The 72,089-nt window shown below is 31.1% G+C and overlaps 1 protein-coding gene across 1 annotated transcript; it reads right to left on the bottom strand.

Annotated features, from left to right (window-relative positions):
* Nucleotides 1-19,796: 19,796 nt before the first annotated feature.
* Nucleotides 19,797-35,280, bottom strand: LOC145263811 (pancreas transcription factor 1 subunit alpha-like). Its single transcript, XM_080120875.1, has 2 exons — nucleotides 34,294-35,280; nucleotides 19,797-22,496 (listed from the first exon to the last, which is right to left on the bottom strand). The coding sequence occupies exons 1-2, from the start codon at nucleotides 34,733-34,735 to the stop codon at nucleotides 22,303-22,305; spliced, it is 636 nt and encodes a 211-aa protein (XP_079977001.1). The 5' UTR covers nucleotides 34,736-35,280; the 3' UTR covers nucleotides 19,797-22,302.
* Between the last annotated feature and the right edge of the window lie 36,809 nt (nucleotides 35,281-72,089).

Below are 72,089 nucleotides of genomic sequence, written 5' to 3'. Positions count from 1 at the left end.
GTCGTAATTTCTGTCCCAACCATGCACATGGACCGAAATTCTTGCCTTTGTTGCTAGCGGTTGTGTCAAATGACATTGATGTGACGGTCTGTAACGTTCCATTCATTAAAAACACAGAAAAGGCGTCTGCTTGGGCTTCACCAGTACCACCTGTGAATTAAGGAACACCAAGTATTCTCATAACCCTGTCTCCTGATAAAATCACTGCCAGTATGTCACATTTCCCATTTTCCAGAGAGTGCTAGAAGAAGTTTACCATCCCAATGGACAGATAGGAGAACATTAAGCAAAAAGCTTCTCTTTATTTCATGGGTTGCCATCTTACAGTGATGTCGTCGAGATTGTCTTGTAGATTCTTTATTGAGAGCTAACTCTCTGGGATTGTGACCAAATGCTTCTGCGGCAGCTGTAGGATGTATGTTGCATTTTGGTCATTTTTGTTCTGTCAAGAGCAGCTGAAAGTTTTGGGGTTCATGACATTTATTGATCTATGAAGTTTTCTGTTTGTAAAGTATTGGGACATTGTACAGGTGGATCTATTTTTTCTGCAACGTCTGAATTAGAATGACTTCCATCATTATCTCCTGCCATGCTGACTGTAGCCAAATCGCTCTCTTCTTTGTTTCTCTGTCTGCATTCGCTGTGCTTCTAGAATTCTTTTTTGTATTCATCAATCTTAATCATACTTATAGCATCAGCGTGTTCAACATCAAATAAGTCATCAACTGAGTCTGCAAATTCAGCTTCTTTAGCTTTCTGAGTATTTCTCAGTTCTTTTTCAATAATTTCCATTAATTATGCAAGTATTTCAGTTTGATAAAGATGTTGTAGTCATGTCGTGTTCGTATTCGAGTTTTATTTCTGAGATAAAAATACAAAGAAATATCTTCCAAAAAGATCTCCTATCACCACTACTTTTAACCATAACCATGATTCTACTTAACGGTATCGGTCTCGTTTCGTATGTATATCCTCGTTAGGGGAGATGGCGACTTTATGTTTTTGCAAACTCTTGCCGGGAAGTGTGAGCGTGATTCTACATACAGCGCCTGGAATTCCATAATTAGTAACATAATTTAGTAATGATCAGACTCAACGTTGCTTAACTTAAGTGAACTGGCGGGAACTGGTGTGTGTACGTGATTATGCCGTAACTAACTAAAACCCAGAGCTATGATAATGATGACGCCGATGAAAACGTAAACTGATTTCATACACTCATCTCCAGGATATGTAAAAGTTTTGTCCATGTAATGATATGATGTATATAAAAATTGTATATGCAATGATATACTGTATATAAAAATTGTATATTTAATGATATGATGCATATAACAGTTGTATATTTAATGATATGATATATATATAATAATTGTCATTGTAATGCTATGATGTATATAATAGTTGTATATTTAATGATATCATGTATATAATAGTTTATATGTAATTATGCGATATATATAATACTTGTATACGTAATGATATGATATTTATAATATTTAATGATATCATGTATATAATAGTTGTATATTTAATGACATGATGTATATAATAGTTGTATATTTAATGATATGATGTATATAATAATTGTCATTGTAATCATATGATGTATATAATAATTGTATATTTAATGATATGATGTATATAATAGTTGTATATTAAATGATATGATGTATATAATAGTTTTATATGTAATGATATGATGTATATAATAATTGTATATTTAATGATATGATGTATATAATAATTGCATATGTAATGATATGCTGTATATAATAATTGTATATGTAATGATTTGATGTATATAATAGTTGTATATTTAATGATATGATGTATATAATAATTGTATATGTAATGATATGATGTATATAATAGTTGTATATGTATTGATTTGATGTATAAAATAGTTGTATTTGCTTTTTTACATAGGCATCACCACTTATCAAGGCCCAGAGATCACTCGAGGATAAGGGTTAAGAGTGTACAGTAGTCAATTGAACAATATAGTAATTGTTAGTAATGGAAATTAGTTAAATTTGTTAACTATATGGAACAGCTTAGCAAGAATTGTTTACGTTGGAATTGAAGATAACCATATTGTAGTCAGCTGGAAAGCTGGAGAACAGAAGACAATTCCACAGGCGTGCAGTTCTTAGAAAGAAGCTTTTTTTCATGGAATCTACGTTTAGGTTTAGGCACAGATAAAGTGTGTGGGAATTATTGATAGTATTTTCAGTTAGACGAGTTTATCTTGTGAAAGTTTTGCGAGGGAGGACCATAGATTGGAGCTCAGTCGAGCACTTGCCATGAAAATAACGATACAGCAGAGACAGACTCGCAGCATCTCTTCTGTGAGATAGAGCTTGCAGAGAAGAGAAAAGGACATCTTCTACGAGGCTACGAAATATATTTTGAACTCTATCAAGGCAGGACAAGTCCTTTCTAGCAGCTCCTGCCCGAATGTGGCAACAGTACTCCATCCTTGGACTTACCTGGCTCTTATATAGATAGATAATTGCATCAGCAGTAAGATATCTACTAGATCGATAGAAGGATCCTAACATTTTTTCAGTGGCCTTGGCAACAGATTTAATGTACGTGTTCCATTTCAGATCAGGAGTAAAGGTCAAGCCCAAAAGCTTATCAAAGCATGAGGCCTCCCTAAGACGGGAGCCATTCATTGCAATTGATGCCATATGGGGATCAGAACGTTGATACTGTAAAGATAGAAGCTTGGTTTTAGATGCATTAAAAGTAATCAGCCACTCCTTTCTCCATTGTACCACTTGCTCAAGATCAGAGGAGAGAGAATAGAGAGAACTTTGTCGTTTTCGATCATTGATGTGCTACAACATACAGTAGTGTCATCAGAATAAATGTCTACAAATGATGTAAGGATATGATGTATATAACAGCAGTATATGTAATGATATGATGATATAACAATAGTATATGTAATGATATGATGATATAACAGTAGTATATGTAATGATATGATGTATATAATAGTTGAATATGTAATGATATGATGATATAACAGTGGTATATGTAATGATATGATGATATAACAGTAGTATATGTAACGATATGATGATATAACAGTAGTATATGTAATGATATGATGTATATAATAGTTGAATATGTAATGATATGATGATATAACAGTGGTATATGTAATGATATGATGATATAACAGTAGTATATGTAACGATATGATGATATAACAGTAGTATATGTAATGATATGATGTATATGATAGTTGAATATGTAATGATATGATGATATAACAGTGGTATATGTAATGATATGATGATATAACAGTAGTATATGTAATGATATGATGATATAACAGTAGTATATGTAATGATATGATGTATATAATAGTTGAATATGTAATGATATGATGATATAACAGTGGTATATGTAATGATATGATGATATAACAGTAGTATATGTAACGATATGATGATATAACAGTAGTATATGTAATGATATGATGTATATGATAGTTTAATATGTAATGATATGATGTGTATAATAGTTGAATATGTAATGATATGATGTATATAACAGTCGAATGTGTAAGGATATGATGCATATAATAGTTGAATATGTAAGGATATGATGATATAACAGTCGTATATATAATGATATGATGTATATAACAAATGTAATGATATGATGTATATAACAGTCGTCTATGTAATGATATGATGATATAACAGTCGTATATATAATGATATGATGTATATAATAGTTGTATATGTAATGATATGATGATATAACAGTCGTATATATAATGATATGATGTATATAATAGTTGTATATGTAATGATATGATGCATATAATAGTTGTATATGTAATGATATTATGTATATAATAATTGTGAATGTAATGATATGATGTATATAATAGTTTTATCTGTAATGATATGATGTATATAATAATTGTATATGTAATATGATGTATAAAATATTTGTATATGCAATGATATAGTGTATATAGTAGTTGTATATGTTATGTGATTATATAATAGTTGTATATGTAATGATATAATGTATATAATAGTTTATATGTAATTATGTGATGTATATAATACTTGTATACGTAATGATATGATATGTATAATAATTTTATATGTAATGATATGATACATATAATAGTTGACATATAATTATGTCATGTATATAATAATTACATATGTAATGATATTATGTATGTAATAATTGTCTATATAATGATATTATGTATGTTATAGTTGTGTTTTAATGATAATAGTTGCATATGTAAGGATAAGATATGTATATTAGAAAATAATTGGATCAATAAGATAGTCTCCCTCTATCCTGCTAGAAAACTACTCAAACCTGAAAATATCTTGCATCTCAAGAGAACCACTATTCGTTTATGCATCGTAATCTGTTTTCACACTTGGGCTGATGCATTTAAGTAAATTATCTCCCTCTTAGACAGGGTAAAAAAAAGTATCTAATCTAATAGGTCTCGCACTATCTGTCAATCTCCCGCCTCTGTCCCATCGCCGACATATGGCATCACTTTGCCTGTTTTACATGTATTTCAATGTAATTTGCTTTGGCACTCATAGCACTTGTGTATCCTCGATGAACCTAATGAACAATAACCCCCCCCCTCACTGTTGAGATCTCTAGATGCCTAAAAGCTTTCTCCTCTAATAATTTATTTCTGCGAATTGCTTCACTTTGGAATTCCTTCCTTGTCTCCTGCTTCACTGACTGTTCTGACCTGCGGAAATTTAAATGTAATGTGAACAGACATCTTGCTGGCCAACCCCTACACTGTAGACATTGTCCGAAATAGTAACAATATATCTTGTCTAGGTTTGAACAATGGAATTCTTAAATGGTCACGCATCATAGTACTGGCGAGACTAAAAGTTGCTTAACATCGGTGATCTAACGGGGACCGGCGTTGTCAGCCTGATTATGCCGTATCGTTGTAAATAATGATAATAATAAAAAAAAGAACGAAAGACAGTAAATATATGAAAGACAAGAAAATTAATGCAATAAAGAAAGACAGAAAAGAAACAAACTCAAAGAAAAAATAATGAATAAGTGAAACCTCAAAAAGTATTGAATGAATAATTGAATGAATTAATGAAGGAATTAATGAGTTAATAAGTTGACAAGTGAATTAATAAAAAATAATTAAATTAAATAAATAAATTGATGAATGAATAAAAAAAAATTTTTTAATAAATAAATTAATATATAAATTAATGAATTAATGAATGAAAAATAGATGAATGGATGAATCAATGAATAAATTGTTGAATAACTAAATTAACAGAATTAATTAAGTAATTATTTAATTCATGAAGTTATGAATAGAAGAATAATTTAATTAATGAATAATTTAATGTATTATTAATTAGTTAAAGAATGAAAGAATGAATGGATGAATTAATTAATAAAATAACACAGGAATGAATAAATAACTTAATAAATTAATTAAGTAATTTATTAATGAATTGATGAATAATTGAATACTAATTGAATAAATGAATAAATTAATGAGTTAATGCGTAGATGATGATTGAATTAATTAATTAATTAATTAATGATTTAATCATTAATTAATGAAATAATAAATTAAGGAATGAATTAATTTTGAATAAATTAATTCATTCATTCATTAATAAATGAACGAACGTATAAATTAAGCAATGATTAAATTAATAGATGAATTAATGAATGAATAATTTAATTAATGTATGAATCCATTAATTAATAAATTAATGGATGAATGGATAATTGAATTAATAATTTAATGAATTAATGAATTAATTCATAAATCTAAGAAAGAAATAATGAATAAGTAAAAACTCAGAGTAGATTGAATGAATGAATAAATGAATGAATGAAAAATTATAAAGTTGTGAAAGAAAAAAGTGATGCAAAATAACTGAATGAAAAACAATGAAAGAGTAATAAATGTAAGATGGACATTTTAGGAATAATAGAGTGAATGAAAAAAAGGAAGGAATGGAGAAAGAAGTCGTAGAGAAAATAAAAATTTAGTGAATGAAAAACAAATGAATTATATGAATGAAGGAATGAATTGAAAAAGAATGAAAGAAAATTGAATGAAGAAAGAAAGACGTAATGAAAGTAAAACGAATGAAATAAAATAAGAACAAACAGAAGAATAAATAGACAGAAACGATAATGGAGTATGCTCTGATGAACTCATTGCACTTGTGCCCCCCTTGATGTACATATCCTTGACAAACCTTCTTAGCAACAAAATCACATCCCTTCACTGTTGATGTCCCTAAATGGCAGAAAGCCTTCTACTCTAAAAAGTTCTTCTCTCAAACAGCTAGACTTAGGAATTCCCTTCCTGCTACCTGCTTCCCTGACTGTAGTGATATGCAAAAGTTTAAATGTAACGTAAATCAACATCTTGTTAATCTTTCTTAGACATGGTCCCAAATAGTAGCCCCTTATGTCTAAGTGGCTATATGCCTTGTTGGGGGGGGGGTTAACGTGAGTAAAAAAGAACTCGTTTGTAGAGAGAATAAACAAAAGGAAAAAATATTGTCTTAAAGAAAAAAACTTAAAAAAAGGAAAGAAAATTGCAACGAAAAAAAAAACAAACAACGAATGAACAAAAAAAAAATGAAAAGAAAAATTAAATGAAAAAAAAAAGATAGAACTAAAGAAAGAAACGGACAAGAAATAATTATGCTTTAAAAGAAAAAAGGATGAAAAGAAAGTAAAAAATAAAAAAGAAGGAAGAAAAGCTTTTAAAAAAAAGCAGAAAAAATAATTATGCTGTAAGAGAAAAAAAGAAGAGAAAAAGTAACAAAGAAAAAGACGAAAGAAAAAAAAGAAAGAAAAATGAAGAATAAATAATTATGCTATAAGGGGGGGGGGGAAGAAAGCATAAAGAAAGGAAAAAAATAATTAAAATAAAAGAATAAATAATTATACTGTAAGAGAAAAAGAGAAAGAAAAAAGAAAGTAACAAAGAAGAAAGAAAAAGAAAGTAAAACAAAAGAATAGACAATTGTTCTGTAAGAGAAAAACGAAAGCATAAGAAAGAAGAAAAAAGAAAGAATCATGCTGTAAGAGGAAAAAGAAAGAAAAGAAAGTAACAAAGACAAAAAAGAAAGAAAAAGAAAATAAAAAAGAAGAAGAAATAATTATACTCTGGGATAAGAAAGAAAGAAAAAAAAAGAAGGTAACAAAGAAAAAGAAAAAAAGAGAAATATTAAAAATACGTAACAAAACAAAAGCTCTAATAATGGCGAACCAGAAAATGGCGACGTAAGAAAACGATGAAAGACGAGTGATCCACTAAGGAAACGATTGACTACGTCGATCCACATGTTTCTCTCTCACGGCATCCATTGGCCATCAGTAGGTTCACAAATAAGATCGTATCAATATGAGGTCCAGCAACCGACCAATATATTTAGATGGTACACGCACACACGCATGCATGCAGACGCCCTGAAGACAAAAAAAGCGGGACAAATCAAACGGGAAAAAAAGAGATACGGAGAAAGTAGCTGATGAAAAATAAACGTTCAAACTTCTCGGTTTCACATTCACATGGAACATGAATTCGAACAAATACACTGAGGACATTGGCAAGGCTGCTGCAAAAATATGGGCTCTATCTACCGTGCCAGAAAATTGCTCACATCAGAGAGTATATTTACAAAACCATTATTCGCCCGTGCATCTAACACTGTATGTACATCTTTACTGGTGTATTAACCCTAACCCTCTCCCTCTTAGAAAGGGTCGAAAAAGAGAGTCTCAAAATCTAATAAGTTTCGCACTATCAATCAAGCTTCAACCTCTGTCCCATCGCTACAATATTGCATTCTTCTGCCTGTTTTGCCAGTACTTTAATGAAGTGTACACTGATGAATTCATATCACTTGTGCCTCCTCAACTAACTTGACAAACGGCAAAATCCCACACCTTCACTATTTGGGTCCCTAGATGCTGAAAAGCCGTTTACTCTAATAGTTTCTTATTTCGGACTGCTTGACTTTTGAATTCCTTTCCTGTGTCCTGCTTCCATGAGTATTATAACTTGCAAAAGTTTAAATGTAATGTGAATAAACATTTTGTTGTTCAACTCCTTGCAGTCTCCTGTAGAAATTATCCCAAGCAGTGACACCTTATGTTCCAAGTGACAATATGCCTAAAAAAAAAAAAGAGAGGAAGCTGTGGAAAGAAACAAGAAATATAGAGCAGAAGGTTGAGAGAGAGAGAGAGAGAGGGGGGGAGAGGGGAGAGAGAGGGGGGAGGATAAACGAGTACACGTAGAAAAACAGACGAATACAGAGAGGCGAAAGGAGGAAGAGACAGTAACTGACAAATATACAGACAAACAGACAGAGTAAAGCAGAATGGCTAAAAGAAAGAGTAGGGCTACAGGAGAACACAAACGCACGAAAGTTATACAATGAAAAATTAGAGAATTCTTGATAAAGTGCAGAAACGTATCTGAAATTTGATCGGCCCCCACCCTTTCTTCTTCTATGCAACCTTTATCTTGCAGACGTGATGTTGCTAGTCGCAGTCTTCGTTTCATAAATATTACTATAGCATGTATTCTTACTATTTGTCAGATCTATTTCCTGCTTCCTTTGTCCAAGCTTGTTTGATTTGTTGGTCTAGTGGTCTCTGTCAATTCGTTGTTCTAATACCTCATTGTAATACAGCTTCTCATTCCAGTAGATCCTTTCCAAGAATTGAACGTTTGTGAAACTTTCTTCCGACTGATTGTTTTCCTCCTATTTATAGACATGGTCTTCTCGAAACTAGTTTCAATCAGGATCTGTTTTTATGATAATCATATTTCGTTTCTTGTTAGCGCCTTGCATTAGGTGGTTTCACGCCTTGTCTCGTGCGATTTTCATAAAGCATGAGGTAATTAATGGAGCGTAGAAGATAAAAATGTTTTAATGAGGTCATTTTTAATAAGATTATTCAAGGATCATTTTTCATGCTAAATGAAACATTAAGCACATTCTATAGGAGAAGCAAACGCACAAAAAATATTTTAAAAAAAACATTTCAATAGGTACATTGTAGAAGTATGAGACATTTTTAATGCATTCATTTTAGAAGCATGGAATATTAAAGGATTTTAAAAGAGCCGTGGAAGAAGCACGGAATATTAAACCATGTGTTATATTATGAACCTTTTTTTTCTAGAATTCAAATACACAACAACACATTTGGTGTAAGCAATAGTCCGTTTTTATTCCTCGTTGTTTCCCTGTTATGGTGGATAGAGAGAGGAGTGGGAGAGCGACAGAGAGGAGTATATTGTTGCGTCCGCTCGGTTGACAAATCAAAAATCTATCTCCCAATCTTTTTCGTGTCACTTTTTCCTGTCAACTTTTAAAAACATCAACATAACCGGATTCGTCTAATTGTTACATTCTTTCTCAAACAATAACAAATTTTGTTTACATTCATGAGAAATATTGAAACAATTCTGGTTTAGCTGTCATGTTCCTCACATTCCATCCGCAGACATGTGCCATATTTTTATCCATATAAATAAATATATGTATATACACATATACACATATATATACTAGCATGTCAACCCGGCTTAGACCGGACCCTTTGTGTAACACATGTTAATGGGGCCATTGAAAAAGCATGAGATATAAAACATTTTTAATTGAAGAAGCCTGGAATATTAAACCATTTTAATAGGGACATTAAAAAAGCATTGAATATTAAACCATGTTGGTTGTACCATTGAAGAAGTATGGAATATTAAAACTTTTAATAGAGTCATTGAAGACGCAAGGAATATTTAACCATTTTAATAAAGCAACTACAGAATAATTGAATACAGAACCATTTCATAGAGCCGTTGACGAAGCATGGAATATCAAACTATTTCAATAAGGACACTGAAGAAGCATAGAATATTAAATCATTTAAAAATGGCCATAATAAATAAACATACATGGAATATAAAAGCATTTTATAGGGACATTGAAAAAGCATGAAATACCAAAAAATTTTAATAGGGCCATTGAAAAAGCATGGAATATTAAAAAATTTTAATAGGGTCATTGAAAAAGATTGGGATATTAAACAATTTTTTATAGGGCCATTGAAAATCATAGAATTTTAAACCATGTTAATATGGGCATTGAAGAAGCATTGAATATTAAACCATGTTTATAATGTTATCGAAAACATCTTTGAATATTAAACCATGTTTATAATGTTATCGAAAAAATATTTGTATATTAAACCATGTTTATAATGTTATTGAAAAAAATCTTTGAATATTAAACCATGTTTATAATGTTATCGAAAAAATCTTTGAATATTAAACCATGTTTATAATGTTATCGAAAAATCTTTGAATATTAAACCATGTTTATAATGTTATCGAAAAAATCTTTGAATATTAAACCATGTTTATAATGTTATCGAAAAAATCTTTGAATATTAAACCATGTTTATAATGTTATCGAAAAATCTTTGAATATTTAACCATGTCTATAATGTTATCGAAAAAATCTTTGAATATTAAACCATGTTTATAATGTTATCAAAAAAATCTTGGAATATAAAACCATGTCTATAATGTTATCGAAAAAATCTTTGAATATTAAACCATGTCTATAATGTTATTGAAAAAGCTTTGAATATTAAACCATTTAAATAGTACCATTGAAGAAGCATGGCATATTAAACCTTTCTAATTGGACCATTAAAAAAAGCATGGAATATTTAACCATTTTAATATCGCCATTGAAGAAGCATTAAATATTAAACCATGTTAATAATGCCATTAAAGTCCATAAAATATTACACTATTTTAATATGGTCAATTGAAAAGCCTGGAATATCAAATTAAAAAAATAGTGCCATTGGAGAAGCAGAGAATATTAAATCATTTTAATAGGGCCATTGAAAAAGCATAGAATATTAAACCTTTTGATTGGGCCATTGAACAAGCAAATTTTAATAGGGCCATTGGAGCAGCATGGAATATTAAACCTATTTTATAGAGCTATTGAAAAAGCATATGATATTAAAACATTTTAACAGAGACATTGAAAGAGCATGGACTATTAAACCATTATTATATGGTCATTGAAAAAGCATGGACTATTATAAACCATTTTTATAGGTTCATTGAAAAAGCATGGAATATTAAACCATTTTGATAAGGTCTTGAAAAACATCTAATATTAAACCATATTTATACGGTCATTGACGGAGTGTGAATATAAAACCATTTTAATTGGTCCATTTTAGAAGTATGGAATATAGGGTCATTGAAGGATCATGGACAATTAAACCATTTTAATAGAGCCGTTGAAGAAGCATGGAATATTAAACCATTTAATAAAATCATTTAAAAAGCATAATATATAAATAATTTTAATATGGTCATTGAAGAAGTAAAGAATATTCAACTATTTTAATAGAGTCACTGGAGAAGTATGGAATATTAAACCTTTTTTTATAGAGCCATTGAAAAAGCACCGAATATTAAACCATATTTATACGGCCATTGAAGAAGTATGGAATTTTAAACCTTTTTTAATAGGGCAATTGAAGAATCATGGAGAATTAAATCATGTTAATAGAGCCGTTGAAGGAGCATGGAATATTAAACTATTTTAATAAAATTATTTAAGAAGCATAGAATGTTAAATTTTTATATGGCCATTGAAAAAGCATAGAATATTGGACCTTTTTATAGAGCCGTTGGAGAAGCACAAAATATTGAAACATTTTAATTGCGCCATTGAAGAAGCATGTAATATATTTAACATATTAATTTTGCTGCAAGGAAAAAGAGGAAAGGAAAAGAAATGAAATTCAGTCTCAGTTTTTAACAAAACTCATTTAATCTTGCTTCTCTGTAGGTATCGTCTCCGCTGAGACGTCATCCACGTGTCTCGAACACGTGCTTCTCCAAACACCGCTCCTTCGTCCACGTGTGTCCTTTTGTTTCTGCTATGACGTTACTTCGCGCAACCGGCTTGGTCATTTGCATATGTCAGATGTCATATGCTGCTACTTCTGCTGCTGCTGCTAACAGCGCTAGTGGCTCTGTTACTTTATTACCCAATTTCCACCATTAGTGATCATCATGGTTTTGTCTCAGGGTCTACCTAACCTTATCCTAGAGTGTCTTCTGGGCCTTAATAATCAGTGACCACTAAGTAAATAAAATGTAGATAATTTAAGACGTGTATATTTATCACAGTAAATTTACATTCTTAAATAAGAACCATTTGTGTTGCATGCAAGAAATATGACTAGCGACGATTACCTTATCGCCATCTTTTATTTTTGTTTTATTTTTTTATTTTTACCTTTTGGTCGCCTTTTTTGTTTTGTTTTTTGTTTTGTTTTTTTTTGTTGTTTTTTTTACACGGTAAATACTACTTGTACCTTATCCTTGTTAAACACATTATGGACATTTTTTCGGCACTTGCTCGACCGGATATGTAAAGAAAAATCAATGCTTCCGTTATTTGGACGAGGGCGGCCTGTCAGTCACGTGCCGTCCTTTGTCCAGCTTCCTGATTGGCTCCTTTGGTCAACAATGACGTCAATCCATTCATCTCGTTATTGCGTTTATTTAAACATTAAACAGAATATTGCACGATTAGCGGCGAAGGCTGCAACATAACGCATTGTTTCATGGTTGGGAGTTCCAAAGACTCGGAATTCCAGAGATTCAAACAAGATTAAAAAGAAAAAACAACAGTTTTGCTCGTAGCGGGTTGTTTCATACTTATATACATAAACGACTGTGTATATGTGTGTGAGAGATAAAGATAGAGAGAGTTTCCCATTGATTCCGAAAACGCTGGCTTATTTTCATTAAACAAAAATATAATTTATGTGTGTGGCGGTGTTTTAAGATAGGTTTTGTATCGGGATGCCTCAAATAAAAATCCTTAATCTATAATTAAAAATTCCGGTTAAAAAAAGGAACAGTCCGATTTTCTACAAAGTTAACACTCTCATACAGCCTAACATCACATTTTAGAAGTTTTATCATCGCACAAGCAGAAGAATTCGGTTTTTTTTTTGATAAGGCAGCGGCTCGTGCGAAATGAATGTTTCTGTTTAGGGCACAATTGAACCGTGATAGTTGACTTTTGAATTTTAAATTTTAATTCAAGCCATTATATAAAAATAATTGTATAAAATCGACAGTAGGTTCTCTACAGTGCAATGTAGACTACAATATACTTTGGTCACTGTGGGAAGGCGTGTAACGCTTTCTATCGGTGCATTGGGTTAAGTCTTCAACTGTAGCAGGCAATCAATCGATTTGATTGAAAAATGGGCAATTTCATCGATTTCGATAACAATGAAAGTGTGATATGGAACATTCGCTGATCCTCGTTTAATCCCGGACAACGTTGTGTCTCCCTGCTAGTATCACACACACACACACACACACACACACACACACACATATATATATATATATATATATATATATATATATATATATATATGTATGTAAGTGAGATGTCTCCCTATTAAAATTTCTTAGATAATCTTTTTAAGACTAACATAGGTATTCTCTTTTATAATCTACTAGCATTTCAACCCGGCGTTGCCCGGGTGTTTGGAGGTTTATGTTAAGCAAAAAAAAAATAAATAAAATAAAAATAAAAATAAAAAACGGTCAATTTTTTTTTAACTTTGACCCCTATTATGACCCCTTAATATTTATTGCTTTGGGCTCAAATCAAGTTATTAAGTTAGATCTATGTCCGAGGAACCTTTATCTAAAATTTCAAGTGTTTAGACCCAAAATTTGCGGAGGAGTTTGATAGAGTTCTCAAAGGTCAAATCGTTGAACTTTGACCCTTAACAGAAAAATTTCTGCCCGAAAACTGATTGCAAAAATTGTCCCAAATCTCAGTACCCTGAATATCAAATGTCGAGTCTGTAGACTGAAAATTGACAGAGTTATTGAGTAGGAAAATGTACACAGACACACACACAGACACGTTCACTGTTATATATATATATATATATATATATATATATATATATATATATATATATATATATATATATATATATATAGATTATCGAAATGTATATAAGCCCATGTGTGCTCGAGAGTCAAAGATTTTGAAGAATGGCTATTAATGTAACGAAGCGGTGCGCTCTCTTGGTAACATATCGCTAACGGACGCGTGTGAGAAAATCAGCAGCAGCTGTAGGAAAGCTATCTAGAGAAAATATTAGCAGCAGCAGTCGTTAAAGCACGTATGCAAATTGGCAAGTGTGTACGAGCTGACGTCACGGGAAGAAGGAAGAGAGAGAAAAAGGGCATCATATGATCGAGAAACAAGAGGAAAGAGCGTAACGGCGAAAATGGACGTGTGAAGTGGAAAGCGAGAAAACACTGGATAAAGCCGCCATCAAATGGCGGGGACAGAGACTTTTAAAAAGCATATGCGTGTGTGTGTGAAAAGACTTTTGAAAAATAATGAAATGCGTTGTTTTGTAAAAACCACAAATAAATGCATTTCATTTGCATTTCCAAAAATGCCGAATCGGATGTTTGTCTGTTTGTTTTTCGAATCGGATGTTTGTTTGGTTTTTGTGTGTGTTTGTTCCTTTGCGATAAAGTTGCAGACGATTCAGTTTTAACAGTCACGCTACACTGACCATCATGCGTTTAGCAAATCATATCTACATTTCATTTCTAAAAACACATCACTGCGTTATACTTATTGCTTAGCGGTCATGTATTTTCGGAAATTAAATATAGATATGATTTGCTAAACGGATGATAGTCAGTGTAGCGTAGCTGTTAAAATTTAACCATATCATTACTGGGACACAACGGTGTCTGCTACTTTATCAAAAAAAAAAACAAAAAAAAAAGGAATAAAAATCCGACTCGGCATTTTCTGAAATGCAAATGGAATGCATTCATTTGTGGTTCTTCCAAAAAACAAAGCTTTCGGACGTGTCCTAAACATGACCAGACAAAGACAGAGTACCACGTGTTCGACACAGCAGAATCTTGTTCAGCAGATTGGAGTACGAGAAGACTTTTGAACAAGAAGCAAAGCGTTATTCTGGAAGTACCTGTAAATAAATGTCTGCTGTTTCAACTGAAAAAGGTGAATCGAATTCTTCCTTAGTCTTTGTTTCCTGCGACTGTCTGCAAACAACGTGTTGGGTCCCGAGTGTTGACATGTAATGACTACGTCACATATTCAAACGCAGAGTACTCGCCTGTATATATATATATATATATATATATATATATATATATATATATATATATATATATATATATATATATATTATATATATATACATATATATATACATGTATACATATCTAAATAAATAAATAAATATATATATATATATATATATATATATATATATATATATATATATATATATATATATATACATATGACAGCCCCTTTAAGAAATTCGTTTCTTATCGTTGAGCACTTTCAGTTGAATTAAAGTCGGTCAATTTAGCTCTTATGCATAGATCATCGTATAACGATTAAATCCCTGTCTGACTGACGTAAATGAACATTTAAAATTAAAATGTTTAAATCCAACGTTATTTCACGTGGTTAATGGTAGCCGAATCGATTAGGTCTTCGCTAATCGAGCCAGAGATGTCTCGTGTTGCGGGGTTCGAATCGTTCGACTGGTGTTAATCGTGACACCCTGCACTGAAGATTCACGAAAGGATGAAACACTAGTGTCTGTAGGTATTTAATTATTATAGTAAAAAAATAATTATATATATAATTATACTTTTACTATAAGAACAGGCTAGTATATATACTATATTATATATTTACTATAATAACAGGCTAGTATATATATATATATATATATATATATATATATACTAGCCTGTTATTATAGGAAATATATAATATAGTATATATACTAGCCTGTTCTTATAGTAAAAAAAATAATTATATATATATATATATATATGTGACGTCTGTGCTGTTGCGTCCATCGCCAAACCGGAAGTGACGTAGGTTTAAATGAATTGAAAAGAGGGAGATTACTTTGGAGAATATCGACGAAAAAAGTGACTCCTCCCTGTATATAGCTATTCTTGGAAAATTTATAAATGAAAAAATGTTTAAATTTTTCGAAATGATTACGAAAAATTTGTAACAAATAAGGAAATACACTATATGATGTACTTATTCAATATTTTGTTGTCTTGATTTTTGCCAAAATATTATATGCATGCGCAATTATGAAAACTGGTACTCATGAAGCTTAAATAATTGAGTCAATTAATTTGGACTGATTTTATTGGTGTATGAACATTACTGGAATTTTAACATATAAAAATTTCTGCTAATAATAATAATAATAATAATAATAATAATAATATATGTGTGTGTGTGTGTTTGTGTGTGTGTGTTTGTGTGTGTGTGTGTGTGTGTGTGTGTGTGTGTGTGTGTGGCATTGTCTGTCTGTCTGTCTGTGTGAGGAACGGTTTCCACCAAACTACTTTGTAAATATTTTATCTACAGATTTAAAACTTGACATATAGTGGATTTAAAACTTCTGGAACAAATTCGATTTGGTTTTCGGCTAATAAACAAAAAAACTGCTAAGGGGTTAAAAAAAAAATTTTTTAATGGAATTTGGCAGGCTTAAGTCAACTTAAAGTGTTTTTCTACGCATGCGCAAATCTGTTTATTTTTAACTATTTCTTATACGTCTGATGATAACTGAAACTGTTGCAACTAAGGTTCCAGTGTTTAATGTTTTGGTTTCGATTCTAAATTATGACACTCAAGTCATATATTTTCTAATTTTGAAATCACTAACATACATTATGGTATAATATAATAATCAGTAGAAGATTTGGCTGCTTAATAATAAACACGAAATCTATATGGAATATAATATCATATTTAAGCGTATTTTAAGGCCGGGCAACGCCGGAAGGGCACTACTACATATTGTGTCCATACATACAATATATTGGCCTGCAAATAAAAAGAAAAAAATGCACAATAGTTTGATAACATTCAAAACAAAAATCATTCGTTTTTTTTTTCATGATAAAAAAAAGAAAACAAATCAATAAAAATCTTATTTGTGAAATAAATATTTTATTTGAGTATTTACTGGCTGAGCGAAACAATTTGAATTGGCCAGTGGTTCCATGTATAAATAAGATAATAAATAAATAAATACTGATTATAATTTCAACAGTAAATTAAGACGTTATTTAAGATATTTTATATCACAACTCTCGGGGTCGACACACTTTTTCAAAGGAGGCGTCCATGTTTATAGATGTATAACTAACTGAATCGATGTATATACACCTGTACGTATATAAAATTAGGCATGCGTATATTTAGTGCTTCTTTGGAATAATAATGAAAACCAAAAGTCGAAACATTGAATTTCAATAAAAACCAATGATATCTAGTTAATTGCTTAATTGTCGAAATTAATTATCCCAAAATTACAAAACAAATGCTAAATAGAAAATTTGTTATTACGGAACATAGTTTTAGGAATAGACTGCAAGTTATACTTAAAAAACAGACACGAGTTCGTATCCTAGCAAAGAAAGGAACTGCAATGCGTGTTGTTAATATTTTAATGGCGGATTAATCAATCGTGAAATCGTGAAATTACAGGTTTCATATAATAATGCAGTAATATGTTACTAATTTCGACATATCAATTAAGTGAATAACATTACTTTTAGTTGAAATTGACAAAAAAATATGCAGACACCATTTTTTTTTTTTAATGGAAATTCAATTTTTCGGTTTTCGACTTCTGTTCTTATTTCGAAGAAGCGCTATATATATATATATATATATATATATATATATATATATATATATATATATATATACATACATATATATATGTATATATATATATTATACATACATATATATATGTATACATATATATATGGTACATATATGCATATATATATGTATATATATATATATATATATATATATATATATATATATATATATAGATAGAGAGAGAGAGAGAGAGAGAGAGATAGATAGATAGATAGATTCCGAGAAGAAAGATATCCAAAAATTAAGAATAATTGAATTTCAACAAGGGTTGTTGCTAGTGCTCAATCAAAGAGAGCAAATTATATTTTTTTAATTTTCCTTTATGCAAATACAGTCATATGTTATTACGGTGTGCAGACCGTTTCGATCACAACTGATTTTCCTGATGAAATCAAATATGACTGAAACGGCCTGCACATCGTAGCAAGAAATGACTGTATTTACATAAAGAATAATATATATATATATATATATATATATATATATATATATATATATAACAGATGTAACAGAGCGCGTATGGCGGCTATGTGGAAATACGGAGCCATAAGCGAAATGACGCCACGGTAGGACAGAGAAAGACTATAAAAAAGAGAAATAGGCCGTTTAAGAGGACGATCACGTTCGAGAGAACGATCACATGAGTGACGTCACAACCGAAACGAGAAGTCAGGCGTGGTGGGAGAATAGAAAAATAAATGTCGTTGTTACAAACAAAAAAAAAAAGAAAAAAGAGTCGAGTAATCACTTGTCTTATGTTCTTTCCGTGCGTAAACATGGGTAACGTTATAGCAAAGGAGTAACAAGACTTAAAAAATGATTATCGTGAGAACATGAGATGCCTATTAGAAATGACGTTGCTTGTGCATGATAATTGTTTATTTAAAAAATTGCTAAAAAAAACTATCGCGTACTCACGTGCCAAGTTTAAATTAGTAACAAAAATTCAAAAATTACGGAAAATGATCGAGTTGAAGATCTGCTGGTACTATTAATCACAAAAATAAAACATCGCTATTACGTATATTTTTGGTCTGGAATTTTGTCATTTGAAGTCGCGGAAGTTAACCCTCTATGACCTGAATTATGAAGTTGTTGATTAAAAAAAATATTTCCTGTTAATTTTAGATGAGGGCAAACTAAATATAAGCAATGGACAGTTGCAATTTGAAGGTATCTGGCATCTACCCAGATACTGAACTAATACGTACAAGGCGTGTTTGAATCAATTCCTATTCTATACGTTAATTTACGACTGAACGAATTAGTTATACCAGGTCATAAAGGGTTAATTGAAAAAAAAGGGAGATAAGTAAACTTGTTATATGGAATTGGACGCAGTAAGAGAAACTAATAAATTTAAATTATTTAATAAATTTTGTCTTTTTCTTGTAATTATTTGTCGTAATTTTGAGAATGTTTCCTCATTACGACATGACACATAATTGCTTGACAGTGTGTTTTATTGTAAATTCATTTTTTATGATATCCAACAATAGAATCTATAAAATTATATGAACAAAAAAAAAAAAACTTTAGTGACTAGTGATTCGTTTACAGACTCCTCTATTTATACGTCGATTAATTTCTCGCAATTATTGCATCGATTTCATTCAAAGAATTTATGCTTATATTATTCATCATCAATTTATGCTTATTATTATTCATCATCAGTTGTTAACCATATAAAAACTGATTCGTGTATATATATATATATATATATATATATATATATATATATATATATATATATGTGTATGTATATATATATATACATATACATATATATATATGTGTATGTATATATATATACATATATATACATATATATATGTGTATATATATATATATATATATACATATATATATATATATATATATATATATATATATATATATATATATATATATATATATATATATATAGCCGTTCTTCTTATCTTTCTCAAGCACAGTCTTCCTTTCTATGTTGGTTTGGAAAAACTGTAAAGTTTTTTTGTTTTTTTTTTTAATATTAGGCTTTCTCTGTGTAGCAGCCAAATGAACTAAAGAAAATGCTATTCGTTATGGGCTCCGAAACGCGCGTAAGACGGCAAAAAAGAAAATGTAGACATTCGCATGGAAAAAAAGTAAAGAAAATAAACGAGTGTTTTTCATGAAAGTCAGACTGAGCTGACTTTCATGAAAAACACTCGTCTAGCCAAAACCACTATCAATAATTTCCCCCCCACTCTTTATCCGTCCCTAAACCTAAACGTAGATTCCATGAACAAAGCTTCTTTCTTAACCTTTATCCTCGAGTGGTATCTGGTCTTGATAAGTGGTTATGCCTATGTAAAAAAAAAGAAAGGACTACACCCCTGTGGAACTCTGTTCCATTTTCATGCTTTCGAACTGACTACAATATGGTTGTCTTCAAGTCCAATGTGAACAAATTCTTGATGAGCCATTCCCTTAAGTAATCCAATTTACCAAATTTTCACGATTAACGATTACTAAGATATTTTCACATCGACTACAGTACACTCATCACCCTTATTAATAATAAATGACGAAATGCTATATTCCAAATTTCAAGATGTTGACCCTCTTACCGTTTATTTCTTTAAGTACGTTGACACTCACAATTTTGGCAGTTAATTTTTGAATTTATTCCACCCTTAACTCATCAGGAGAAAAGGAACTTATCAACCTAAATAAAAAAATAAATAAATATAGCCATGATTACATCTTGAAATTTGGAAGATAGAATTTTATTGTTTATTTGTTATATGCTCTGTAGTACCATTGAGCTTCATAAATTAAAGGACTAGTAGAAATAAAAGGTGAAATATAATTGAATAAACACATTCCCCCATAAACATATATAGAAAGATATATATCTATCTAAAGATATATGTATGTGTGTGAGTGGGGGATAAGCGTTTTTTACTTATAGTAAAGCAATAATATTTTATAAAGCTTAGCTTTTGATTACGTTACCGACAATGCGGAAAAATATGTTAACTAGGTAACCCTAAGTCCGTATGGCAAGGTTGGAAATCACTCTCGTTTTTAATCACATTAGCCTTTACATTTTAGTGACAACAATCCTCCCTTTGAAGTGAAAAGACGTTAAAAAAAAAAAAAGCAAATGTCAATAATTATTATTAAAAAGAAAATGTTTCTTCTCGTGATGCATGCTTAAAAAGTGTCTCAACCCAAGATTTTTCGATAAAATATCTTACGGAAAAAAAACAAAAAACAACACTAGTAATACCAGTGAACATCTGAGAAGTTACAAAAAAAAATATTGGGCAGGTTTAATTATAGACAACAAACCGAAAAAGGTTGTCACGAAACAAATATATGACAAATAAATGTTACCAAAGGCAAGATAAGTTACTCTTCTACCTACCTGGATAAGTTTTTAGTGTTTTAACTAATTTTAAAGCTGTTTATGAAGTTTAAAACGCAAGTAGTGCCGAGCGCGTAAGTTAAAACGACACCAAAGATGGTGGGCATAAGGCTGTAACCTTTGAAATATAGATAATCTCTCAAAGCTCGAAAATAAAAAAATACTAATAGAAATCCACCAAATCCATCATCTATTACTGTGACGTTCATTGTGTGGATTCATAGCGGTATTTTGTTTTATTTTTGAGTTTAAAGCGATTCTCGCGACTGTCATGTTTGACATTTTTGTTGTCGTTTTAACTTAAGGACTCAATGCTACTTGCGTTTCCCAATTGAATAAACGCTATGAAATAAGTTAAAACACCAAAAACTTATCCAGGTAGGTAGAAGAGTAACTTATCTAACCCCTTGAGAACATTTATTTGTTATATTGTTATATTGTTTTAAACCATTTTTTTCGGTATGTTGTCCATGGTGAAACATGCCTAAGCGGTTAATAATTTAAATAAATATTTCATCTTGAGAAAGAAAATATCCTCAAGTTTTTGTGTCACTCGGAAAATGAAACTCCTTAAAAGTCCGTCAAAAGAAATGAAAAAGAAATAACCCACAAATTCATCGTGATTGAAAAAAAAAAGGAAAGAAAAATGATTTCTAGATGCTCCAATTCGATATCGTTTTCATTTCAGTAAATCAAATTTTAGTAAAAATGTTCTATCGCCAAATGTCAAAATTGTTCATAATATTATATGTATTTATATATATATATATAAGTCTCTGTGTTGGTATGTACAAAACGAAGTCTGATGACGCTTTTAATATTGTAAATCCTCAGAAATAAATAAATAAAATAAATAAGTAACAATATCCGGAAGCAGTAAGCTATCACTTCCGGTATGGATGAATGAGATCAGCAAAGAGTGTTATTATCTTCAGAATAATGTTTCTTATTTTGTTTTGTTTTGTTTTTTTTCTTTTATACAAATGGCTGCCGGGCGACAGCGTATGAAGATCATAAATCCAGGGTTGATTCTAATAAACTTGGACAATCTGTAGAGAGTTTATTTTCTCTGGGATCTTCAGGAATCCAGATTTTGGCTACCATTGTGTTGTTGGGGCCTAAGTGTGGCTTCTTCTCGTCTTTCCAAGATAAAGAATGTCCTTCCAAGGGGGGTAAGCCGTAACGGTCGCTCTCGTCCGTTAAACCTAGAAAGAATGAAAACAAAAAGAAATCTTAAAGATTTGCGTTCAGTTTTTTTTTTTTTTTTTGTTTCAAACAATCATTTCAGGAAATAACAAATTCTCATCACTTTAAAATAATATAGAACTAAATTATTTATCTATCTATCTATCTATCTATCTATTAAATAAAAGGAGCTTTGTCTGTGTGTGTCTGTGTGTGTTTGTTCCCTATGTACTCTAAAACGGCTGGGCCAATCCTTATGAAATTTCACACGGAGGTACTTAATGTGTCTGGCAGTGTCCTTAGATAGAAATGCTTTATTACCACACAATGCTACACATAAAACCAACAGTAGGTTCTTTGATATGACAGGGGCGCGTTCGAAATGAATGTTTCTGTTTCAAGCACAATTTCACCATCATATTTTACTTTTTCATTTTAAACTTAAATTTGAGCCATAAATCACCGCACAAGCAGTAAAGCCAGGCATATCAAATCAACAGTAAGTTCTTTGATATGACAGGGGGTGCGTTCGAAATGAATGTTTCTGATTAGAGCACAGTTAAACCATGACACTTGACTTTTGCCTATTAAACTCTAATTCAAGCTGTTATATATAAAATTTAAAAAAAAAAACAGTAGGTTCTTTACAGTGCAATGTTGACTACAATTTACTGTGAACTAAGTCACTGTGGGAAGTACACCACGATGGATCCCCAACTAAAGACGGCAATCGATTTAACTGAAAATAGTAGACTTCACCAACTTTGATGACAATAAAAGCATGTGTGAAACGTTCGTTGATCATCATTCAATCCCGGGCAACGTCGGATCTCTGTGCTAGTATTTAATAGTTCTTTCACAATATTAGAATTGCCTATCTAATTTAATTTTAGGCAAATTTTGCACAAAATTATTACAAAAGGATAAATAATTTAGACAATTTTCAAAAGGAAAATTGTTACCAAAATCATTTCATGAATATAAGTAACATTTCGTTTTTCTTTTTTCACGAAAATATTTGATTTTCATATTGGTGAATATAAAGGTTTTTATATGAAATATAGATTTCTTTAACAGAAGAAACTAAGATTTTCATCAGATTAAATTAAGAGGTGTAGGCGAACACTATTAATCTACCAGAGAAACCTTTGTGTTAACTGAAATAAAATAATTATATATATATCATTCGATTATATATGTGAATTTAAATACACACACACCCACACACACCCACACACACACACATATATATATATATATATATATATATATATATATATATATATATATATATATATATATATATATATTGTCATGAGCATGTTTCAATCGGCTAGCTACTAGTAACCAGAGAGCTCTTCCAACAATACAGCTTATACGTAAAGAACCTAATATTTTCATTGTAAAATTTGCTTTCGTATAAGCTGTATCGAATCAAGAGGTCTCTAGTTACTAGTAGTCGACCGAAACATGTTTATGACCGTGTAGCAACATGCTTATGTAAAAACAAATCCATCATCTATCAGCGTGATGTTCATTGTGTGGATTTATATCAGTATTTTGGTTTTATTTTCGAGTTTTAAGTGATTCTCGCGACTGTAAATGTGTCAGTCTCATGTGTGAGATTTTTGTTGTCGTTTTAAGTTAAGAACTTGAAACTAATTGCGTTTTCCAATTAAAAAAAAACGCTATAAAATAAGTTAAAATGCTAAATACTTATCCAGGTAGGTAGAATAGTAACATATCTTACCATTTGGAAATATATATATATATATATATATATATATATATATATATATATATATAGTCTTGGAAATTTTTAACGTTTAAAACTATATATATATATATATATATACATGTATATATACATTCAAAAACCTATTTAATTTTTATATTTTTTATCATTCGTTGGAATACTATTTAGTCACTAAGTCATTTAATCACCTGCAATCAATGCAGGTGATTAAATGACTTTCTCCTCTCTCTCAAAACTTGATATAAGATCTAGTTTCCTACTCTAAGTTAATTTTGATAACCTATTCATGCTATAAAAAATATCTATTTGCTCTATCTAGTATATTGAGCAATTTTATTTAGCTGGGATAGTTTTATATAAAGTATTACATCGAATAATATTTTGTAAGACAGATAATCACTGGATTGGCACGCCAGTAGATTTATTGTATTTCATTATTCAGAATAATTATATATATATATATATATATATATATATATATATATATATATATATATATATATGTATATATATGTATATATATACATATATATATGTACATATACATGTATATATATATGTACATATATATATGTATATATATACATACATATATATATATATATATATATACATATATAGATATATATATATTATGAAAAAAACAACTAAAGAATCATTTACAAACATACCCATTCCTGTGTCTCAATACATCTTCTATCATATGTGATCAGTTTTCTATAATAGTCAATCATATAGGAGCCTATTCGTAACCAGACACACACACAGACGTTCGGCTTTATATTATATAATATATATATATATATATATATATATATATATATATATATATATATATATAATCTAGTTCATAAATAGAACACGAAACAATACTTTTCTTTAAGGAATACAAGTAGTGTTCATCTTGCAACAGTAAATTATATATATATATATATATATATATATATATATATATATATATATATATATATATATAGAGAGAGAGAGAGAGAGAGAGAGAGAGAGAGAGAGAGAGATTGTGCTTCTGTTTTTCTTCATTGAACCCAAATACATTGTAGAATATCCGTTTTTTAATCTTGGCTTCTTTTAGGTTTTTCAATATATATGTGCAAAATAGCAATTTTTTTTGAGAAAAAAATAACTGTACATTTTTGTATACCCTGTCGCATCATATATTTGTCGTAGATTTTTTAATTTACTTAATTTAATTAAAAAATTTTCAATTGCTATATCTTTGTATATTGAGCTTTTTATCTGAATTGCCTTTTCTCATAAATATTGATACTAATATTTACATGGACTATAATTTTACAGTATTATACAAATGTATAACCTGAAACTATTTCAAAATTTTAGTTAATATATATTTATATTTATATATATATATATTTATATATATATATATATAAATATTTATATATATATATATATATATATATATATATATATATATAAGTTTGGTGGTTAAATTTTAAATTCTGAAAAAAATCAACATATAAACACATATTCGAATTAAGAATTTATTGTTTGACAAAAGGAATATATAGAAGGGGTTAGGTTAATTTACTTAATCCATGGATTTTCAATAGTGACTCATATAATTATTGTCTTATCTCGCTTATATATATATATATATATATATTAATTGCCATATAAATTTCCTAACCATATTACTTAATCATATTCACGCATTGAGCACTGTTAAAATAAATACTGAAAATCTATAAGTAAAATATTATATATGCCTTCTAAATTTTAATTTAGGGAATATATATATATATATATATATATATATATATATATATATATATGTATATATATACTGAACAATAAATACTGAAAATTTACGCATAAAATTATATTTTCACATATTAATTCAAATATATATATATATATATATATATATATATATATATATATATATATATATATATATATATATATATATAAAGACTGGAAAAATATATTTTACAGATATATGAATATTTCCTTAATTTGCAGAGTTCAAAGAATGCATTCTTTTCAGCAAGGGAAATATATTAGCAAATGAATATTAGAATATTATATGCGAATGAATTTGCTGCTACTGGCATTAATTGAAACAGCATTGAATGAAAGCTAGTCTTAAGGAAATTTAAGTATTTCTTACTTGAGATTCCTGTTTGACAATAACTTCATGAAAAATACATTTCTACAGTCTTAAATTTGTATTCTTTTTAACAAGCTCTATTTCCTATCTTGGTTGCATTGAGCTTCTTTTATTTCGTTGGGATTGCTGTAGAAATATCAATATTTATATTAAGTCCAGATTTACAGAATATCTTGGCTTCTTAACTTAATCTTTACTGATTGTTCATGTATATATATATATATATATATATATATATATATATATATATATATATATATATATAAGGAGAGAAAGAGAGAAATGTTATTTATTTGTTTTTGTTTTTGCGGTCGTTTTTGTATGGATTCAATTATTTATACGAAAGTGCATGTTTACTTAAATGCGAGTTGAAAATAAATTTCCCTTTCGTACGCCCTCCAAATGGGAAGCGGCATATATACTATTTTTAAAATAAAATTTTCAAATGAATAATTATATTTTAAAAATAATATATATTGTTTTATTTTTTTTAATATAATTGGATAATTATACTTTATATATATATATATATATATATATATATATATATATATATATATATATATATATATATATGCCGATTGCCGCTCCCCATATCGGGTACCAATTTGGTTAAAGGGAAAATTATTCCCAACTCGTATTTAGGTAGAAATGCATTTCCATACGTAATTGAATTCATTCAGAAACGTATCGCAAAAACAAAAACAAAAACATGTATATATATATATATATATATATATATATATATATATATATATATATTTATGTATATATATACGTATATATCTACATAAATATATACATATATATATACATAAATATATATATATACATATATATATATATATTTATGTATATATATATATATATGTATATATAATATATACTTATATATATATATATATATATATATATATATATATAAGTATATATTATATATACGACTGTGACATATTACAACCCTTCAGTGTGGCTAGTAGTGATGATGGGATGATTCCACTATTTTTCCAGATTCCGATACAATTACCGATTTCAATTCCGATTCTTTATAAATCTCTAAATATTGAACTATAAAAGTATTGTTTTGTCCCTATTAACATAAAAACACATCTTAAATGTGCCTATATATTGTCAAACGTAAAACACACTTGCGGGGAAGTGGGGGGGGGTCTAGAGATTTTAGTTTTACTGGAAGTTTAAATCAATAAATATATTTTTATATTATTACTACTACAGTGTAAGATGTTTCTTAAACCAAAATTAAATTAAAAAAAAAATAAGTTATGGACGATTTTGGCATCGGAAAATAGGCTCAAATTTTTCCGATTCCGATACCGATTCCGATACCGATTCCGATTAATCGTTCCAAGACTAGTGGCTAGATTATAATAAGAAAGTCTTCTGGCAAAGCAAAAAGAGAGTGCGTGGTGAGGAGAGTTGAGGATGATGCGTGTATGAGCGCGTGTGGGAGCTTGTGCGTGCATGAGCTGCAAACAGTAGAGAGATAAATGTCAAAGGCGCATTGGTTTGAAAAGGTGGGGGCGTGGTGTTTGTAGAAACAGACTGGCCTACAGCAGCCAATCGCATCGCAGCTACTTATTCTCAGATCGATATTGAAAAGACGTTATTCCTTTTCTGTGTTTCCAATAGAGGAATTTCTTGGGAACGCAGCAGATGGCATGAGTCTGTTCAGGATAAAAAGGAGGAAAGAATAGAACGAGAGAAAGAAGAAAAGTTGGGAGAGGAAAGATATAGCGATGGATAGACGATAGATTTGAAAAAGAAGCGGACATTTTTTTTTTGCTCGATAGGTTTTAATAAGACGCATATTTGTGTAAACAAAGCAGAATACGCGAACAAGTATTTATAGAAAGAAATGAAAATCCAACAAGATGGATTGATATATATATATATATATATATATATATATATATATATATATATATATATATATATATATATATATATATATATTTGTGTGTAAAGAAAACAAACTACTGTATTTCAATCAGATAACAATATTATATAAATACATGTAAAAAAATGCTAATAGATCATATATATATATATGTATATATATATATGTGTGTGTAGGTGTGTGTGTAAATATGTATATATATGCATTTATATATATATACACGTATTGACATATGTGTATATATATATATATATACAAATATATATATATAAATATGCATATATATAAGTATATATGTATACATGTATATATATATATATATATATATATATATATATATGTAAATAAATATATGTGTATATGCTTATATATAAATATATATATATATAGGTATATGTTTTTTCCTAAACTTACGATTTTTACATTTTCTTAATGTTTCGATGATAAAATAAAGTTATTTGTGACTTTTCTTCCTCATCTTTTATCTAATATATATATATATATATATATATATATATATATATATATATATATATATATATATATATATCGGTCGTCATCATGAATAATTATGTTAAACGTGTTTCTTTTCTGTTTCATTTATATACATAATTTAGTATGTTGTTTTATTTGATTTTGGTTGTTATTTAATCGTTTAATTTTATTAACATTGTGTGGGAGGGAAGGATAAGAAAAGTCGTTTTTATTTATTTTTTATTTGTAGTTTATATTATTAAAATAAGTATATATATATATATATATATATATATATATATATATATATATATATATATATATATATATTAAGTAATGTGATTGATAATTTAATTGATTGATAATTAGCTCTAGGATATTTACCTATCGAGCTTATTATATATCTAAATTACAACGAGAACTTTCTCTTTCCTGTATTTTAATTAAACTAGTAATTTCACTGTTACATTGAAATACACTCAGCTATTTAGACTACTGCTCTAATCTCCTTTAAATTATATATATATATATATATATATATATATATATATATATAATATATTTATATGTATATATATGTGTATATATATGTATATATATACATATATATATGTATATATACATATATATACATATATATATGTATATATATACATATATAAATATACATATATATATATACATATATAAATATACATATATATATATACATATATATAAATATACATATATATATATACATATATATAAATATACATATATATATACATATATATAAATATACATATATATATACATATATATAAATATACATATATATATACATATATATAAATATATATATATATATATATATGTATATATATATATATATATATATATATATATATATATATATATATATATATATGTATATATATATATATATATAGTTTTTTAAATATGTATTTGGGGCACCAAATTGGTCAAAGGTAAAATTATTCCGTACTTGCATTTAGGTAAAAATGTACTTCGTATAAATAATTGAATTCATTCTAAACGTATCGCAAAAACAAAAAACAAATAACACACACACACATACATATATATATATATATATATATATATATATATATATATATATATATATATATATACACACACATATATGCTAATTGTGTTAGTAACCGTGTTGAAAGCTATTTTATTAATGTTGAATTCTACATTCTTGATTAGCATTTAACCGTCTAAGTTTAATTTTTGTATCAATCATTTCGCGACTTAATTTAGTGTTAGTGGTTAATACATTTCTTATTTCCATTGAATTATTTATATATAAGAAATAATATGGCGTTTAATGGTTCTGTTTTCAGATATATGATATTTGAGGCATCTGAATAGTGTTGCTGTTGTATGACCAATATATATATATGTATATATATATATATATATATATATATATATATATATATATATATATATTGTTATCCGTGTACAGTATTGTTTCGCTGTATCACAGCTCATCAGTGCTGCTAGACAGGCAACTATCTCAAGCCAGGATCAAATAATATATGTATATATACATATGTGTGTGTGTGTGTGTGTGTGTGTGTGTGTGTGTGTGTGTGTGTGTGTGTGTGTGTGTGTGTGTGTTATTTGTTTTTTGTTTTTGCGATACGTTTAGAATGAATTCAATTATTTATACGAAGTACATTTTTACCTAAATGCAAGTACGGAATAATTTTACCTTTGACCAATTTGGTGCCCCAAATACATATTTAAAAAACAATATATATATATATATATATATATATATATATATATATATATATATATATATATATTTCGTAAATAGCTGAATTCATTCAAAACGTATCGCAAAAGCAAAAACAAAAAAAAAATTAAGTAAATCGCGATATATCAAAACAGTCGGCGAGATAAGGAGTTTAGGCTCATTACCGTGGGGTCCCGATTTCGAATTGCGCAAGATTCATTCACCCTGATGAGTCGAGACGACGAAACACGCGTCAGTTGATAATTATCTTTTAAAAACAATATATATATTCCCCATCTTATCCCCAGGTAAAGGTAAAAATGCACGTTCGTAAATAATTGAATATGAAATCACTTTTTTATTCACCCTATTCCCTCTGTTTCACTTTTTTTTTTTACCAAGTAAGATCTATAACTTACTTGTAGTTTCATTTAATTCTTTTGCAAGCAAAATCCGATCACGCATTTTGCTAAATCCTATCCTTTGATGAGAAGGAAAGTATTTCTTTGAAACTCCGTGGATTAAGGACTATCCATTTATTTAGTGTTTCCTTTTTAAAATTAAAAATGTTTTTAACTCTTTTTCAAAGTGTTTTTTAACATGTTTTATTAACTACTAGTTCTTATATATATATATGCTTTAAACAATTATTTTATAATCACTCTACACTCTACTGCTACTGCGTACAGGCAGTCTGGCAGTCCTGTTTCACAGCAAAACGGTAATTTGTGTGGATGAATATATATATATATATATATATATATATATATATATATATATATATATATATATATATATATATATATTACTTGGAATGTGTGTATATATATATATATATATATATATATATGTGTGTGTGTGTGTGTGTGTGTGTGTGTGTGTGTGTGTGTGTGTGTGTGTGTGTGTGTGGTGAGGTGAAGGGTGGGGCCAGATAGAGAGAAAAAGAGGGGTGGGGAGGGTTAAGAGAGATGTATTCAAGAAAACATATTTTAATTGACGCCGAAAGTTTTCTAACAAATCGAATAATTGTCACACATGGATTAATTTGATAAAAGACAACAAAAAAAATCGAACGTGTCTAGCAATCAATTCACTCGCATAATCGATATCTCTATAAAACTAGCAGAACCTAGTTTTGGTATGAAAATATATGGCAATTGCGTCCTTACGATGATGAAACGTGGGAGATTCTGTCTAACTCAATTGTCATCTATTTTCATAATTTACGATAATTTAACATTGATCGCTGTTGACGTAAATAATGAAAATCTCCTCATAATATTTATGTGAACACATGAAATCAGATTTTTATATATATATATATATATATATATATATATATATATATATATATATATATATATATGTATATATATATATATATATATATATATATATATAGTAAGTAAGTAATAAAATCTAAAGTGGATGAAACGCGGAATATTAAGTGTAGCTTAATCGTCATATATATTTTATAAATTACTACCTAGCTCTACCTACGTATTGAGCACTGTTGAAGTAAATACTTAAAGTTTACGCATAAATTTATACTTTCGTATATTAATTTTATGTGAGTAAATGCAGTAGTTATATATATATATATATATATATATATATATATATGTAAAAGCGTGATATATATGTGTGTGTGTGTGTGTGTGTGTGTGTGTGTGTGTGTGTGTGTGTGTGTGTGTGTGTGTGTGTGTAAAAGCGGTATCTCCTGAAGAGGTCTCTAGTTGCTAGTAACTAGCTGATTGGAACATGCTCTTGAATGTGTATCGACATATAATTGCTTATGTTAAAACAAATAAAAAGTATATATATATATATATATATATATATATATATGAGTGTATATATATATATATATACACACACTCATATATATACATATATATGAATACACACACACACATACACACACACATATATATATATATATATATATATACATATATACATATATATATATATATATATATATAGCCAAGTGCAAATGCGATTCAAACAATTTCGTCTAATGAGACGTTCAAAATCTTAACAAGATCTCGCAATTGGAATACCTGAGTTAGTGGATGAATGTTGGCATCCGGTAGGTGCTCCATCCCCAGCTAGAATAAACTGATAAGAATATTGATAGAATATACAAAAGACACAGCATATATATATATATATATATATATATATATATATATATATATATATATATATATATATATATACGTAACGTGAGATTATTGTTTCCCAGAGGTTATATAACCGATGAAATGTAACAAGGTTAATATAAGAGGTATCAATACCGAAGTAGAACAGGTTACACTGTTTATTTGTCTTTACATAAGCAGTAATATGTTGCTACACAGTCATGAGCATGTTTCGGTCAGCTAGCCACTAGTAACAAGATTGCAAACTTTGCTTTCGTATAAGCTTAAACACCGGAAGAGATCTCTAGTTACTAGTAGCCAGCCGACCTAAACATGCTCATGGCTGTGTAGCAACAGATTACTGCTTATCTAAAAACAAATAAAGAGTATATATATATATATATATATATATATATATATATATATATATGATAATTGCGTATACACGCAGTATAATATATAATATACATCTAATATATAAGATGTATATATAACAATATATAATATAATAAATATATAATATAATATATATTTTACATATAGTATATTATATATGAAATATATAATATATATAATATATAATATATATAATATATAATATGTATATACGATATATTATAATATGTATATATATATAATATAAAATATATAATATATGTATATATATACATAATACATATATAATACATAATATATATATATAATACATAATATATATAATACATAATATATATATATATATAATATGTAATACACGCATAAATGCAACAGCATTATTAATATTATTATCATTAGTAGTAGTATTATAATTATTATTTTTGTTGTTGTTATTGTTGTTATTGTTTTCATTATCATTGTGTTGTTGTTGTTGTTGTTGTTATTATTATTATTGCTTATAATAATAATAATAATAATAATAATAATAACTAGCGGGACCTGTGGAAATTCCACAGGGGACTCATTCATACGTAATATATTAATGTTGGCATTCTGTAGATGTTCAGTGTAAATGGAGACGCTCTGATATTATTGTAGCTTTTTTGTTAAACTGCAAAAGTGTTTATTTAAGATAGCACAAACACCCAGTAAAGCGCGGTCGTAAACTACGCTTAAATATGATATTTTAATTCTTGCAGATTTCGTAGAGTTAATGTTCTATCGATTTTTATATGTTATAAAGTTGCTATTTCAAAAATAAATAAACTTGAGTTCCTGAAGCCATAATCGAAACTGAAACCAAAATTTATGAAGAATTCTTGTTAAAATTTTTTTTTTTTAAATAGATGATTTAAGTGCCATCGGCTATAATCGAAACTTGGTAAAATGATTTATGACAAGAAATAGAAGAACATAGTAATTAAACGACCCGGATGTAAGCGTGACACACAAAAGAACACACAGGCTATCGTATTAATATATCACATCACAGAAATATGTATATGCGTTTGTTAAATGGGTAAAGTTTAAATGATAGATAGATAGATAGATAGATAGATAGATAGATAGATAGATACATACATACATACATACATATATACACACACATACATACATACATACATACATACATACATACATACATACATACATACATACATACATGCATACATGACAACTGCTTACCTCGGTGACAATGAATTATGACTTTTTTTGGTTGTTCGTTAATAGAACTGTTCATATTTTCTTTGGTTTGCACGTCTGACTCGACCAGTTCGGTGAGGAAGCCGATGTAGCCGATGGCCAGCCGGAGCGTGTCCACCTTGGACAGGCGCTTCTCGTATGGCAACGTCGGAATGTGTGCCCTTAGCCCCTCGAAAGCCTCGTTAATGCTTTGCATCCTCTTGCGCTCGCGGAGGTTGGCCGCCTGCCGTTGCTGGATCTGTTGCTGGGGGCACCGACGCTTCCGGCGACGTACCTTGCCGATCCCCCCGGAGTCCGAATCACCCGTCGGTGACGGAGACGACGACGTCATATAGCTCAACTGGTCATCGCTCGGCGAATAGGCGGAAATCGAGAAATCGGGTAGAAAGTGGTGCTGGGTCGGGCCAAAATCAAGGGTTTCCATGAGCAAAAAAGCCAGCTTGATGTTGAAAGTGAGCACGCACGAATGAATAAGAATGTTGGGTGTGGTTTTGTTTGGTTTCGTTCCCCACAGGATCGGAATTTGTTTTTTGTTTTTTTTTTTTTTAGTAGGGATAAGTCAATTGTGTATAAATATGTATAAATAAATAAATATATATATATATATACATATATATAAATATATATATTTATATATATTATGTAAAATAGAATGTAGGCAAAGTGGGACTTTTCCTTCTGAATTGTAGTAGTCTTTTAGCAGGTGATTTTTTAAACGTTTATTTTTATTTAAGTATATATATATATACATACATATACTTAAACAGCTAAAAACGTATTGGTTTTCAGTGGTGTGCGCATATATTATAGTTCGATTAGATTCTTTCTACGATCCCGATGTTTTTTTCCGGGAACTTACAAACATGTACTCTTTTTTTATTTTTTGGCTATAGCTTTATATATATATATATATATATCAATGCCGATTCTTCTATTTTTTTCTTTTTTTTTACTGCAGTAAAAACATATACAAAACCTTTACAATAAATAAATGTGCATAAGATAAATACATAAATAAGTTGACTAGAGTCTTAGAGGGGGGGGGGACACATCAGCGTCTCGACGACCCCGTTGCTCGCTAAAAAAAAATGACTTTGTAGCGAAATATGTCAGTGTCTATTTATATACTTTTCACTTGATGGGGAGTGGGGTGGGGGTTACGGACGTTATGTCGAGTTTGCCTTTGTCGGTCCGGACACATCTCCGTAGGTGGGAGCAGGTCCAAGTTCCGGAGAGATAACTGCGTTTGTGTAGCCAGGGAGGGTTTGGCGAACTATTAAATTGCAGACGACGCCAATCAAGGTGTTGGCCAATCAGCTGGCGTCTAGCGGGCACATGGCGTTCGAGAAGTGACGAATCACTAGCCGGCGTGTGCCTGGCACGCTGTCGTCAACCAATCACGGCGCAGCACACTTATAGTCATATCATTTATTTTATTTGTTTTTTTTTTTTGTTTTTTTTTGTTTTTGCATGGTGTTAAATAACAATGATGATGATGATGACGACGATGATGATGATGATATTAATAACAATAATAATAAAAAGATTTGAAATGCGCCCCCGAAAAGTAAAGTTTGTTAAGTGTTTAAGATTTAAGTGTAACTTTATTTCGCTTACGGTGGGAGGTAGCAACCGGGCGAGAAAGTTTCTACTGGTACCTTCGGACAAAAGAACAAAAAAGATTTAATACTAACAATAATATCTTTTCTCTTCTTTCAAGGGTGCCGAAACGCGCACGTGTCCCATAATTTTCAAAATAACAACAAAATTTAAACCAGGACCGGTTAACAACCCATCTCTCTCTCTCTCTCTCTCTCTCTCTCTCTCTCTCTCTCTCTCTCTCTCTCTCTCATACATATATATATATATATATATATATATATATATATATATATATATATATATATATAACAAAAAGACCTTATAGCTCTTTAAAAACGCTAAGGTATATAACTAAGTACATAACAGCGTTTCGAGGTTGTTTATCTCGCTTAAAATAAAAAATAAATTAACAACAAATGTTATATATATATATATATATATATATACATACATATATATATATATATATATATATATATATATTCCTTTTTTTTCGTATATTCATATTCGTATTAAAACCCCTTGTGTCTATTAATTTAAAAAAGAAAATACAAGTTTATTTTTATATGGTTCGTGAAATTGCTTTCATCTGCAAAAGATCTAGCTAATTTGCATATTTTATTAGACATTCGTTTAAATTAATTAATTCCATATTCTTTTTTTTTTTTTTTCGGTTTTCTTATGGGATGATAATCTTTAGTTAACTAATATGCATAAAAAGGTTATAGTAAACACAAACCTCTTTCTTTATATATATATATATATATTTTTTTTTTAACCAAATACATACAAGGTATGCGTATACACATTTGGTTAAAATCTGCACAAAATTTTGTTCCTACCAAACTCATCAGTTAGTTTTTAGTCTGCAGACATGAAATTTAATATATAGGGTATTTGAATGCATGTGAAACCTTATATTTGGGTTTTAGCCGGGGAAATTCGGTGCAAAATGTGAAAATGAAAGAAATCAAATTTGCCAAATGAAGGTTGAACGACGGAATTACGAATATGCATGCGTAACGTAACAGCTATTAGTTTATATATTAATTTTTAACCTGGCATCAAACACGTCTTCATAGCTCAGACATTAACGGCAAAGGAAAAGTAAATCGTAAGCTAAAAGTTTTAGTTTCGATTCTCGGTAGTGGCGCACGCACGTGTCAGTTTTTTTGTTTTTTTTTTAAACTTTTTAAATCATTACTATATATTGGGTCCAATATAATATAATAATATAATACGAAATCTGCATTAATCAATATATTATATTTAAGCGTATTTTTCAACCGGGCAATGGCAGGCAGCCTGGTAATATATATATATATATATATATATATATATATATATATATATATATATATATATATATACATATACATATATATATATATATATATATATATATATATATATATATATATATAATTTATTGTTTTTATTTTTAGTGATATTAACAGCTTCGAAATGCTGTTATTTATTTACTTATATATATATATATGTGTGTGTGTGTGTGTGTATGTGTGTGTGTGTGTGTGTGTATACATATATATGTGTGTGTGTGTGTGTGATCTTTTTTGTCGAACTCGTACATCTGCACAAAATCTTGAACGGAACCCTTATTTACTCCACGGGGCTAGCGTGCTTTCTTTCTCGGGTAGAAGTTCTATTTAATTCGCAATTGTATTCTTATTCTTGTATTATATATATATATATATATATATATATATATATATATATATATATATATATATATATATATATATATATATATCATCAGGCATCATATATATATATCATCAGGCATCATATATATATATCATCAGGCAGCGACTTGACTATTCAAAAGTTCAATGAATAATCTTATTATTCATTGAACTTTTGAATAGTCAAGTCGCTGCCTGATGATATCTGTTGTTTGATTGAAACAAGTGGCTATTTGTAGCAGCGTGATGTGAGCATGTTTATATAACGATAAACAAGTATTATCAGCTCTTTTTATTGAGCACTATCTAACAACCTCGTTGAATTCATTAGTCCATTACTTTTGAATAAACAAACCCGAGTATATATATATATATATATATATATATATATATATATATATATATATATGCTTTGAAAATATGAGTCATTATTGAAAATCCATGGGTTAAGAAAATAAATATAATTCTTCTCCATATTCCTTGTTTCAAACAATAAATTCTTAACTTGAATATATTTGTATATATTTTAATCTACAGAATTTAACTTTAATCATTAAACTTTATATATATATATATATATATATATATATATATATATATATATATATATATATATATATATGCTGTTTTGTTTTGGTTTTAGCGATATGTTTTGAATGAATTCAATTATTTACGAAAGTGCATTTTTACCTAAATGCGAGTTGAGACTAATTTTCCCTTTTAACCAATTTGGTACCCCCACATGGAGAGCGGTATATATATTATTTTTTAAATGTAATTATCCACTGACACGTGTTTCGTCGTCTACAACTCATCAGAGTGGCTGTATCTAGCGAGATTCGAAATCGGGAGCCAACGGTAATGAGCCTAAACTCTTAACCCTGGACCATCTCGCCAACTGTCTGGATATATCTATAGTCATCCACATACAGTACTGTTTCGCTGTATCACAGCTCATCAGTGCGGCTAGATAGGCAACTACCTCAAGCTAGGATCGAAACCCGACCGCATTACGCCAATCAACAGCTGCTGTGCGGCCAGTGAATTAACGATGTTTCGACATCGTCCGAATACATAAGCTCGATATGTTTACACAAAGAACATCGCTTTATACGCCAATGGTATACCGTGTATCACTTCCCAATATGCTCAACTCAAGTTAAGGAGCATTATAGTCATCCACATACAGTACTGTTTCGCAGCTCATCAGTGCGGCTAGATAGGCAACTACCTCGAGCCAGGATCGAAACCCGACCGCCCGTACGATAGTCTGATTCCGTTACAATTTTCGATTCTGATTTTTTATAAATCTCTAAATACTTAAAATATACTTAATTCCCGATTTCCATTAAAAAAAAAACGCATGTTAAATATGTAGATATTTTCTCCAACGTAAAAATACACTTGTCGTGGATCATTTATAGATTTTAGCCTTACCTGGTAATTTAAAATAAATACTATTATATAAAACTCACCTTGTGTGTGGGAGTGAGAGTTCCTTCCTTATGGGTTCCGAAACGGCTGATTTTCGTTCGAACATTTCTGTAAAAGTCTGAGGACGCTACAGATGGCCAAAAAAAACGGTCGTGTAGCTGAAACAATAATGTAACTTAACAGAAAGATACGGTAATAAAAAATAAAACGTATATATATATATATATATATATATATATATATATATATATATATATATATATATATATATATATATATATATATACAAAACAGTTGAATTTGCACACATACATATATGACCTCAGATTTTGAAAAAGCAGCTATCACATTTCTTCACAGCCACATATTATTTGTTCACTTATATATGTTTTTTTTATTTTATCTCATTTATATAAATCTTTGTACACTACAGATAATTCCCCGATTTGGCTTGGTGACTAAAGATAGCGTTGTGAATAATTCCTAAAACAACGGATTTCCAAACCGTCTGAAACCGTCCGTATCCGTGAATATATAATCAAATTTTCACCGTTTCATAGTTTGGGCCACATTATAATGTCGGTTCAAAATATTGCTGAAAATGACTTCAAAACGGCCATTCGCTCGTTTCAGATGAATGCGATGGTTTTATTGTTGACATTCGTTTCCCCGATATCTTCTTTTTTTTTATAGGATTCATCAGTTATCAAGGCCCTGAGGCTACTCGAGGATAAGGGTTATTGAGTTTACAGTAATCAATGGGATAATATCGTAGTAGTCGTTATTGGTGGAAATTTGGTAGATTGGATTACTTAAGGGGGCGGTTCATCAAGAATTTGTTTATGTTGGACTTGAAGACAACTAAGTTGTAGTCAACTGGGAAAGCAGGAAAACGGAAGACAGTTCCACAGGCGTGCAGTTCTAAGAAAGAAGCATTGTTCGTAGAATATACGTTTTGATTTAGGCACAGTTAAAGAGTGGGGAAAGTTATTGACAGTTGTTTCAGATAGACGGGTGTTTTTCGAGAAAGGTTGGAGAGGGGGGCAGAGATAGAAGCTCAGACGAGCACTTGCCGTGGAAATAACGATAAAACAAAGACAGGCTTGCAACGTCCTTTCTGTGGGAACGAGGTTGCAGGGAAGAGAAAAGGACATCCCCCACTAAGTTACAAACTCTTTTGTACTCTGTCAAGGCAGGATACGCTGCTTCTAGCAGCTCCTGCCAAGATGTGGCAACAATACTCCATCCTTGAACGTACTTGGCTTTTATATAGATAGAGAATTGCATCAGCAGTGAGACATCTACTGGAGCGATAAAAAGATTCCACCATTCTTGCAGAGACCGTGGCAGCAGATTTGATATATGTGTTCCATTTCAGATCAGGAGTAAAGGTCAGACCTAGAAGCTTGTCAAAACATGAAGCTTCTCCAAGACGAGAGCCTTCCATTTCAATTGATGTCAGATGGGGATCGGAGCGTTGATGATGTAAAGATAGGAGCTGGGTTTAAGATGCATTAAAAGTAACCAGCCACCACTTCCCCCATTGTAGCACGCACTCAAGATCCGAGGAGAGACAATCAGAGAGAACTTGTTTTTTCCAGTAAGAATTGTTTATAGAAAAAAAAAATAGGATATTTACTTGTGATGGGAAGATTCCAAATTTTTTCCCGATTCCAATACAATTACAATTTTAAATTCACGATTGCAATGCATGCACGTCCATTCATATATATGTGGGGGGTCTATCTGTGTGTGTTTGTGTGTGTGTGCTTATGTGTGTGTGTGTGTGTGTATGTGTGTGTGTGCGTGTGTGTGTGCGCGTCTGTGTGTGTGCGTGTGTGTGTGTGTGCGTGTTTGTGTGCGTGTGTGTGTGTGTGCGCGCGCGTGTGTATGTGTTTGTGTGTGTGTGCGTGTGTGCGTGTGTGTATGTGTTTGTGTGTGTGCGTGTATGTGCGTGTGTGTGTGTTCGTGTGCGCGTGTGTGTATGTGTTTGTGTGTGCGTGTGGGAGGGGGTGTGTGTGTGTGTATGTGTCATTGAAATAATCAGCATAAGATCTAATAAGAAGATAAGTGTATCGAATTAAAGAATTGACTTCAACAGTGCTCAATACATGTGTAGAGCTAGGTAGTAAATTATAAAAATATATGTGGAAATTAAACTATACATTTTATTCTTGGCAAATGTTAGTTTATAAACAGACTAGTTAAACCCCCCACCCACCCACTAACACAATCTACTGTTCTATTAAAATACGCCCAACTTTAATAATTTCAAATTCATATTGTCTATAAATCCAGCTGTGGTAATTTTTTTAACAATTCTCCAAAAAGCTTGAAATACGACTTCTCCATTTTTATCCATCTTTTTTTTAGATAGCTCCCAACTTTTATAGTCTTTTTTTTTAAGAGCTCAGTCTTTTCTCTTTTCTATAGCGTCGAATGGTTCAGGGTCACCTGATGAAGTCTCATTGACTAAAACAGATAGCTGTTTGTAGCGACCAACTGTAACTTTTTACTTTCGAATAATGTTCCACACTTCTAACACTTTTATTGTCATCGAAATCAGTGAAATCGCTCATTCGTCAATCAACTCTATTGATTGCCTGCTCTAGTAAGGAACTCACCGCTGTGCATTGAGAGGAAGCTTCACATGCCTCCTCGTAGTGACTTAACCCATAATTCATTGTAGTCTACATTGCACTGTAGAGAACCTACTGTTGATTTTATGAAATTATTTTTAATTTTATAAAATGACTTGAATTAAGTTTAAAATGCAAAAGTCAAGTACAATGGTACAATGTTACTATAAAGAGAAGCGTTCATTTTGAAGGCACCTCTGCCTTATCTAAGAACCTACTGTTGACTATATAAGCCGAGCCATTCTGCTTGTGTGGTGAGAAAACTTCTTGAATGCAATTATGTTGGTAGATTGCATAAAAGTGTTAACTTTGACCAAAATTGGACTGTTTCTTATCTATATATATATATATATATATATAGGCCTGACGAATTCTTGCGAGAATGAAACGCGGAATATTCTGTGTAGCTTAATTGCCATATATATTTTTATAACTTACTACCTAGCTCTACCTATGTATTAAATACTGTTGAAGTAAATACTGAAAATTTACGCATAAAATTATATTTTCGTATATTGACTTATGTGATTTAATGAAGTAGTCATATATATATACATATATATATATATATATATTTCTGTAGAAATATATTTTCTAACAATATATATCAATCCTTATTTAAGAAGCTCAATGTAATTACAGAGCAACATAGAGAATAAATGACAAAAAGTTATATTCCAAAATTCATGATGTTGACTATCTTATAATTTATTTCTTTAATTCAGTTGACTTATACAATTCTTGACAGTATCTGTTTCGTAGCGCAAAATCAATCACTTAATTATTATATCAATCAGTTAATTATCATATATCTATATATTAATACGATAGCGTGTGTATTCTTTTGTGTGTCACGCTTACACCCGGGTCATTTAATTGTTATGTTCTTCTATTTCTTGTCATAAATAATTTTACCAAGAATTCTTCATAAGTTTTGGTTATGGCTGAAGGAACTCAGTATATATATATATATATATATATATATATATACATTCATAAGTTTTTATTTCGGTTTCGATTCTAGCTAATGCACCCAAGTCATATGGATATATTTTTTAATTTTTGAAATCGTAACTTTATAGCATATAAAAATCGATAAAATATTAAAAATATATATAACTCTATAAATATATATACAAAATCTGCAAGAATTAAAATATCATATTTAAGCGTACTTTACGGCCGGGCTACACAGGGTATCCCTACTAACTTAGATAAATATTTTTGCAGTTTTAACAAAAAATCTACAATAATATCAGAGCGTCTACGTTTACACTGAACCTCTACAGAATGCCAACATCAATATATTACGTATGAATGAGTTCCCTGTAGAATTTCCACAGGCCCTACTAGTATATATATATATATATATATATATATATATATATATATATATATATATATATACATACACTTGGTGTTTAGCTATATAACCAATCAGATTCAATATCACTCCTGACCACAGTAAATATTTCTATTAGTCAATGGCCTGGCTTATATTTCTGTCTCCCTTTTTCTCACCCTCTCCATCTTTTGCTTTTCAACTATTTATCCATCTATCTCCATCTCTCCCTCTATCTATATATATGCATATGTATCTGCGTATGTGTGCACGCGCATGTGAGAGAGAGAGTCCTTATGTGTTCGTGTGTTTGTGCTACACTGCTGTCAGGTTTACACTCTTGCGTGGTCTTTCGCTTGGCATCCAGGTGTGATATTAAACTTTCTTCTACATTTGAGGCAAATTTTATTTTGTCCCCATTTAGTGAAGCTGGATTATCCTCTCATTAACAACTTAACCTGTGTCTAGCTAACTCTGCATTCGTGAAGAGGGGAGAGGGGGGATTGGTGGCAAGAAAATAGGGATTCTCGTATTTGCGGGGATAGTACGCAGCAAATCAATTATTAATTTATTCCAAGGGACTTCGGAACATAAAAATTAGAAGAAAAAAAAGTTTGACTCGTACGATTCGAACCCGTTCCATCGACGACGGACCAATAACCATTCTCTTCGTTCCTTTGTATTAATTGACACAATGGTTTTATTGAAGAAAGGTGTAAACAGGAAACAATGGTTAGCTGCTCCTGACACACACACACGAGGGCAACCACCACCCTTTGTAGGAAGCCAGTTTCATCGAGGCCACCGATAGGAAGAAGGCCTGTTAACTGAAAAATGCCTGCAGGCAATGTAGGTAAAATTTGTCAAACTGTTACTATTGATACTATATGAGAGCATTTTTAAAAAGAGCATTATAACATGTTAAAAAGAAAAGAAAGGACCCAATGTGATTAATAATGAAACTGAACTTTATTCAATACTAGCGGAGAGGGGGTACCCGGCGTTGCCCGGGTGTTTGGAGGTATGTGTGTTGGAGGGTGGTTGATCAAAACAACTTTGGGCTAAAAAAAAAAAAAAAGAAAACGTTTGCCGGGTGTTTGGAGGTGTAAAAGAAAAAAAAAGTTGTAATAGGAAGGTAGGCTTGAACCCCGAAACCTTGATGCGAAGGTGGAAACGAAGTAGAAACAAACCCTGAGACCTAACCATCTCGGCCACGAGGGAAGAGGAAGTGATAAGTGCCTGAAGTTAACGTTTATAAAGTGAAATTGACAGGAGAAAGTTAAGTCGCGTGATGTTTGGCCTTGAAACATGACGCGGCTGCAAGCCAGTTTTCGCTTTTTTATACTGAACAGCGTAACGAAAATGCGGCGATCAAAAGAAAATCTCGAAAATAACGCGTAAAAGTCAGCCAAATCAAAAATAGACGCGGCCCCCCGGTCATAACTCGTAGATATTATGATTTAGACATTATATAGGTGTATCAGAATTTGAGGGAAATTTTTGACACTCCTAACACGAAACTGCGAATAAAATAAAAAAAATATATAAACTCGTAATTTCTCTTTTAAAAGTGGGTTGTTTATTTTCTTTATGGATTATACTTCCAAAATAAACTATTAAAGTTGTATAAAAAGTAATAGAAATATTATTTTTTATTTGTTAAAAAACATTTTTTTACGTAATGAAATCAATTGAATTTTACGAGTTAAATATTCTTCAATTTTTAAACTTAAAAAATCTATCAAAATTTTTCTATTGATTCAATTTTTACAATATTTTCGGGATCAATGTGAAATCTTATGCTCTTTCCAATAAATTGAATATAATATTTTAGACAAACGTGTTTTTTAATTCACGCCCCCCCCATTTTCAAATGTCTATTAAAAACTAAATAATTACTTTACTCACCAAAGTTTTATATATCACAAATTGAAGATAAAAGATCAATAAATAATATATTCAAATTTAAAACAAAAAAAGAAGTGTATTTTTAGAAATTTACCTGTAAAATCCGAAGTTTAAAACATTTTTTTAAAACCACGTTGTTTTTTGTTGTTTTTATTTTAATGAAATCTTGGTCCTGTCTCCTTTAATTGAAAAAAAAATTAGGGTTTGAATCACATTTTTCGAGTAGGTATAAGCTTGGAAAGACAGGGGGTCGAATTATTCAATATTTTTTTCACGCATTCGAACGAGAAGTCCGACGAAAAAAGCCTTTGGCGAACAGACACAAAAATGTACACACGCACACACACACACTAGCACACATTTTCGCTTTTATATATATAGATAAAATATAAATATTATCTATGTAAAATTACGTAATTTTAAAGCAATATACAATCTAATACTTTATCAGTATTATTATACAATCTAATACTTTATCAGAATTAAGAATTTAGGGAACAAACAATTAAAGAAGCATATTAAACAGGACAAGATCACAGCGTAGTATCTGCTCTGATTCTTCACTTCACCTTTTCTGTTCTCGGTCGGTGGAGGAGAAATTCTTCATGACTGAGACAATTTTTATTTTTGTTCCTATCCAGAGTGCCCCTTATTGGGGAGCTGGATTTTCCTCCACAAGATTATATGTTGAAATAATACAGAAATTACATTTAAAGTTTTGGCTTTCTGTTCTTCTATGTACATTTCCCCCCCCCCATGTTTTTCATCAAAATGTGTAGCGCATTTTCATCAGTTACATGATTAGGAATCCACTATAGCCTTCATTTTCATATCAGTGCAGAATACATGAATACGGAAATGAAGTTCACATAACTAAAGAAATAATATCACCAGGATGTGAACTTTCGTTAAAAACTAAGAAAATTTAGTAAACATCTACGATATTAAATCAGGATGGTGGTGAATTTGTGAGGGGACATTATTATTAATATTATTATTTCACTCACTACGAGTTGCCTCATAGGCCATCATCCTGTGATGTTCCCTGGAGACCGAGTGGCAACAAGTCTCCCCAGATTTCCAGTGTTCTCCACCTCTTGACCGCTCGTGCAGATGATTGCATGTTATCACAACAGCCGTTTACCATTGATTTCTCGATGGCATCAGGCATTGGTGTTTCCTGGGGTTTGGGTGGCAAAATTCCCCCCAAAGGTACCAGATTTGAACTCCACACTTCCAGTGGAGATCTGGTTAATACTCTCCCACGTCGGTCTTTCCATTCTCCCTGGTCCTTCACAACTAGTTGATGTGGCGGCAGTTTTTTTATTATCATTGTTAATAATAATAATAATAATAATAATAATAATAATAATAATAATAAGAAGAAGAAGAAGAAGAAGAAGAATAAGAATAATAATAATAATAATGATAATAATAATAATAAGAATAATAATAATAATAATAATAAGAATAATAATAATAATAATAATAATAATAATAATAATAATAATAATAATAATAAAGATACTTGTGCAATGTACACACCATGTTATATTTTAGATAGTATTCCCAAGTTAAATTAATTTTTTATGGTATCTTTTTTTTTCATTTAATTGTTAGGTGAAAGTGCGGAATAGTTAGAAAGCCCCTCCCCCTGTTAAGAATGGTTCTCTAAGTCATAACGTTATTATTTCAGCAGGGCGCGTACAACATTTACTCATACTTCACGGGGAACGTGGACCCTGCATAAATGATGTTTTTATTTAATGATTGCTCCCTGTAAACGCATGCGCAAAGGCTTTATTTAGTTTATTTAATCACGAAAACTTTTTTGCAGGCCAAGGGGGGGGGTCATTATTTGAATATGTAGGAAAAAGTAATTCAACAAAAAAAATTAAAATCTTTAGTGGAGAAAATAATAAAAAATTTAAAATGAAATAAAATAAAAAAAATAAGCACGAAATAAAAGTATGAATCAAATTTACCCCCTAAAAACGAAAAAAAAAAAAAAAAAAAAAAACCTACATAAATACACGCACGATTTTAAAAAAAAATGTCTGAGATATATACGAAGAAAGTGAAAGAAAATACTTTCAGGGAGCAATTATTAAATAAAAACATCGTTTACGCAGGGTTCACGTTCCCCGTGAAATACCCATTTATTTATAAGATAAAACACAAGAAAATATTTTTAGTTTATATTAAAACTGATTAGTTAATAAATTTTTAAGATGAATGTGTGTTTGTATGTCTCTTACTATTTCATTTCCCATTTCAGTTCTGTAAATTATTTACAGTTGAAATGTTATAAAACAAACAAACTTTAAGTTTTAAGTATATTTCAAAGAAATAAATTACGCTCGGTGCTAAGATATTGAATTCATCGATCGTTTTAGTTAAATGAAAAAAATTTAAAAAAAAGAAGAAAACTGTCGTGAAAAATGCTTCTGACTTTAAAATATTTGAAAATACTCAATGAAAAGTTTTATTTATTATTAAAAGAACGGCCTGAAAAATATTCTCATATAAAAATTGTTTGTTTTGCAGTTTAAAATAAACAAATAAAATGAAATATTCGATTTTCTTCGATTGACATGTAAGAAAATTTCAAAAACAGGTTCACTTACTGTTATAATTTGTTAGATTAAAATTATCTCAATGTGCAATTATATAATTATCCAAATGGAGAATTGTTCTTTCTCTTTAGAAAAATAATTACATGCACGTTTGAATTACTTTCATAAAATTACCACAAGAAACAACGAAAAAATGTTATGGCTATTATCATGTAAGGGGCAACGAAAAATATTTTTATGGCTATTAGCGTGGTCATGTGGTTGAACACAAGAAACCTTAGGCACCATATACCTACATATTAATCTGGTAATGACGTCACGCAGTCATGTTCATCGGCCTTTCCTCGGTAGCCTCGGTTTGATCCACCTAGCATAAGTGTCGGTTTGGAATGGGTATAGTACTGTTAATTAAGAGAGAGTGACGAAAGTGAGATGATAGAAGGGGTGGGAGCGAACAGCATATAATTCTTGCTAGTTATTTATTTTTATTAATGATATCACACATAAATATTAATTAACATTGTGTTAACAAGTTTAGCGGCAATTGTGTGCTGTCACGGAAGAATCTTTTTTGTTTGTTTGTTTGTTTGTTTGTTTGTTTGTTTCATTTTGAAAACGATGCTATTTCAGAACTAAGAGAATCGAAAATGTCTAAAAATGTTGACAACAATGAAATAACACAAAATAAATATTATCTGACAAATTTATTAAATTAAAATAAAATAAAGAAAATTCTAATACAAAATAGAAGTTTTTTTTTCACAAAAACTGTAAAATGAGTGAAAGTTTTCAAAATGTATGAGTTTAAAAATTTGTGAATATATATTTGAATATATATATATATATATATATATATATATATATATATATATATATATATATATCAGAAGTACCCGTCGTTGACTGGGTTCAAAAACAGCCTACAGAAAATGAACTGATTGATGAAAGTATGATAGGTTATGAAAAGGAGGGGGTTGTAAAGAGATAGGTTTTGATACTCAAAAATTTTACCCTAAGCAAAATATGATTAAAGTAAAGATAATTTTCGCGAAAATATATTTTTTATATCAACTTTTAAAAAAAATAGGACATTAAAAAAGTAAACACGTAATTACTTTAGTTTTTTTAAGCAAAGAATCGATATAAATATGAATAAGCAGAACAGCTCCGTTTCAGTTTTACAGTATTGAATGGTGTAGTATTGCGCCGTCGGATTCAGGGTTGTGATTTAATGTAAAGAACACGCAAAAAGGGTTGTAATAAACTGAATTCCTTCCAGTATACTGACAAAAAAAAGCTTAAACAGATATATAAATAAAAATAAAAAGGTTATGTAAATGTTTTTAAAAAGACACATAATCACATGAGCAGAATTTTTTCCTTCTTTTGACACGATAACAAGTAACGTTCTTATTTTTATTATTTATCTATTCATGTATTTTTGAAAGAGTGTCACGTGCAAGTGGAGAAGGGAAAAACAGAGTTATGCAAAATTTGTATCGAGAATTGTCTAAAGTTCCGACTTTTTTTTTTTTTTTGGCTTTCACTTTAATAAGAACGTGAATGTATGAGGTGAATTTATTCGGCACAATATGATTCAACTAAAAAAAAAAATAAAAGCTAACGTGAATTAAGATTAAAGTTAAGGTGTTATTGTGGACCCTCACCCCTTTTAAAAACCCTTGTTAAACTTTGTGACATATTTACATTCTATGGAGGTCAGGCGTGAACGAACACCAATAATTTGATTATACCATATTTCTTCAAACTGAAACATAATTATCAAAGTATACTTACGCATATAGATATGAAAAGTCTTTGTTAAAGTTTGTGCCATATTTCCATGGAGTACAGGCGCGAACACAGACGCCACAATTTTATTATACCATCCCTATTTAAGTTAAAACATATTTATCAAAGTATTCTTATGTACATCTATATCAAAAACCCTTGTAAACGTTTTTTTTTTTTTCATTTTTTTATTTCCATACTTTGTGGACCAGGCGCGAACGCAGACCCAAAAATTTTTATGAACCACCGTTCTGCCAGATCAAACATACCCATTCCTGTGTCTCGATACATCTTCTATCATTATACGTAATCAGTTTTTTAAAATAGTCAACCATATAGGAGCCTATTCGTGACCAGACACACACACACATACATACACACACACACATTCAGCTTTATATTATAGATGTATATAAGAGAGAGAGAATATATACAAATATCTGAGACTTTTTTTAGAAGCAGTTAACATTAATTCTATTCTCTTTAATTGCAGATTTGGCTACTATCGGTTATTTTAAGTACAGCTTGGTTCGTGGTTTCAACAGGATTGGGTCACATGCAACACAACGCACGGTATGATCAATCAAGATTTGATAAACGAATAATTTCACGAAACATTCGCTTTCCACAGCCTCCTACAGTTTGTCATTGTTCTCAAAAGTTCTTCCGGCTAATACACGAGATATTACGGACCAAATATTCTCGATTGGGTTTAAATCGGGGCTTTTAACTGACCAAAATATCACATCAATTGAATTATCAGAAAACCATTTTTTTGTGAGTTTAGCAGTGTGTGCAGGGGCATTATCATGTTGAAAAATATTGTTCTGGGATATTCCCAGTGTCTGAATTCTTAGTAACAGTCCTGTTTCTAACATTCGAATGTATTCCTTTGCATTGATTGACTTCTCACATCTAATAAGTTCCCCAACTCTTGCTGCAGTAAAAGTTCCTCATGCCATTATCTCTCCATTCCTGTGTTTAACTGTTGTTCTGCCAGATCAAACATACTCATTCCTGATCTTTGATATCGTTTTTATGCAACTTGGCGAGAATCATGTTCCAGTTCTTCAATTGCACCGTTCAGGACATCGGGAGCATCACTAACAAGACTAAATCTTGATTCTATCTAATCGGAAAACATTCCTGAACCAGTCTGTATCTTTCTTGCCATAACACGAAAAAAATCTCTTTCTATCATTGATGTTCTTCTTAGATAAAAAATGGCTTCTTTGCACGATTTTTAAGGGAAAAATCCCATTTCTTTCATTTGTCTAGATATTGTATGTCAAGAAAGAGAATTTCCAGCCCTTGTTTTGAATTCTTTGCTATGGTCAACATAAGTTTTCTTTCAATCCTTCAAAACAGTAAATTTAAGCCTGAGGTCGTCCTTCAAAGTGAATGCTCTTGGGCGACCAGATCCAGATTTTCCCTTTAGCAAGCATTTGACGTCAAACCTTTGACCAATTCGTTTCACTACAGAAAAAGATGTTTTCACATTTTCTTTTCTTAAAATATAAAAAATCTGCTTCTAAGTCATTTTGAACTGCCTTAATCCTACAATGCGTTTTTTTATATCCTCACCAAGATGTGGTCTTACGATTTTTAGGATTAATTTTTCCACTTATTATTATATGCTATGATAATAATGATCTGTAAAATAGAAATTTTTAGTTAAAATTAACAAAAATTCATGGAAAACTATTGAAAAATCGATTTCTTCCTTCTTTCACTCTTGGTCCATTTTTTTGCTCATGAGTGTATATAAACCTTTGACCTAAACAGAATAGAAAGTCGATCTTGCAATTTATTTCAGCAGCCGCGTACGCCTCGCTTCAGCTCATTTTCTTTTTTAGTTCTCACATTCATCGCTTCCCTTATTTTGTACTTTAGTCCTCACATTCAATGAACAATGTTTCTGACAAAGAGGGAAAAATTGCTGTTTTCTAGGCCAGAACCAATTCCATCTAACACTTATCGTTCCAAGATTTTTTTACCTTTAAGTAGTATTTCTTACATCAAGTGGCTTCACGCTTTGTCTGTTGTGATTTCCATTAAAAAAATATCTATTTATTTGTTTGCTTGTCTTCTATAGCATTCATTTTATTTTCAAATAAAAAAAAGTATTGTTCTATGATCTCGCTGAGATAAAACTATGTTTATCGTTATTAAACTGTACATGTCTTTAAATATATATTATTTGTAGTCAAACTTTTAAGGTTTAAGCTCAATAGACAATCATTCATAATTACAGATTATTTAAAATTCCAGCCACTATATATTAACTCACCGGTAAAGAGATTCTATGTTATGGTTATATCGAATAGACCAAATTTCAAGTCTGTAGATAAAAAATTCGTTGCTGAGAAAAATTCGTTGCTGAGAAATATCTTCACGCACACACACACGCACACGTATACACATACACACACGTGATGGCGGTCTGAACAGAGCTGAACGAGAGAAACAGACCAAATACCAAGGTCTCATGTATGATATGAAAAGAAACTGGAATCTTAAGGAGATATCAATCATACCAGTTATCATAGGTACCACAGGACTTATGAAGAAGAACCTGAAGTCCTACCTAACTAATATTCCTTGTGAACCAAGTGTAAAAGAGATCCAGACAATTGCACTTAAGGGAACAGCGAGGATACTAAAAAGAGCTCTCGGTTGGTTTCAATAAAAAGCGGGGCAATTTTGGCAGCTGGTTTGGCTGCCCCATACCCAGCATTACAATCTTCAAAGGAAGAAAATTAAAAAAAAAAAAAAAAACTTTTATATGTATATAGATAATAGATGAATAGACTCTTAAGACAAGTGAATTAATTACCTGAATTCTTCCCCTACGAAGTCAAAGTATAATACTACATTGTAACCTGGATATAAGGAAAACGGATACAAGAGAGATTCTGTCTGGTCCCAAATAAGAGCCTTTATTAATGTAGTAATGTAACCAGGATATAAGAACTCATAACCCTGATATAAGAGCGTTACACACACATATATATATGCGCGCGCACACACACACACACACACACACACACACACATACTCCCGCCCGGGTTACACTGTACTAAAATTTATGTTTATAATCCAAATTTTTATTTGGATCCAAATCCATTATATGATTTCGATTCACCCCATGAATAAATCTTTCTTATTGGAATGAGTACGGATAAAATTTAATGTCAATCGAAATGTTTTGATTTCCAAATGAGAGATTATGGCGCCTAAACACCCTTTAAAAATATTCCAAGCTGAAATTCGAGGACGAGGAATATTGGGTATTTAGCAGAGAAGCCAACAAATAAGTGTCATCGTGATATTTATAGAGTGGATTTCTATTAGTATTTTGTTTATTCTTAGACTTTTCAGCAATGGGTTTGTATTACTGTACACATAGATTCGAAAAAGTTGTCAAAAAACAAATATATAACAAATAAATGTTATCAAAGGCAAGATAAGCTACTTTTCTACCTAACTGGATAAATTTGTAGTGTTTTTATTTAATGTAACATGTTTATTCAGCTCGAAAAACATACAGTATTTACCGATGCATTGAAAAATTAAAAATGGCGCCCGAGTCTGATGAACACGCTAAGTTTGAGAAAAGGAGTTAATTTTTTTTTTTAAATATATACAAAATACTGTGAGAAACTCGCTCAATATATGTTACCGTGACATAGGCTGACATATATTCGGTGGGTTTTTAACAGTATTTTGTATAGTTTTTTTATTATTATTTTTAACTCCTTTTCCCAAACTTAGCGTGTTCATCAGAGAGTCTGGCGCCATTTTTAATTTTCCAATACATCGGTAAACACTGTATGTTTTTCGAGCTGGATAAACATGTTGCATTAAATAAAAAGACTAAAAAAATATCCAGTTAAATAGAAAAGTAACTTACCTTGCCTTTGATAACATTTATTTGTTATATACTTGTTTTTGACAACTTTTTCCAATGTATCTGTACAGTTAAATAAACCCTGAGTAATTATTGACTTTCCGAAGACATCATGTTCCGAGTCGGCCATGCTGAAATCGATTTAACTTAACAATTCGACGCTAGTTCTTTTTGAACTGAATAAAAGCTTTAAAATGTGTTAAAACACACAAGAAAGGCAGAAGGTTAACTTATCTTGCCTTTGGTAACATTTATTTGTTATATATTTGTTTGATTACTCTTTTTTTTGTTGTTGGTGGTTAGCTTTTCTACTAAACACTTTTTAATTTATTATTTTTTTTTTTACTATAAAACTGGCCAAATAAACAAAATACTGATAGAAATCCACGCCATAAGTGTCACCTTTACACTTATTGAGTAAATTTCTGTCAGTATTTTGTTTATTTTTAGACTTTGAGGCATTATTAACTTTCCGAAGACAACATGTTCGAGATCGGCCATGTTGTTGTCGGTTTAGCTTACGGTCTAACTCGGCACAATTTTTTTTTTTTTTTTTTTGAACCGAATAAAAACTTTAAAATATGTTAAACACACACAATTATCCAGGTAGGTAAAAGAGTAATTTATCTTGCCTTTGGTAACATTTATTTGTTATGTGTTTTCATTATTTTTTTTATTTTTTTGTTGTTGTTTTTTTTGTGTTTTGTTTTGTTTTTTTTTGGTTTCTCTGCTTAATACCAGGAATATTTATTTTGCCCTTGTTACCTATAACCAAATGAAAATAAATATAGCTCACATTACCGCACGTTACATTAATTCCAAAACTCACAATGGTCAGGTGGTTTGTTAAGGAGTGAATCCTGTTTGTACGAATATGTAGACACACACACACACACACACACACACACATACACACAAATAAATAAAGATATGACGAAAATTGATATTTTCCAGATCGGAAGCTAGCCGAATCAAGACACTAGACAAAACGAGTTCGATACAAGTTTAGGTGTTGATAAGATTAAAAAAAAAAAAAAAAAAAAAACATTATTTCGAGCAAAAATAATTTATCGTCTACTTGTTTTGAGTGCCACCCGGGGTGTAGTTAGTAGCAGTAGTAGTTGTAGTAGTAGTTGTAGTAGAGCGTGAAATGGATATGCAGTTTTATAGTTGGTCATGAGTCGTGCGACGCACATACACACACGCACGCGCACACACACACACACGCACACACGCACACACGCACAGTCGGGTAAACAGTTCGCTCGCTAATTACGGTTATTATGATTCAAGGTATCCCACCCAAAAGAGAGGTATCTGTCCTTCAAGCTAAGAAAAAAAAATGTATATTCACACACGCACATATGTACATATATTTTTAAATTATAACGCTGGGGGATTTTATTAAATAGGTTAAACTCCACGGAGTGAATGTGGTATTGTGGTAAATGGTGCTAGTCAAGCGTAATCTCCAAAGTTTTGTAGATAAAGTAAAAAGACTAGGCACCGCCAAAAATGGCCGCAAAATCAAGTTGTTGTTGTTTTTTAAAACGAAATTACATTCATTAAAATCCATTATTTCTGAGTAACTTTTTTTCCCAGAAAGATAAAACCCTGAATTGTATCATATAGAAAACAGAATAATGTAAAACTTTTTCTACTATTTTTAATTAAATTTTAAATGTTAAATTTTCCCAAAAAGTTAACAATTGACATTTTTTGTCTTGCACAAAAAACGTACATAAATATTTAAAAAAAAAGGTTTTTGAAATAATTTATTTATTGTCTAACTAAGATTTAGGATGATTTTCTAAGAAAATATGCAAAAATATTATAATATATGTACCTGGATTTCAAATAATTCCACTTATTCATATATGTAACCAGTTATTTCGCGTCAATCTAGAGTCTAGATCGACACTGTTTACGTTTGCGTTTGATAAGAAGCAAACTATGGAAGACCAAACAGGCCAAAAAAACTTATTTTTCAGTGACCAAAATTTCAATGTATTATTAAGCTGAGGCTGGCCAGTACCAGATGGGTGACCATTTGTATGAGTTTGGTTTTTAATGTGTGTGGCGGCCAGGCTCCCCAAAATGGGGGGGGGCAATTTAAAGCAGAATAAAAAAAAATTATTTCAGCGCGTTTGGTCCACCGTAGTCGAAAGGCGGCAAACGTTTTCAAACGGGATCGAAAAAAATGATGCTATTTTTAACACAAAGGGCACAATATTTATCGATTTTTTTTTTTTTTGGTATCGATTCTTCAAAGCATGCCCTGTTTAATAATGGTCATGCATTATTCGGCTCGCTAAAAAAAAAATTGTTAATTTATTTATCAAAGATTTTAAAATGGCTTTTTTCGTATAAATATTTAAAAAAAATTTTTTTTGTTTTGCTTAACTTAAATTAATTATTTTACTTAACATATTCACCGAATTTCACACTTCAAAACTCAAAAGCGGGATAATTAAACACAATCGAAGTTCTGATATTCAGACGTCAAAATAAGGTATGCAAACAATTATTATTTTTTTTTAAATCTATAATTCTGTCCCTTACAACAACACAATATGTTTTGTTCAGTTTCAGATGATTATTTTAAGCATATTTGTTCCCACTTCAAAACAAGGGGGGGGTTGTAAGCAAATATATATATATATATATATATATATATATATATATATATATATATATATCGTTTATGAAAAATAAGTACACCGTTATAAAGTTCATTCTTCTCTTAATAATCGCTGAAAATTTCGTATTGATCGGATGATTACCTGATTTTTGGTAGATTTTTAAAAACACGATCCGTCAAAAAGTACTGACCTGCCCCCCCCCCCAGTTTTGGCGGTGCCTAAAAAAGACCGTGTATCCTAACTCACTCCCCCAGATTTCTTATAGGGCTTCATCCTAAGTTTTTTTTTATTGTGAATTTTTATTTTATTTTTTTATTGTTTTACAATTAATTGCGAATTTTTTAATTTTTTTTTGCTTTTGTGAATTTTGCTTTTGTTATTTTGTTATTTATCTTGAAATTGTAAATTTTACGATCAATAAACTATATAAATAAGATCCAAGTGTAGTATCTGTTCTGATGCTGCTCTTAAGTAAATTTGTACTTAGTCATGTAGGGGAAATTTTACTATATTAAGGCAATTTGCATTTTTGCAACTACCAGATTACCGCTGTTTGGGGGGAGTGGGGGCTGGTTCTCCCCACCACCACCACATTAAAAACGTCTTTGTGTCGCATTTTGCTCTCGTGGGTAAGCAAATAAATACAAAACTATCCCTAGCTGGAAGAGAGGAAATCCGCCAAATATATTTAAATATCAAAATTATTTTGCTACTAGCGGGACCTATAGATATTCCACAGGGGACTCATTCATATGTAAAATATGGATGTTGGCGCATTCTGTAGATGTTCAGTGTAAATGGAGACGCTCTGATATTATTGTAGCTTTTTTTGTAAAAACTGCAAAAGTATTTATCCAAGCTAGCAGGGACACCCGGCGTAGCCAGGTCGTAAAATAAGCTTAAATATGATATTTTAATTCTTGCCGAGTTCGTATATACTATTATAGAGTTAATGTTATATCGATTTTTAAATATTATAAAGTTGCGATTTCAAAAATAAAAAAATATATCTATGTGACTTGAGGTCATCAGCTTGAACCTAAACCGAATCCCAAATATATATATATATATATATATATATATATATATATATATATATATATATATATATATATATATATATATATATATATAGTGTTATAATGGAATAATTCCAGAGGAAATCCGGGTATGAGAGCTAAATGTGGTAAACAGAGCAATAACATAAAAATAAAAATATAAAATATATATATATTTGTAGTCATCGACATACAGTCCTGTTTCGCTGTATCACAACTCATCAGTGCCGCTAGACTAGCATCACTCCTAGCCAATATATATATATATATATATATATATATATATATATATATATATATATATATATTACTAAGGTGCCATCAGCTAAAATCGAAACCGAAACCAAGACTTATGAGGAATTCTTTTTAAAATTATGTATATAAAAAATAGATGACAAGTGCTATCAGTAATAATCGAAACCGAAACCAAAACTTATGAAGAATTCTTGTTAAAAATTATTTATTGCAAAAAATAGAAATACATAGCAATTAAACGACCCGGGTGCAAACCTGAAACAGAAAATAACACACATGCTATCGTATTAATATATAGATTATTATTATTTCTGCATTTTATCAATATATTACAAAAGCTGGCATGAATCGTATTTTCCCTTCGGTCAATTTACAGTTTATTTCCACCTGAATAATCAGCTTTAAAATGAAGACTGCTGAAAACGAATATCACATTTGAAACTGTTGCCGATAAGTAGTTTCCTTATATTAATATCTCGATCTTTTCCAATGTATTATTTAATGGTTTTCATTTGTCGCCATTTTGTTTTATTTAAATTGAAGAAAAAACTTACGCGCATGCGCTTTCGTCTGAAGTTAAAAAAAAAAACATGACCGCTAAAAATCATGACCGCTAAAAATCATGACATATTATATTAGGAAAAATCTAGTTCTTAATATCAGGATAACTATATGTCGGCGTCAGTTTTAAATGTGATATTCGTTTTCAACAGATCCGAAAACCTTTAAGAGTCGTCACTTTTAAAGGTGAATGTTCACTTAGAAATAAACTACAAATTGCCCCCCCCGTTTCTTAGTATTTCCTTGCTGCGACGAGTATTTTTCCCCCTAGAGTCACTACTTATCCAGGCTCTGAAGCCACTTGAGGATAAGGGTTAATGAATATGGGATGGCTGATGAGACAACACCGTGATATTCGGAAATGGTAGAAACTGCGTAGAAATATATTATTTAAGAGGACAGCTAAACAGAACTTGTTTACATTGGACTTGAAAACGACCATGTCATAGTCAGTTGGGAAGCAACCTTGTGGTATCGTGGTCCACAGACAGGTAGTTTTAGGAAAGAAACTTTATCAATATGAATGTTTAGTGATTCTAATTAATTTAAACGAAATCATTATCATTACGTTAACGTTTCGGCTGATGTAATCTCTGGCCTTCTTTGAGAGGGGGGAGTCGTATGAAGTAAAATTTTCATTATTGGTTGTGCATGTACGAGCAGTCCATCCATCCAGAGTGGCCGCAGCCGAGATTGAACTTACTACATGTGTTTATAGTGTAATTTAAATCTTGTCGGTAGCTGAATATTTGATGCTTCGCTGGGGCTATCAAGGGTATTTTTATCGTGACGCCATAACTACCCTCGAGAGAAGGATAGACCACGCCAGTTTCTCAACTAGGTATTTTACTTCCCGGTACATAATGGCCACCCATCTGGTACTGTCCAGGTTTAACGTTGCTTAACTTCGGTGATGTGGCCAGAACCTGTATGTCAATGTGATTGTGCCTGTACTCCCCATTTATTTTTTTTATTTATTTTTTTTTTTTTTTTATTTTTTTAGCGGAATATTACTGAATGGACACTAGACTACCAGATTTCTAAATTAGAAAAAAAAAAAAAAAAAGTCAATATTTAAATATTTGTAGGGGTTGGTCAGTTTCTAGTAAATCGGTCACCCATTTTAGAACCGCTCGACGCTTTAGGACAAATTTCGAGAATTGAGCCTTTTTCTACTGTACACTCTTTAACCCTTATCCTTGAGTGGCCTCTTGGCCTTGATAATGTGTTGATACCTATGAAAAAAAAAAAAAGAAAAAGTCCAATGTGAACAAGTTCTAATTGAATCGTCCCCCTAAGTAATCCAAGTTACAAAATTCCCACTGTTTACTATGCTAAAATCACAATGACTAATGTATACCTATTAACCCTTATCCTCGAGTGGCCTCTGGGCCTTGATAAGTGGTGACACCCATGTAAAAAAAAAAAAAATAGTTTGGCCTTTTTTCTTTTTTTTTTTTCGCTTGAGTGATTTTCGATTCACAAGCAGCCCCCAACTGCAATAATACGTTCTTTAAGAATAATGCGATTCAAGCAGAGAGCTCGCTTATAGCGCTGAAGGCAACACTTTTCACACCTTCAACAAGAACTTGTTTATATTAGATTTGAAAAGGACCATATTACAGGCAGCTGACAATACCGTGTTCATATATTTTATGTCGCCCTGATAATTATCTTCCCCAAGGATTACCTTCTCTATTTTTTTTCTTTTCTGGAAGGGTGGGATGAGAGAAGTTGTTTGTTTAGTATCAGGACGACATAAAATATATGAACAGGGTATTGTGTTCCACAGACGGACAAAAATTTTTGTTTAGTTTTAAGCACAGATAGGGAGTAAGGGAAATTGTTGACAATTGTTGTAGGAAGACAAGTGTTTGTTGCGAATGTTTCGCGGGGGGGGGGGCGTATAAATTGGAACTGACATGAAAATAATGGTAGAGCAGAGATAGACGAGTTACCTGTGTGAGATAGAGGAACTAAGGAAGCGAAAAGCTTCTCGCCCACTAGATGTTGAAGACGGTTTTGAATCCTGTCAAGGCATGAAAGGTTGCTCTGTGTAGCTCCTCTGCGGATGTGGCAAGAGCACTTCGTCTTAGGACATATTTGGCTTTGATACACGTCGGGAGTGAGATTTTTTTTTTATGGAAATCGCTCAAAACAAGGCATGAAGCCACTTAATGTAAGGTGCTAATAAAAACGAAAGATGATTACCGCAAAGACGCAATAACCCTTGTCCCTGAGTGGCTTCCGGGCCTTGATAAGTGGTGATCACTGTGTAAAAAAAAAAAAAAAAAAAAAAAAGATGCCTATCAACCTTAGTCTGTAAAAATCCAAAGCTGCGGGTAGAAAGAAAAACTGAGCAACTTAAAGTCTCTTGAAAGAAGCTACTGGAATAAGAAGCTGTATTAGAACGAGTATACGGCACAGTCGCGTTGACACATCGGTTCGAGTCAGATCACCGAAGTTAAACAACGTTGAGCCTGGTTAGTACCAGATGGGTGACCATTTGGAAATTCAAGGCGCTGTATGTGCTCTCCGCTTATCTCGGCATTTGTTTCCAGTCGTCCTGTACATACACTTCACTTGCCACTGGTATTTAACAATATCGACTCAGGAGAGATGTGGTTGGAGATTGCGCACCTCTTGTTACAAAAAATTTCACGCGCGGGCACCCCTACGTAGGTATCCATAGTCTGTCAAAGACTGAAGGGGCTTGTATTAAAACAGCGAATTGATAAAAGTCACTGGAAGACAACGAGTCAAACGAGCTGAAACAAAAGAAGCAGAGAATGCATAAGCCAATTCTGAAGAATCCTTGCCATAATAGTATTTGTAGAAAAGCCTGAGACTAGCAACATCACGTCTATGAGAGAGAGAGAGAGAGAGGTTGCAGAGAGGAATAAAGGATAAGGTCAATCAAATTACAGATACGTTTCTCCACTTTATGCACTACCTTCAAATAGGACAGAGATAAATTATCCCAAATATGAGAACTGTACTCCATACATGACCTCATAGTAGATGTGTAGAGATGGGTGAATTTTGGAAAGGGGATCATTCTTTTCCTTGACCATCTTGAATGTTCAAGCTTTGCGGCGCATGATTCATTAATGACGGGTAAAGAGAAACATATCTGCGACGTAATGGATAGAAAATATATGACGTCATTTTTGACGAGACACATAAGCTAGTTTCATAGTCGGACATGTATCTTATGAATCTTAGCTTATTAAACTAGCAATGATATTTTCCACGTCTCCGGTCACAAATGTTTGCTAATATATATATATATATATATATATATATATATATATATATATATATATATACTAGCAAAAGTACCCGTCGTTGACTGGGTTCAAAAACAGCCTACAGAAAACGGACTCTGATTTATGAAACTATGATAGGTTATGAAAAGGAAGGGTTGTAAATTTGGGTTGAATTTGGGAGGTATCAAAACCAAAGCAAAATATGATGAAAGTAAAATTAGATAAACCCCATAATTTATTATACCATACCTGTTCACACTGAAACACTTATCACAATATTCTGTAGATCTATATTAAAAAAAACCTTGTTAAACTTTGTGACATATTTTCATTCAATGGATTATTATGTACATCTATATCAAAAACACTTGTAAAAGTTTTTTTAATTTTTTAATTTTTTATTTCCATACTTTGTGGACCAGACGCGAACGCAGACCTCACAATTTTAATGAACCACCGTTCTGCCAGATCAAAAATACCCATTCATGTGTCTCGATACATCTTCTATCATTATATGTAATCAGTTTTTTAAAATAGTCAACCATATAGGAGCCTATTCGTGACCAGACACACACACACACACACACACACACACACACACACACACAGGCATTCAGCTTTATATTATATTTATATATATATATGTATATATATATATATATATTTAGTAATGTGATTGATAATTTAAAAATCAAATTATAATTAAATTAAAAATCCGTTTCATAAGAAGGAACAACAACAAAATCAGTAATTTGTACGATCGTTTCGGAAAACAATGTTTTTATTGTGGTAGACATCAAGTTACGGACAATAATATTTGCATATAGTGTTTTTAACAAACAAAGTTTCCTCATCAGCAAAATATTGGGAAGGGTTTTTAGTATATGTAAAAGACACCATAAATAAACCAAGCATTAAAAGTAAGGCAGATGTATTTGCATCAGGTGGTGTATCCATGATGCTATATTTTGGGATGTCCTCTCTTCATCAGGCATGTGTTCGATGCATGGCAGGTTTTATGGTAGATGGAGCAGGTTTGCGGAAATTGGAAATTAAGTCATCTGTTTCGAATGCATAATTTATTAATATCGAACGTGTGTTGTTAGGCGATATTATATGCAGTGTTTTTTTTTTTTGGGGGGGGTATGCAATTGTGCTTATTCAAAGTGTAACGTTGTGATCTCAGATTCAGTCGCAAAGGTTCCTATTCTTGTTCTACTTTGTGACTGAATCTGAGATCACAACGTTACACTTTGAATAAGCACAATTGCATAAAAAACATAAGTTTATTAAAGTCATTCTAAGTCATTTATTTATTTATTTATTTATTTATTTATTTCTGCCCATTTTTCGGTCATTTTAGTTTATCTTTAAGAATTTCACGTTAATCCTACATTCACGCATTCATTCATTACACGAGAGCACGCGACTAATGGCTATCGGCCTTGTTTCCGATATAAACAATATTTAACTATTCTAATAGAAATTAAAAATAGACTTACTTTCTAACATTCTATTTCTTAACTTTGCCTACAGGGTTCGATTCTCGGCTTATCCTAATCTCATTTTCACTTATCTGATATTCTTCTTGTTTAATATTTGTCTAATATTAATTTTGTTGTAACTGAATGACGTCACGAGACAACACGTACAAAACATGATGATGATTTCTTTATTTATCGGATCGACAGTTCGATGAACGTCAGGATGGTACTTGCAACTTGCCACTTTACTTTATATATATATATATATATATATATATATATATATATATATATATATATATATATATATACTAGCGGGACCTGTGGAAATTCCACAGGGGACTCATTCATATGTAATATATTGATGTTGGCATTCTGTAGATGTTCAGTGTAAATGGAGACGCTTGTAGCTTTTTTGTTAAAACTGCAAAAGTATTTATCTAAGCTAGCATGAACACCCGGAAAAGCCCGGTCGTAATGTATGCTTAAATATGATATTATAATTCTTGCAGATTTCGTATATATTATTATAGAGTTAATGTTCTATCGATTTTTATTTTTTATATATTACAAAGTTGCGATTTAAAAAAAAAAAAATATCCATATGACTTAGGAGCATTAGCTTAAATCGAAACCGAAATAAAAACTTACAAAAAAAAAAAAAAAAAAAATATATATATATATATATATATATATATACCGCTCCCCATGTGGGGGTACCATATTGGTTAAAAGGGAAAATTGTTCCCAACTCGCATTTAGGTAAAAATGCACTTTCGTAAATAATTGAATTCATTCAAAACATATCGCTAAAACCAAAACAAACAACATCTAAGTAAATCGCGATATATCCAGTCAGTCGGCGAGATGGTCCAGGGATAAGGGTTCAGGCTCATTACCGTTGGGTCCCGATTTCGAATCTCGCTAAATACAGCCCTCTGATGAGTCGTAGACGACGAAACACGTGTCAGTGGATAATTACATTTTAAAAATAATATATATATATGTGTGTGTGTTGCATAATGGGGGTTTCATATTAAGAAGATACGGGGGCATATATAATAATGATGAGGGAGAGAGAGAAGACATTTATGCATATTACAGTTCTGGGATGCTTGGGACTTCATATATATACTGATTGGAGATGTATACAAGTTCTTAACACAGAGGAGGGGAGATACATAATCTTGTAAGGGTTACACAATGTTCATTACAAGATGATAAACACATTACCTTTTGAGGGTTGAAAGACGACACGAGACAACACGTACAAAACATGATCATGACATCTTTATTTGTCGGATCGATCGGTCGAATGACGTCAGGAATTCACTTGTATCTACATGGTTAATCTTCTACCCCTTCGCCTCTAAGGGGACCCTGCTCTGACCATGTCAACTCTTGGCTGATCAACTCTCTCCGACTGACTGACTAAAATTCAACCCAAAATATGGAGAAATGTCCTTTGTCTATGACGCCAGAAGTGTGTTTTTCAAACGTGACTAATTTCACGTGGTTATGCATGTGTTTGTCCAAAACACACTTTTGACACAAAAGAATCCTCAAATCTAAGCTAACCTATTTTAAACAATATAATTTAATTTGCATTATTCATTTTTTACTAACATATTTAATATTTAGATTCCTAAAAGAATGAACAATCAACCCTTTTTTCCGATATAAACAATATTTAACTATTCTAATAGAATTTAATAATAGACTAAATTTCTAACATTCCATTTCTTAACTTTGCCTACAGGGTTCGATTCTAGGCTTATCCTAATCTCATTTTCACTTTATCTAATATTCTTCTTATTTACATGGGAAGGGGGCAGCCTTTCCCTGTAGCACTAGTACCTTAACCAGAAATAGTATATATACTTACCGCGTTTGCAGTAGGTTACACACAAGCGCAGGTTGGGTTTTGGAAACCTAACACAATAGTGAAGTACACGCTAGCATCCAAAAAGTGCATAAGTAGCCCTGCCGGCATTCCCCGATAAGGTCGCCTCAGGCGATTAGCAATAAACTAACATTGTCACAAAAAGAAGGTAAAATCCAGTAAAATGAATTAGGTGTTAGCAGGTAGTAGTAGTAGTAGTAGTAGTAGTAGTAGTAGTAGTAGTAGTAGTAGTAGTAGTAGTAGTAGTTTCGGCTTCAGACAGGCAGATACCAAATCTCTATTAATACAATATTACATTGATAGAAGTAGTTATATTATTCCGGCGTTAGTCAGACAGATAGATACCAAATCTCCATTTAATAAAGTAGTACATTAATAGCAGTAGTTATAAAGCCTCGGCTTCAGACAGACAGATACCAAATCTCCATTAATACGTTAGTTCATTAATAGAAGCAGTTATAAAACTTCAGCTTCGGAGAGGCAGATACTAAATCTCTATTAATAACGGTACACTCATACATTAATAGCAGTAGTCGTATAGCTTCGGCTTTAGACAGGCAGATACAAAATCTCCTTTAATAATAGAAGTGCAAGAATACATTAATAGAAGCAGTAGTTTCGTTTTTTACTTCAGACATGTAGATAAGAAAACTACTTGCGTTTATCGATAATTGTGGGTATCGATTGTTCAATGTTCGATTTCATTTGATTGATTCACCTTCCTAACATCTCTTATCTGGGATGGACAACCGCGTCGCCCTTGTACACATCGCCTGCCAACGTGTAATAGTCAGCTTTCATTACCATATATCCGGGTGAGATGCGTGTCTCCGTCGAAGCGCCAGTGCGTGTTAAGTATGTTGCGTGCATTTGTGAATTCGCGTAATGGAAGGGGAAGACATCGGGTGAGTGTTAACCGGGTGGGTGTATAGGGTGCATCGTCGTTGTTGCCTCTGCTGGGGTGCGTGGTGTTGTAAGGGGAAGAAATTAGAAAAAAAAATGTCCACCCGTTTCTGACGGAGAATGAATGTATACGAGAAGAAGAAGAAGAAGAAGAAGAAGAAGAAGAAGAAGAAGGATGACGAGGAGGAGGAAAATATAATAATTACCCGGGTGGATGCCCGTCCTTCTTTAATTTATTTTTTTTTTTTTTTTTTTTTTTTGCATTATTAGTGGTGCTTATAAACGTCAGGTTGGCATAAGGACATGCACATGGAATCTTGTCAAGTTGGCCTTTCAAACCTGACTGCCAACCACCAAGATCGTTTTGCGTGACGATCGTCTTCGATGTACACCAGTCGGAAACCATTAAGCCATTCTGGCATAAATAAATAAATAAATTTTAAAAAATTAAATAAATAAATAAAAGAATGCTTTGTATTGATGTTATCAAAGTAGAGGCCCACAAATGAGAGCAATACTTAGCAATCCCCATGATCAAAACCTATAATTATGTTTTGCTATCTCCTGTTCAACCAGATCGCGCACTGGCGTGAGCCTTTTCATGACAGTTTGCTGGGCCTCACTACTTCCAGTGGGCGTTTTGTTTATGGCACTATCATTAGGAGATTGCCAAAAAAAAAAATGACCAACGAATTCGCGTTTAGATTTAGGCATAAATCGAGAGTAGAAGAAACTCGGGAAGCCAGGTCCTTCTTGCTAGTCGTGGATACAATCACGAGGACGCCGATGTTTAGTTTTAAATAAACGTTTATACAAAAAAAAAAAAAAAAAAAACAGTAAAAGAAAACAGAAAATGTTATGGCTGTAAAAAAAAGTGCCAAAAATAGGCTCTGGATGATGAATGATCCCCTTAATGGGCGACTTTAATTGCAAATCTCACATAACCCTCTACACGAATCAGGTCATTACCTTTCCAACAAGCTTTCATGTGTTAAATTCTGATCAAAGTCGCAAGAATTTCGAGCTTATAAAATTGCATCATATATATATATATATATATATATATATATATATATATATATATATATATAAACATTGCGTGTCAAATTATTAACGAGATAACATTTTTTTTACCAGTTTCAGAAATTTACCGGTAGTTTCGTATCAAAAGCTTCGGAAACGTTGGCAATGCTGAGCTTCGCGTACTGTGAAATTTTCGTACTGTTCTGCGCAATGTAAACAACTTGCCATCGTAATTGCTGATTCCAAAGTATTTGAGGTGTGTCAAATTATTAACAAGCAGTTTGTTTCGTAAATGAAATAGGTGGTAAGTGTTGTTTGACTAATTCTGAGTACTGTTACAGAACAGCTAACAAAAGGTAAAACTACCCTCGAAATATCGTACCATCAAACTGTAAAGAACTTTTTCAAAGGTACGTAAGAGAGCTGATAAAGGTAAATCTAGGGTTGTTTCACGCCGTTCTCTACTCCAAATTAAACGTGAAGTTGTTAAGAACCCTGGGCAGACAAATCGAGAAGTCTTTGATCAAGCCGGATTGAAGAATCTCTCAAAAAGTACTCGATGTCGCCTTCTGAAAGAAGTGGCAAAGTCTGTTAAGCCGTGACAAAGCCTTCATTCAAGCAAGATCACATACAAAACTGATATGAATAGGCAGAAAACAACATTCAAATGTATTTTAGAAAAGTTTTGTTCACGGATGAAGTGCGCGTCACTCTTGATGGCCCAGATTGCTGGAGCAAGGGATGAATCCTAGATGGACAACATCGTCGTCACCGTTTAAGGCGCCAACAAGGTGATGGTGGGATAATGATTTGGGCTGGGATTATCGGAGGTACTTTAGTTGGTCCATGGAGAGTCCTATAAGGCGTAAAAATGACGTCAAATGCTTACATACCTTTTCTGAAAAAGCACTTTGAACCTGAAGAAGCAACGGTTGACATTCAAAAGAATCATAACTTTTATGCAGGATAATGCTCTCTCGCATGCAGCAAACAAAAGCAAAGAGTATTTGAAACAACTGGGGGGTCTCTGGGCTACAGCAGATGGAGTGGCCTGCGAATTCACCAGCTTTGGACCCAATTGAGAACCTTTGGAGTATCATGAAACGACACCTCTATGCAAGTGGGTGCCAATTTAAGAGCAAAAATGAGTTGTAGGATGCTCTCCAAGAGGTATCGCGAGGAATAACTGTTGAAATCACAAATTTGACTAATTCTGTTGATCAACGTCTTTTACAAGTCATTCATTAAAAAGGATCGAATATGCCCTACTAATTATGTCAACGTAGAAATTGCTATGTAGTTATTGTGTTCTAAGCATTTTTCTTAGTTTATGTAATGTTTGAATATTATTTCAATAAAAAAGTTATGGGTATATTGTGTATTTTTTTTCTCAACCTCGTTAATAACTTGACACACTGAAATCAACAGATATTCCTATCTTCTGCCATAATACTGCTTTAAATACTTTTATTTTCTGATTGGAGTAACTGAATATTATTGTAAGCACATCCTTAAAGTTTCATGGATTTTTATTCACTCGTTCCTTAAATATTTTAAAAAAATGTAAACTCGTTAATAATTTGATATGCAGTTTAAGAGTCCTAGAGTGGATGAAACGCGGAATATTCAGGTTAGCTTAATCGCCATATATATTATTTATAACTTACTAACTAGCTCTACGTACGTATTGAGCAAATTTGACGTAAATACTTAAAGTTTTCGCATAAATTTATACTTTCGTATATTAATTTTATGTGAGTAAATGAAGTAATTATATATATATATATATATATATATATATACATATATATATATATACATATATATATATATATATATATATATATATATATCTCACAGGTTTAACAGACTTTGCCACTTCTTATACGTCACAGGTTTAACAGACTTTGCTACTTCTTTTGAAGACATTCTTCAATCCGGCTTGACTTCTCGACTTGTTTGTTTGTTTACAAGCAGGCGGCTTGAGCACTGTAAGAGTGGTGGCGGATGTCTATTTAAATAGACATTCCGACGAGTTATTTGCGGGCGTCCATTCTGTGGTCGAGAGGGAGAACTGCCGGCTGTCAACACGACGGTTCTAGGTTCAATCCTTGGCTTGGGAGAGATGCTAGTCTAGCGGCACTGATGAGTTGTGATACAACGGAACAGGAATGTATGTCGATGTCTACAAATATATATATACATTTTTTTCTTTTTGACGGACTAGTTCCTGAACATTTTGTTCAAGTGCAAAAAGAAATCCGCCATACTCGAACAAAATGTCTACACTTGAACAGAATGCTCGGAAACTAATCCGTCAAAAAGAAAACAATGGTTGTAAGAAAAACAAAAAAGAGTTGCTCTTCAATGAAACGTACATGAATGAGAAAATGCTGCCCAAATATACTAATACACACACACACACACACACATATATATATATATATATATATATATATATATATATACTAGCATGGGTACCCAGCGTTGCCTGGGTTGACATGAAGTTCTGTTTGAAACACACCGGTATACAAATTATTTTCATCATGAGCAACGTGGATACCCCCACAACAAAAAGAAAAGAACGGATGAAAACATGTAAATGTAATCGCCCAAAAAAGGAAGTATGTGATACTCTCTCCACCAGATATTTCGGCAGAAGGGCTACAAAGAGAAGAAACTATTATCCGGATATTGAGCACCGGAAATACCCCCCCAAGAAAAGATAATTAAAAATAAATCATTACAACTTTTGTTTCAATAAAAATAGCAGTGAATGCCCGTGCGATAGCAAAAAAAGAAAGAAAAAAAAGATCTACCAAAAATTAATTCCAAAAACAATTAAATGACATTTTTGTCATTTTATATTTCTAATGTAATCATCCCCTTCTCCCCCTCACTCAAAAAATTGAATTTGTCCTATTTTGGGGTTCGTTCTGTTTATAAAATTGTTAGGTGAAAGTACATAATGGTTTCATAAAAATTAATTACATTTATCGTTATTTTATGTTTCAAATTTGTTTTTCGTTCTTTTTTCATTATACAACTTGTATAGTTGTGAACAGGTGCTTCTGCAGTTTAACATTTCACAAAAATTCTGTTTACATTAGGAGGCGGTTAAGTAAACTACAGAAGCACCCGGTAAAATCCATACAAATTTTATAATTGAATACCCACCTAAAAAAAACAACAACAAAAATATATTTTTGTAAACCACTCGTGTAATTTTACTAACAGCATTATTTACGTCATAAATTATGAAAACATAAACGAATCTCTTAGTAGAAAAACAGCGCCGGTTTTCGGTGGTGCTGAAAACGGATATAACAGTTAAATTTGTTTAATGATATGAAGAAATTATTAGGTGGTTAGGATGTGGGTGCCCATTTTACGTTAAATTTATATAGTAAAGTGATCCTCCACTTTTTGAAAAAGTAATTTTTCACATCATGAAAACTACTTATCTGCCCCAAATTTAAACGTGATATTTTTAGCACTATCGAAAACTATTAAAAGTCGTCATTTTCAAGTTTTTTGAGGAGTTGGAAAGAAACTTGACATTGACCTTTTTTTTCTGGGAGTTAAACGACGCTAGGTCACGTCGTAAAAAATTACCATTTTTAATTTACGATATTAAATAAATTATAAAGAAAATCTGTTTCGCAGTGAATTAAACACACTTGCTGTGGAACAATTATTATAATAAATCCTGGGCAACACCGATTAAATTTTATAAGCAAAAAACAAAAAGAGGAGGGAATGATGGATTTTGTTCACATGTGTCTCTGTGACTAACTCTGCCCCCGTGAGGATGCAAGTAAATGAGGACATTAGTTTTAATTATTTTTTTCTAACAAATAAAAAGGTTACTTAAAAAGTAAGAATAAGTGAAAAAAAATTAGCTCCGAATTAAGATAAAAAAAATAATTAAGCTTAGAATAATATTTCGAAATGAAAACTAAAACAGGAAATATTTAATAATGTGCTCCGTTTAAAACAATTTTTCAATTAAGCTATCACAGTTATTTCCCCTTTTGGTGTTCTAGTTTGAAAATAAAACGGTTTTACATTTCAGATAAAATAAATTAAATCAAACATAACTTGAAATTTAAATAAACTAAATAATTATTTTTTTTAAATTAGTACAGTTGAAACAAAGCTATTATGTCGAATAAGTAATGTCATCGAGGTAATTATTTAAATAGATTTAATTCAATGTGATATGTTAATGAACGTAACTCGGTAACGAAAAAGTGGTTTAAAGAATGCTATATATTGAAAGTCCGTATACTTTCATACATAATGTCTCCTTTGACAGAAGTATCCTAATATGGGCATTAATATTTCTTGACCAGGAGAGGTGTACACACATATGGCCTTTATATTTCTTTGGTCATTGGTAGTTGTACACACAGACACACACACGAACACTACTACTTCATATATATATATATATATATATATATATATATATATATATATAAACCCTGTGCATCGCTTTATTGCAGATCAATAATTTTTGGTCCCCCGACAAAAGGAGAATGGACCTGTAAATTCACCCTCGTGCGTTCGTCTGTGCGCACTTTTCTCAATAACTACGACTTGGAATGTTTTGAAAGTTTGCACAAACATTAAACATGATATGAGTAAAAAAGTAACACAACTGATTTTCTGGGAAAACTCCGGTTGCCCCCCTAGTGGGTGCCTTTTGGGTTAAACTTCTTAAAATTGACACTTTTGTACTTATTAAAAATAAATTGATGCCTTGGATTTTTTATAAAAGTTTCTGAAAAGTTGTAACTAACTGATTTATATAGAAGTTTGTTTGTTTATACCTCGCGATAACTCTTGGGTGTGCCCCAGTGTCTATTTTAGGATTAATAAAAAATACTCCATTTTTGGAACTTTCATATTTGTCCAAAATTTTCTGTGTATGTCTATTTAGCAGTTTTGAGTGGTGTTGAACTTAAATTTAAATATTTTAAGGCCTTGGAGACTCTGAGGGCTAAAGGGGGGATGATGGACTTAGTCATTTCTTTTTTTTTTCTTTTTTTGTGCAGAACCTAAATTTACATATCTCAAGACCTAAAACTGCACCCTTTGTTCATTTTCACCAGGATTTGACGTCCCCTGGTGACTCGGGGGGCTAAGTGGGGTAAAAAATGCTGAACTGCATTTGTTATGCCTCGTTCACTGTGCACTGACGAGGGACTATTCATGCTTCACTTGCTTAATTTTGAAATTGCTATGAAATGCAGATAAGTGCAATTTGGTATAACACTGGAAGAGCATAACAAGTTGCCTTATTTCCCTGATTTTTGTGGAATTTTAACAAATATTTTAAAAGTTATGCTAATTTTTCTATTTTCTGGTAATTTTAAGTATGTATTAATTTATTGCAGATATCCCAAAATGCATAGAAAGGGTCGATTGACAGCTAGCGAAAAGGAAAGTGTTGTTGCAGGCCTTGCAGAAGGTTTATCTCTTGTAGATCTAGCCAAGGAGATTGGAAGAGATCGAAGAACATCGTTTTCCTGTCGTTGAAAATCCAAACATCAAACCAAGGAAGGACAAAAACACAAGAAAGTCAGTTTCTGCTTGTTGTAACGTAATCCCCCATTGAGGAGCGTTAGAACTACGCTGAGGTAGCTTATCATTGCCGGTGACGCCAGATAACCTAAGGATTTAAGATAGAGAAGATAAATATATATATATTATATTTGATGTCAAAATAGATATTGTTTGAAACCAGAGAAATATATTTTTGCAGCTAAA

The sequence above is a fragment of the Euprymna scolopes genome, chromosome 39, assembly GCF_053919585.1.
Source record: "Euprymna scolopes isolate OS-2025 chromosome 39, ASM5391958v1, whole genome shotgun sequence".
NCBI lineage: Eukaryota > Metazoa > Mollusca > Cephalopoda > Sepiida > Sepiolidae > Euprymna > Euprymna scolopes.
Note: the sequence above shows the minus strand (reverse complement) of the source record. Positions and strands in the feature narration are given on the sequence as shown.

Coding starts and splice junctions, on each gene's coding strand:
- LOC145263811 (XM_080120875.1), bottom strand. CDS start 34,735: ATGGAAACCCTTGATTTTGGCCCGACCCAGCACCACTTTCTACCCGAT. Junction 22,497..34,293: donor CATAATTCATTGTCACCGAG/GTAAGCAGTTGT, acceptor CATTCTTTCTAG/GTTTAACGGACGAGAGCGAC.